Here is a 72,089-nt window from a genome sequence, read left to right as displayed (position 1 = left end):
AGCATGAATCTCTGCGCCACTCAAACGCTTCGGTGGGCCTTTGGTAACAATGGTGTCTTTTCGAAATTGATTTGCCTCAAATCTGAACGGGTGATCGAGAGGCAAGAAACATCTGTGGCAATCAAAGTAACAGATCTTCCCACCAAACTCAAGACGAAAACAATCTGTATCCTTACCACATATTGGACATGTCAACTTTCCATGACAACTCCATCCAGCAAAAATACCGTAGGCCATGAAATCATGAATCGACCACAAGTACGCAACTCGAAGATTGAATCTCTCTTTCTTGTAGCAATCGTAAGCTTCGACTCCTTCCCACAATTTTTTCAACTCATCGACTAAAGGTTCCAACATTACATTGAGATGTTTTCCAGGGTGTTCTGGTCCAGGAATGATTAGACACAGAAACATGTAATCGTATTTCATGCAAAGGTGAGGTGGAAGATTGTATGGAACTGCAAATACAGGCCAACAAGAATACGGCGATGCGGTCATATTGAAAGGTGAGAACCCGTCCGTCGCCAACCCGATTCGAATATTTCTAGCTTCACTAGCAAAATCCGAATCAAAATCATCAAGCGCCTTCCACGCATCACTATCAGATGGGTGCATCATAACTTGAGGGTTCTCGCGGTCACGTTCTTTGTGCCATCTCATCTGCTTAGCGGTGTTTTTTGAGAGAAACAACCGTTTTACACGAGGCGTGAGAGGCATGTAACGAAGTTGCTTCTTTGCTACTTCTGTTGTCAATTTATCTCCATCTTCATTTACGACCTCAACGAACCTTGATTTGCTGCATCTCAAACATTTGTCTAATTTTTCATTTTCCTTCCAGAAAAGCATACAGTTATCTGGACAAACATCAATTTTTTGATACTCCATACCTAAGCCAGAGAGTAACTTTCTTGACTGATACACGTCTTTGGGCATTTTGTGATCTGGTGGTAATACGTCGCTGATCAAATTCAAAAGTTCATTTAAGCAGTTGATGGAGAATGCGAACTTAGACTTGATAGCCATAAGTCGCGTCACAAAAGCAAGAATGGTTACTCTCGTGTGTTCGTGCAACGGCTCTTCTGCTGCCTTGAGAAGTTCAAAGAATTTTTTAACTTCCGGCGGTTGAGGATCCTCAGGATTATCTGGAAACACTAAATCGGGATCCTCTCTTAAATCCTGAACCATCTCCTCCATTCGGTCTAAATCCGGGTCAAAATCGTCTTGACCTTCTGGAGCATATCCACGGGGAAGCTCCTCACCATGATGCACCCAAACTTCATAATTTGGCACGTAGCCATTTTTGCAAAGATGACCAGACATCTCTTTCTTGGTTTGACGTTGATAATTTTTGCAAACACTGCATGGGCACCACACTCGACCATTTCTTGACGAAGAAAAAACACGATTGATAAAACCTTCGGTTTTCTGTATCCACTCAAGCGAAGGATCATTTTTTCGCCAGCCTTCATACATCCAGCGACGACTATCACCCATCGTTCGACTAATTAAAGATCAAGACAAGTTCATTAATTTCTAGATATATTATCAGCCGGTGGTCCTACAATTATAGGAAAGGATAGTTCCTAAACCCACCTAAGGGTGAACGACATATCACAGATTTATGATAAGTCAATGAGTTTGAACGAAATTTCGGCAGCATAACCCCGTTGTTCTCCATTGCACGCCCGTAATGGTGCAACGGAGAACAAGAGGGTTATGCTGTCGAAATCTCACTCAAACTCATTGACTAATCATAAATCATATTTGATATGTCGTTCACTCTAAGGCTGTCCAAAAAGGGACAATTTCGGTACAACACACTACTTTATTAAGCAATGTGTTGGACCGAAACGGGTGACGCATAAGTTTAAACCTATTTTAGTATAGTATCGCATTATACTACAACATCACATCAAATTATACTACAGCATCACATTATACTACAACATGACATTAATAAAGTTAAAAATTACCTGAATTGCCCACAGGAGTGACGGCTGGCGACCGGTGTGAAGCTGCGTGCGCGCGCTCACGTGCGGCCGCGTTCGGCCCCGTGCGAACGGCCACGTGCGCGCGATCACGTGACAAGACTCGACGATGGCCTCGGGCTCGGGGACGGCTGCGTCCTCGGGTAATGCGGCGGCGGGCCGCTGCGGCCTCGGGGCAACGGCCGCGGAGGCTGTGGACGACGGCGGTGGTCTCGGGGCGCGGACCACAGCGGCCTCGGCCTGCGACGAGGTGGCCTGGGCTCAGCGGCGCCGGCCAAGGGCAGGGAGCGAGGCGACCTGGGCAAGGGGCGGCCTCTGGCGTGGGCGGCGCTGGCCCAAGGCGGGGAGGTCCCGGCGGCGCTGGCCAGGGGCGAGGAGGCGGCGGCGCTGGCCAGGGGCGAGGAGGCGGCGTCGTCCACCGCGGCGCTGGCCAGGGGCGGCGGCGGCGGCTCTGCTGGCGCGTGAGCCCCCCGGGCGGCGCTGTCCACAGGCGGCGGCGGCTCTGCTGGCGCCGGCGAGCCCCCCGACCGGCGGCGGCTCTGGCGAGCCCCCCGGGCTGCGGCGGCGCGATGTGCGGGCTGCGGCGGCGCGCTGTGCGTGCGGCGGCGGACGCGTGGGTGCGTGTGCGTTGTGTGCGTGCGTGCGCGGGGTAACGGACGTTAGAGACTCTCCTTATTTCCGACGGCCAAGGTGGTGGGCCGTCGGAAATAAGCTTATTTCCGACGGCTGGCTGGTGGCCGTCGGAAATAGTCCTATTTCCGACGGTACCCTAGGAACCGTCGGAAACAGTGCAGGCCGTCGGAAACTGGTCGTTTTCCTGTAGTGCACGGGGTGACGCTGGTGGTCTCCACCACCATAATGCTGGGGTGGTGGCTGACGTTGAGCTAGCTGCCTCAGGATCTCATTCTGCTGAGCCATGAGCTCCTGCAGAGTGGGAGGTGGTGGCGGCGGTGGAGGAACGCGCTCGTTCTGGCCACGACGCTGCCTCCCGGCCATCTGAAAAACCACATACTTACTTAACACCACAGTTCCAAATTTCAAGATTTTATCACGGGGAAAAAGTTAAAATAGCATGATAGACTCCGACTTCAACAAAAGGGATTTTTAAGAGGCATAAATTCCTCCTAATTTAAACTGATAATAGCATCCATCAAACAAGCTCCCAAGAGAGTTCAACATGATTACATCAAATTGTTCCAAAATGACTCAACTCTATCTAGCCTAGTACCCCAAGGGTGCAAAAGCTAAGCTAGCTGCGAGGAGTCCGACTATCCAACTTCTAAGCCTACCCTGGACACCTAGTGAGCGAACGAAGCAACACTCGACTCGGGGGAAGGTGGTCTTCCCGAGCCAGCAGTGTCCACACTGGAGGCAGGCTCATCTCCTCCCTCAATGTCGACGTCCTCGTTGGCCTCCTGGTCCTGGATTTCCTGGTGATGCATGTCCAGGTGCTCGTTAGCCTCAGCGAGCTGCTGCTGAGTGTTAAGGAGCTGATCCTCCAGAACCTCGATGGTGTTCTCCCGGGTGCCTACCAGCTCCTCCAACTCCTGAATATCCGTGGATAGCTGCTCCACCTGCAAATCCTTCTCCACCATTTCTTGAGATAAATCAACCACGAGCTCCTCTCTGTTATCCAGCGTGATCTTTGTCGCCTCCAGCAGTGCCATCAGATGGGACATTGCTTCACCGCGCATCACTTGCAGACGGTACAGAGCATTCATGCACCGTACTGTCAAGTGCGCAGTCTGACCTGGGTAGATGGCCCAGATATCCTTGGCATGCTCCACCCGATCCTTCCACATTGGGTCGTCCTCCTTCTCAGCGGGGAACAAGCCAATGGGGTGGGTAGCCAGCTCCAAGGGATGGAATCCGCAGAAGGTAGTCAATCCATGCAGAGCGATCGCCTCGATCGTGTCCTCTGCCCGGTACCCGAAAGACTCGGAGTCCAAGGAGCGCCATCCTGGCTGCAGGGGATGAGGCTCCAAGGTCATCCTCACCCTACAGCGAGGCACTCGGTGCTTCTCGAACTGCTGCACCGCGTACTGAGGGAGTGTCGTGTATCCGGCCCCCTGAAGTACTTCCCACAAAATGCGGGGAAAGCCCTCTCGTGCAAGTCCGTCAGTGTGGGTCAGTGCATTTCCGTCATCAGAGGATCCGTGGGAAGTCATCTGTGTACGATTAAGCGTAAGTAAAAGAAAAAGAATTATAAAAGAACAAGGAAAAATAAAACTCAGCCCTTCTTTAGTTAATGGAAAGGCACTGGAGACCTAGTTGGTTGTTATCTTGTTTTTTAAGTCCTTTACTCAGTTATCCATTTGCTTAATCATGAATGCATGCATGCTCGTCCTAAACGACCTCACAATAAGATAAAAGGAATAGGGAGGAACTCCCATCCCGTAAAAGCGGCCTATAGGGCCTAGTTGGCTTAGCCACCTAGCTACCCTTCTATTAACCTAAGGCTTCACGTCCTAGGTCTATCCTGCTCGTCCTACTATCTATCCAACCTGGTTTCTATCAAGTTTTATTTAGAAAATTGATGGTATTTACATTTTATTGATTCCTCTGTGGTGGTACAAGCTCCGATACCAGCTGTGGCGGAACTGCCCGAATTATTCCAACTTAAGTGCCCAAGTCCCGCCTTAGAGGCTAGACCACACTTAATTAGGAATAACCCGTCAATCCCTCGGATCTAGTCCGACACGGCCACTCACAGGATCAAGTACCACAATCTCACTCGAAGGTGAGTCACAGAGCAAATACAATAAAGCATAAAACCATACATGTCACAATGTTAAATTATTACATCACCATCATCATCATCGGAGTTTTTGCAAAAGTAACCATCATTGTTCGACATGCAGCGGAATAAAACTAACGGTAATTAAACCGAGAGATGGGGAAGCCTGTCCCATCACTCCTCATGCTCCTCCTCCGCCGAGGCAGGGTCCCACTCGACAGTCCAACCCGGTGGCAAGGTGGACGGCCAAGTTATCCCAGCAACCATCTCCTCCAGAGAACCTGTAAAAATTATGCCACAAGCAAGGCTGAGTATACTAATACTCAGCTAGACTTACCCGGTGTGAGGAGTCTACTCCTCTACCTCTAGACATGCAGCTGTTTGGCTGTGGGGTTTGGTTGCCAAAAACACTAGCTGAGTTTCTAAATCAAGATTTTAACTTAGTCAAAGTCAAGTGTGACTCTCTTAAGGCTAAAAATGTACTATCTATTCATACAAAGTAGCAAACATTTTAGCAATCAACATCTTATATCATCTCCGCATCATTCCACTTGTTACTCAATGTAGCAGCATGGATCAAGCAGTCTCATTAGTTGCGAGAAGCAGACGATTCGAATCGAGTTTTTATCCTTGCAAGGTAAACCTAAACACACGACATGCAGGGGCACTCCGTCCCCACACACATCAACTGTCCCCATCGATTCCCCGTCAGCAGATCAGGGCTCACCGCCTTGGCGTACAATGCCTCACTGACCCCGACTGGCCGTCGTGCAGTGACCGCACTTGTACCCACCATAACCGGAATGGGAGACCTCGTCTCAGGTTGCGTGAGGGGTAAAGTCCACTGCCAGGTTCAATCAGGTACTAGGCTTACCGATTTACCATATTTCTCGGCATGTGCTTAGTACGTTCAAACGCTTGACTCACGGTACCACACCTTAATCCTTATTCAAAATTTTTATTCCGTGGACAACCAATCCCCATGGATTGTTGTCCACAACCATCATCAGTACGATATGAAAGTGGGTACAATCAATGTCCTGACCTCGCGCGAGTGCTAGAAAAATCACTCGTCTTCTACCGAGATCCTACTTAATAAAGCAGCTACTCGACCTAGCATACTAGTATTCATCTCAATAGGGTTCCTGAGATCATGCAACTAAGGTTTCAAACAATTCCTACACTTAAGTGCACAATCAATCCTACAATCATTAAGTGAAGTAAAATAGCATAAATAACAGGTTATGCATAAAACCGGGGCTTGCCTTCCAAAGCAGTGGCAGGCAGGTCCTCTGGTGCAGGCTCGGGTGCTGGATCTGGGGCTACCTCCTGAGCAGCTCCTTGCTCCGGCACGAGGATGTATTCTCCGTCAGCAAGATTACAGTCTATCGAAATGCAATGAACATGTATGTCATGATTATGCAAGATTTAAGAACATTAAGCTAAAGAAACTAAGTTAAGAAGTAACTTAGGGTTTTCTTTTAGGATAACATAGTGGTTTGGTATTGCCTTGATAAATTTTAGTGGACAGATTACAAGGGTTCTAGGATGACCTTGATTCACATTATTCTTTTTCCTTTCATTAATTCCCATTTAGGGTTTCTAGGGTAGGTTTGAACTACAACAGGGTTTTATAAATTTCCAAAAATTCTGTAAAAATTACAGTGGGTTGCCCTTTGCTATTCTAACTTGTTTTAAGAAGTTGAGGCTTTAAGTACCAAGGCTAGGCTTTAAACAAAAATAACAAAAGTTAGGCAAAATGGGCCACTTTACACTACACCTCTTGGTTAGGGGTAGGTTCTGTCCTAAAGGTTATTTTTGCTGGTATTCCATAGCAATAATAGGCCTCTGTGCTAAAAATCACAGAAAACTAAGGGGTGGTTATTTAGTTATGATTTTCTTAAATTTAATGTCAAAAAGGCTCTTTCTACTACCTTATTATTTGAAAAATGTCAAACAGCAGATCTCCTATTTTTCCTAAGTTCTTCTTAATGAAATATTAGTTATCCCAAGGGTGGGGGTGTTTTTACCTGGGGGTTATTTTTGTAGAGTTTTTCTAAGTTTCATTTGTTTTATTAAAACAAAAGAGATCTTATTTATTTTACACTAAAACAGGGTATGATATATTTTTCCAGTGAACTATATTGAATAAATAACCTAACAAAAATAGAGGTACTCTCTGGTCCATTAATTAAATTACATTTTCTATTTTCCCTATCCTTAAGCATATTATAGAATAAGGGGTAAAACTAACTTAAATGGAGTGGACAGAGGGGTTTAGCATTTTTATTTGGTTTAGTAGGTATATATAAACTTCTCAGAATTTTTCTAACCCCAGTCAAATAGTGCAACTAATTTTGGCCTTATTATTAAGCTTTTGGTCAAAACTATAATTAAATCAGAGCTTTAAAGTTTTCTATAGTACATAGGGGTTTTATATTTTTCCTAAATAGGTTTCATTATTTGGAGTCTGACAAAATTGGTTTGACCAAATTTGGATGATTTAAACAAAAGTTATGCATTTTCAAAGTTTCTGTTCAATTTAAAAACAGATTTAATAAAGGTTTTCTGGAAAAACAGTTTACACCGAGGTCCCTGGGTTTAAACTAAATCCACCTTCGCAAATCTACCCTCGCGTCACTATTCCCTTGTGTCTCTGACATTTCACAAAACCCCCTGACCTTCTCTCCCTCTCACCCGCAGTCCTTCCCCTTATGCAAACAGTAACCGCGGGAAAGAAAAGGGCGGCGCGGCTTACCGGCGGCGAGGGAGGTCTGGCGAAGGGTGGGGTTGGCTCGGGGAGACTCTGGCGGTCACGTCGAGGTACGGCTCGACGTCGGAGATGGCCGGAATCGCCCGGTCCACGCTGGCAGGCGGGTGTCCTCGTCGGCGGCGAGTATACCGGCCAAACCACGGCGAACTGGTTCAATCCGAGGGCACGGTGAGCATTTCGGGGTCACGCAGCAACTGTGTGCACAAGGAATCGAAGGGTGGTGGAGTGGTTTACCCGGTCCACGTACTCCGGCGGGGTCGAGAGCTCCGGCGAGCGTGGACTGGCTTCTCCGGCGAAGGAAACTCCGATTCCTTGCTCGGGGAGCCTCACGGAGGTGTGCACAAGCTTCTCCGAGGGCTGGACGGGGTTGGGAATGGCTCTGCTGGCCGGTCTATGGTGGCAGAGGGGTTGGGCGGCCGCGGACTCGCTGCGCACGGGCAAACGGCGACGAGCTAACTCCGGTGAGGTGTGGAGGGTGCGCGGAAGGGTGTAGTCGAAGCCTAGGAGGGCTTTATAAGCTCGGGCGCAGGCCATGGCGCGGGTTTGGCTCGGGCGCGGCGCGGGGCATGCGGGGACGCGCGCGAGCGTGCTCTGGCGCGGGCAGAAGGCGTCGAACACGTGGAGGTGAGTTTCTTCCAGTGTTCAAACGTCTCCAGAGATCGCAAACGTGCGAATCTCGCCATGAATCCGGCGCAGACCTCCTCCTGGCACCTAGGGCTATCTCACATGTGTGAGTTCCAAGGGATGATACGCCCTAGATCGGGAGATAGACGGGCGCCAAATCTGGCTTGTCTCACTGCCCGCTCAGCGACAAAACTGATGTCAAGTGCTGTCAAACGTCTGAGTCTCGGTCTCAAATTTTTCCAGGTGGTGCCTTAAGTGGTATAGCACATTTTTGGTATAGACCCTAAGTGGTTTTGGCGCCATCTTCAAAGTGAACACGGCTGGTCTTTGAATTAGGGCTAAAATGTGACTTAGAGGGAAATAGAGAGCTCTAGCTCTCTCTCCACTTGGAGATTTGAATTGGGGTTTCTCCAGGGGTCTTTTTGCAACATTTTCCCCCCTAATTGATGGTTACCAAGTTAGTTAGGGTTTGGGTAAGAGTTAGACATGCTTTGCCCTCTTGCTCACTCTCTTGTCCCCCCCCCCCTTGCCTAGGGTTTTGGAAGATAGGGGTTTAGGAGAGGTCTAGGGTTCTTCTCCCCTCTTATCCAAGGTAGTAAGTGTGCAAGGATTAGAGTAATGCTTCTTATGTCATTGGCAACTTGATTAGCACATGAGCTCCAAGTTCTTATGTGGTGCCCTAAGTCTTTACCCCTGTGAACACATCTTCTAGTGCCAAGGTGGCTCTAGCCAGGGTAACACCTGGGGTGTTACAGGGAACCGTCTTCTAAGTCTGTGGGCAAGATGGCCTCGGCCCCATAGACTAGAAAAAACAGTGAGAAGCCCGTGGCTCGGCTCGGCGTTGTCCTCAGACTCCAGACCACCGAGGGGAGTTCCTTTATCCACCGCTTGCCGAACTTGTTGAGGTCGTTGTAGATCCGAGGCTTGAGTCCTCGCAGAATCATGTCGTTGGCACGTTCTACCTGCCCATTTGTCATGGGGTGGGCCACGGCGGCCCAGTCCACCCGGATGTGGTGATCCTCGCAGAAGTCTAGGAACTTTCTGCCGGTGAACTGGGTGCCGTTGTCGGTGATGATGGAGTTTGGGACCCCAAAGCGATGGATGATGTTGGTGAAGAACGCCACCGCCTGTTCGGACCTGATGCTGTTTAGGGGTCGGACCTCGATCCACTTGGAGAATTTGTCGATGGCGACCAGCAGGTGCGTGTAGCCCCCGGGTGCCTTCTGCAAGGGGCCGACGAGGTCTAGACCCCACACAGCAAATGGCCAGGTGATGGGTATGGTCTGCAGAGCCTGAGCGGGCAGGTGGGTCTGCCTCGCGTAGAACTGACACCCTTCGGAGGTGCGGACAATTCTAGTGGCATCGGCCACCGTCGTCGGCCAGTAGAAACCTTGTCGGAAGGCGTTTCCAACAAGGGTTCGAGGTGCTGCGTGATGGCCGCAAGCCCTCGAGTGTATCTCTTATAGGAGCTCCTGATCTTCGGCGATGGAAATGCATCGCTGGAGGATGCCCGAGGGGCTACGGTGGTAGAGCTCCTTCTCGTCTCCCAGCAAGACGAACGACTTGGCGCGCCGCGCCAACCGCCGAGCTTCGGCTCGGTCGGGGGGTAGCTCTCCTCGGTGGAGATATTGCAGGTACGGGGTCTGCCAGTTTCGATTAGGCGTGACCTCGCTCCGCTCCCCCTCGACGCGCAGTGCCTCACCCTCGGGGGCCGAGGGTACCTCGGGCTAAGCCGAGGGTGCCTCGGGCTGGGCCGAGGCCTTCTCGGGCTTGGGCGTGTCGTCGGTCTTGACGGAGGGTTGATGCAGGTCTCGGGAGAATACGTCCGGGGGAACCGTTGTTCGCCCCGAGGCTATTTTGGCCAGCTCGTCCGCAGTCTCGTCGTAGCGTCGGGCGATGTGGTTGAGCTCGAGCCCGTAGAACTTGTCTTCCAGGCATCGAACCTCATCGCAGTAGGCTTCCATCTTCGGGTCGCGGCAGTGGGAGTTCTTCATGACTTGGTCGATGACAAGCTGCGAGTCACCGCGAGCGTCAATGCGTCGGACCCCTAGCTCGATGGCGATTCGCAACCCATTTACCAGAGCCTCGTACTCAGCCACGTTGTTGGACGCCGGGAAGTGGAGGCGTAGCACGTAGCGTAGGTGCTTCCTGAGGGGCGAGATGAAGAGCAGGCCCGCGCCGGCCCCCGTCTTCATCAGCGACCCGTCGAAAAACATGGTCCAGAGTTCCGGTTGGATCGGAGCTGTTGGGAGCTGGGTGTCGACCCATTCAGCCACGAAGTCCGCCAAGACCTGGGACTTGATGGCCTTCCGAGGGGCGAACGAGATCGTCTCGCCCATGATCTCCATCGCCCACTTTGCAATTCTACCCGAGGCCTCTCGAGACTAGATGATCTCCCCCAGGGGGAAGGATGACACCACAGTTACCGGATGAGACTCGAAGTAGTGTCGCAACTTCCGCCGCGTCAGGATCACTGCGTACAACAGCTTCTGAATGTGTGGGTAGCGGATCTTGGTCTCGGACAGTACCTCACTGATGAAGTAGACTGGCCTCTGAACGGGCAATGCATGCCCCTCTTCTCGTCTCTCAACCACAATCGCGGCGCTAACCACCTGAGTGGTCGCGGCGACGAAGATCAAGAGGGCTTCTCCGGCAGCGGGGGGCACCAAGATGGGCGCGTTCGTGAGGAGCGCCTTCAGGCTCCCGAGGGCTTCCTCGGCCTCAGGGGTCCAAGCGAAGCACTCGGCCTTCCTTAAGAGGCGGTACAGAGGCAGGCCTCTTTCGCCGAGGCGCGAGATGAAACGGCTTAGAGCCGCGAGGCATCCCATGACCCTCTGTATGCCTTTCAAGTCCTTGATGGGCCCCATGCTGGTGATGGCTGCGATCTTCTCCGGGTTGGCCTCGATGCCCCGCTCGGAGATGATGAACCCCAAGAGCATGCCTCGGGGAACCCCGAAGACACACTTTTCGGGATTGATCTTCAAGCCTTTCGCCTTGAGACATCGTGATGTCACTTCAAGGTCGGAAAGGAGGTCGGAGGCTTTCCTCGTCTTGACTACGATGTCATCGACGTAGGCCTCGACCGTTCGGCCAATGTGTTCGCCGAACACATGGTTCATGCACCGTTGGTACGTTGCACTCGCATTCCTCAAGCCGAACGACATGGTAACATAGCAGTACATGCCGAAGGGTGTGATGAAAGAGGTCGCGAGCTGGTCGGACTCTTTCATCCTGATCTGGTGGTACCCTGAGTAGGCATCGAGGAAAGACAGGGTTTCGCACCCAGCAGTGGAATCCACGATTTGATCGATATGAGGCAGAGGGTAGGGAACTTTCGGACATGTTTTGTTTAGACCAGTGTAGTCTACACACATCCGCCATTTCCCCCCTTTCTTTCTCACAAGCACAGGGTTGGCAAGCCATTCGGGATGGAATACCTCTTTGATGAACCCTGCCGCCATTAGCTTGTGGATCTCCTCGCCTATGGCTCTGCGCTTTTCTTCGTCGAATCGGCGCAGAGGCTGCTTCACGGGTCGGGCTCTAGCTCGAATATCCAGCGAGTGCTCGGCGACTTCCCTCGGTATGTCGGGCATGTCCGAGGGACTCCACGCGAAAACGTCGGCGTTTGCGCGGAGAAAGTCGACGAGCACTGCTTCCTATTTGGGGTCAAGCTCGGAGCTGATCCGGATCTGCTTGGAGGCGTCGTTGCAGGGGTCGAGAGGGACGGACTTGACCGTCTCCGCTGGCTCGAAGTTGCTGGCATGGCGCTTCACGTCTGGCGCCTCCCTAGGGAGGTTCTCCAGGTCGACGATGAGGGCCTCGGATTCGGCGAGGGCCTCGGCATACTCCACGCACTCCATGTTGCATTCGTACGCGTGTCAGTACGTGGGTCCGACGGTGATGACCCCGTTGGGGCCCGGCATCTTGAGCTTGAGGTAGGTGTAGTTGGGGATGGCCATGAACTTGGCGTAGCATGGCCTCCCCAACACTGCGTGGTAGGTTCCTCGAAACCCGACCACTTCGAACGTGAGGGTCTCCCTTCGAAAGTTGGAGGGCGTCCCAAAGCAGACGGGTAGATCGAGTTGTCCGAGGGGTTGGACGCGCTTCCCGGGGATGATCCCGTGGAAAGGCGCAGCGCCCGTCCGGACCGAGGACAGATCGATCCGCAGGAGCCCGAGGGTCTCAGCGTTGATGATGTTGAGGCTGCTGCCTCCGTCCATGAGGACCTTGGTGAGCCTGACGTTGCCGATGATGGGGTCGACAACGAGCGGGTATTTCCCCGGGCTCGGCACATGGTCGGGATGGTCGGCCTAGTCAAAGGTGATGGGCTTGTCGGACCAGTCTAGGTAGACTGGCGCCGCCACCTTTACCGAGTAGACCTCCCGACGCTCTTGCTTGCGGTGCCGAGCCGAGGCGTTTGCCACTTGCCCACCGTAGATCATGAAGCAGTCGCGGACCTCGGGGAACTCTCCTGCCTTGTGATCTTCCTTCTTAGCGTCGTCGAGAGCCTTGCCGCCCTCCGCGGGTGGCCTGACCTTGTGAAAGTGGCGTCGAAGCATGGCACACTCCTCGAGGGTGTGCTTGACGAGCCCCTGATGATAGGGGCACGGCTCTTTGAGCATCTTGTCGAAGAGGTTGGCACCTCCGGGAGGTTTCCGAGGGCTCTTGTACTCGGCAGCGGCGACAAGGTCCGCGTCGGCGGCGTCGCGTTTCGCTTGCGACTTCTTCTTGCCTTTCTTCTTGGTGCCGCGCTGAGTTGACGCCTCGGGGACATCTTCCGGTGGGCGGCCCTGGGGCTGCTTTTCCTTCCGGAAGATGGCCTCAACCGCCTCCTGGCCAGAGGCGAACTTGGTGGCGATGTCCATCAGCTCGCTCGCCCTGGTGGGGGTCTTGCGACCTAGCTTGCTCACCAGGTCGCGGCAGGTGGTGCCGGCGAGGAACGCGCCGATGACATCCGAATCGGTGACGTTGGGCAGCCCGGTGCGCTGCTTCGAGAATCGCCGGATGTAGTCCCGGAGAGACTCTCCCGGCTGCTGGCGGCAGCTTTGGAGATCCCAGGAGTTTCCAGGGCGCACGTACATGCCTTGGAAATTGTCGGCGAGGGCTTGGACCAGGTCGTCCCAGTTGGAGATCTGCCCTGGAGGCAGGTGCTCCAGCCAGGCTCGAGCGGTGTCGGAGAGGAACAGGGGGAGGTTGCGGATGATGAGATTATCATCGTCCGTTCCACCCAGTTGGCAGGCCAGCCGATAGTCCGCGAGCCACAGTTCCGGTCTCGTCTCCCCCGAGTACTTTGTGATAGTAGTCGGGGTTCGGAACCGGGTCGGGAACGGCGCCCGTCGTATGGCGCGGCTGAAAGCCTGCGGACCGGGTGGTTCGGACGAAGGACTCCGATCCTCCCCGCTGTCGTAGCGTCCCCCACGCCTGGGGTGGTAGCCTCGGTGCACCCTCTCGTCGAGGTGGGCCCGATGGCTATGGTGATGGTGCTCGTTGCCGAGGCGACTCGGGGCCGCAGGCGCTGTGTTGCGCGTGCGCCCGGTGTGGACCGAGGCTTCCCGCATGAATCGGGAAGTCGCGGCGCGAGGTTCCGAGGGGTACCCCTGCCTTTGGGAGGCGGAGCTTTCGGCCCGTCGGACCGCGGTGTCCTCTAGGAGATTCTTGAGCTCTCCCTGGATTCACCGCCCCTCGGTGGTTGATGGCTCCGGCATCGCGCGGAGAAGCATTGCCGCTGCAGCCAGGTTCTGGCCGACTCCACTGGAAACCGGTGGCGGCCTTACCCTGACGTCGTCGGCGATGCGGTGCTGGACGCCCTGGGGGAGATGACGCGCTTCTCCGGCTGGAGGTTGGCCCGCCCATTCCTGCCCGATGTCCCGGCGGATCAGCTCAAGCGTTCCTGCTCCCTCATCGAGCCTGGCCTGCATCTCGCGGATTTGCTCGAGCTGTGGGTCATGACCCCCCGCCGGGACGGGGACCACAGCTAGCTCCCGAAGGATGTCAACGCGAGGCACGGGCCTAGGGGGATCACCGTTCTCCGGTATACCAAGATGGTTGCCTTCGCCGGGACCCCCTAGATCGACGTGGAAACATTCGCGACTTGGACCGCGATCCTCGTCGCCGAGGCTGCGGCTACCGTCAGAACAGTCGGAAAGGCAGTAGTCGCATGCAGTCATGAAGTCCCGCACGGCTCTAGGGTTACCAAGTCCGGAGAAATCCCAACAGAGGTCGGGCTCGCCATCTTCCTCGGACCCCGAGGGCCCGTAGGTCGAGACGACCGTCAGCCGGTCCCAGGGTGACCGCACACGATACCCCAGAGGGTTTGGACTCGCCTCTATGAGAATGTCCACTGAAGCGGAGTTGCTTGGCGGGTCGAGGCCGAATCCAAAAGGCGCGAGATGGGAATCGGCCGGTACCTTTTGGTCGACGGGCGGTGACGAAGTCACGTCAGGGACTGACTGCACCGTCGTCTCAGGTACGAGGGTGACGCCCAGCAAGTCCTTCGCGAGCGTGCTGGCGTCGTCTGTTTGCTTGAGGTTGGTGTGTTGCGGGGAGACGGCGCTCGTCTTCGCCTCAGACACGAGGCCGATGCCCAACGCGCTCTCCGTTGGGGCGCTGGTGCCGTCGACTCGCTCGACAGCCAACGAGGTGCCGCCTCCTGCTTGGCCTTGGTTGCCCCGCCTCCTCCTCCGTCGGCGGGGGAGGGGACGGGACAAGCCCGAATGTCGTCCTTCCACCGCATGGGGAAGGCGTCGTCGATTTCCCCGCCGGCGGGCGGGTTGTCGACCGCCATTGTCGCTGTCGTGCGGCGGGGAAGGAGTATCATGTCGTAGCTACCGTCGAGGGACATGAACTCAAGACTCCCGAAACGGAGCACCGTCCCGGGCTGGAGAGGTTGCTGGAGACTGCCCATCTGGAGCTTGACGGGAAGCTGTTCGTCAACACGCAGCAGGCCCCTACCTGGCACGCCAACTGTCGGCGTTTCGAAACCCGGGGGGTCCCTGGACCGACGAGTAAATTGTCGCCGCGTGCCCCAGCCCAGATGGGTCGGCGCGAGGCGGAACACGAAGGGGGGAGAGCAGCCGGAGGGAGACAGGCGTGGGAGGTGGAACCCGCGGCCTTCGTGTTAGCCCCGCGCCCAGGTCGGGTGCGCTTGCAGTAGGGGGTTACAAGCGTCCACGCGGGAGGGAGCGAGCGGCCTTGCGCGAGCGCCGTCCCGTCCTTCCCCGTGCGGCCAACCCTCTGTAAGAGGGCCCTGAACCTCCCTTTTATAGGCGTAAGGAGAGGATCCAGGTGTACAGTGGGGGTGTAGCATTGTGCTAACGTGTCTAGCGGAGGAGAGCTAGCGCCCTAAGTACATGCCATCGTGGCAGCCGAAGAGGTTTTGGCACCCAGTTCGTGTGGTGTCGTGGCCGTCGGAGGAGCGCTGGAGCCTGGCGGAAGGATAGCTGTCGGGGCTGTCGAGTCCTTGCTGACGTCCTCTTGCTTCCGTAAGGGGGCTGTGAGCCACTGTCGTCATAGAGCGTGTGGGGCGCCATCATTACTCGTATAGTGGAGCGAGCCAGATGGGACGCCGATCTTGTTCCCCGTAGCCTGAGTCAGCTCGGGGTAGGGTAATGATGGTGCCTCCTGTCGACGTGGTCGGACCGTGCCCTAGGTTGGGCGAGGTGGAGGCTCCTCCGAGGTCGAGGTCGAGTCTGTCTTCCAGGGTCGAGGTCGAGTCTGAGCCCCCGGGTCGGACAAGGCGAAGACCGTCGGCTGAGTCCGAGCCCTAGGGTCGGGCGGAGCGGAGTTCGTCGTCTTCCGGGGCTGAGCCCGAGTCCAAGCCCTGGGGTCGGGCGAAGCGGAGTTCGTCGTCTTCCGGGGCTGAGCCCGAGTCCGAGCCCTGGGGTCGGGCGAAGCGGAGTTCGTCGTCTTCCGGGGCTGAGCCCGAGTCCGAGCCCTGGGGTCGGGCGAAGCGGAGTTCGTCGTCTTCCGGGGCTGAGCCCGAGTCCGAGCCCTAGGGTCAGGCGAAGCGGAGTTCGTCGTCTTCCGGGGCTGAGCCCGAGTCCGAGCCCTGGGGTCGGGCGAAGCAGAGTTCGTCGTCTTCCGAGGCTGAGCCCGAGTTCGAGCCCTGGGGTCAGGCGAAGCGGAGTTTCCTATGACGCTTGAGGCCGGACTTGGCTGCTGTCAGCCTCACTCTGTCGAGTGGCTCAGCAGTCGGAGCGGCGCAGGTGGCGCTGTCCTCTTGTCAGACCGGTCAGTGGAGCGGCGAAGTGACTGCGGTCACTTCGGCTCTGTCGATTGGAGGGCGTGCGTCAGGATAAAGGTGTCAGGCCACCTTTGCATTAAATGCCCCTGCGATTTGGTCGGTTGGCACGGCGATTTGGCCAAGGTTGCTTCTTGGTGAAGACTGGGCCTCGGGCGAGCCGAAGGTGTGTCCGTTGCTGGAGGGGGTCCTCGGACGAGACGTAGATCCTCCGGGGTCGGCTGCCCTTGCCCGAGGCTGGGCTCGGGCGAGGCGTGATCGCGTCCCTCGAATGGACCGATCCTTGGCTTAATCGCACCCATCAGGCCTTTGCAGCTTTGTGCTGATGGGGGTTACCAGCTGAGATTTAGGAGTCTTGAGGGTACCCCTAATTATGGTCCCCGACAGAATCACTAAATTTGGAGTTCATATGCAAAAGATATAAAATAAACAAGTTTGAGAATTCAAAATATGAAATTAGATCTAATTCTGTGAATATTTAAAAGTCCAGGGTTCAATCTGCAAGAATACAGGGGCCTACGCGCACAAATCGAGGGTCTCTTTAATAAAACTACCGCGTGAAGGGGTATCGGGTGATTCTAACCGTTAGATCAGAAACCGACGACTGATATTAGATCCACGACTGAGGGCGCGCGCGCAGGCGGGGAGCGCTGACAGGTGGGCCAGGGGCGTCAGCGATACAGGGGGAGGACGCACTGACCGAGCGGGCCCAACGCTAGGGGACTTGGGCGCTGACAGGCGGGCCAGGGCGTAGGGCGCGCGTGCGCGAAGCGGTACCCGCGATCTAGACCATGCGATCAGGATCAGACGGAGGGGATCAGATCGGGGAGGGGTGAACGGCTGCGGCGGCGCTGCTCGTCTCCGCCGCGGTGAGGTCGCCAGAGTTGAGGCTGGCGTGAGCTAGGGTGGCTCCGGGATCGCCAGAGTTGGGCAGAGAGGGAGAGAACGCCACGGCGAACTCAATGGCGGGCAAGAGACCATGAATCCGCAGGCAGAGAGGGGAGAACGGCGAGGAGAAGGTCTCAAGCGGACCGGAGGAGCTCCGGTGAGACATTTCGGCCACGGGGAGGGGGCTTAAGGCGCGCTAAGGCCTAGGCTAGCTTCAGCAGAGGCAGAGGCACCTTAGGGACTAACGCTGGGGAACTAGACCAGGCTAAATCGGCCGGCCACCGCGCGAGCACGGCGGACCACCGCGACCGAGCACCAGCGATGCCAAAATTGGCCAAGCACAGAGCGGAACTTGGAAATTGGGCAGGGCAAAGGTGTCTCACCTTAGGGCGGAGCTCGGGGAGGCTTGGCGTGGTCTCCGGTGAGCTGATTGGCCAGGAACGCGGGTGTGGGTCTCCGGCGGTGTCTGGCGGCGAGGGCAGAGCGCGAGAGAGGGCGATGCTGTGCGAATTGAGGCGGGGGAGTGAGTGCGGGCTCTGGCGGGGCTCTAAGAAGAGAGCTGGGCGCGTGGGCGGGCGCCGTGGCCGAGAAATCCGACGACGTGCGCAAGTGGGCACTCGTCGGTCCACGGCGGGCGCGAAGAGGGCGGGACTGATAGGGCAGGCCCACGACGCAGAGAGAGAAAGGAGGGACGCGCGGGGCAATGGCTCAACGCCTGGCGAACCGGGCCCGCGAGACAGAGAGAGAGGAGGGGCGAGCGGGCGAAGAAACTGGCACCAATAGGTCGGCCCCACTGGACAATGAGCGAGAGAGGGAGGGCGCGCGGGAGAGAAAGCCGCCGCTGACAGGTGGGGTCCGCCTGTCAGACGGCGCGGGCGCGCGGGCGCGTGGCCTAGCTGGGCCGAGCTGGGCCGGCTGGGCTGCTTTTCCTTTTTCTTTTTCCCTGGTTTTTCTAATTCCTTTTCTATTTCTTTTCTATAGCGTTTTCAATTCTAAATTCAAATTAGGTTTCAAATTCAAATAAATTCAAACATGTGCAACACTCTAAAGAATATTTTAAGCTCAATATGATGCAATATGTCATGACCATAATGTTTTGGCAAAAATAAATAATTAAATCCCCTTAAATTAAGCTAATTCTCCTTAAAAGGGAAAAAAGGAGAGAGAATCTAGAGAGATAGAACCTAGGGTGAGAGAGAGAGAAGAGTAACACATGAATCTGGGTGATCATTAGAAAGAAATTTTATGCCCCCAAATTCAGGGTGTTACAGTGTCGTGGGCTGATGACAGGGCACACATGCTGGCAAGGCACGACCCATAATTAAATATGTGCTTTTATGTGCCGTGTCGTGCCGGGCCCGACCGACCCACATGTACAGGTATAACCAGCCTATCACGCACTCGACCAGAGGCGCGCGGCCGGTAACGCGGCCAGCCACTATGGCCAGCAGCCAAGCGAGCCCAAACATTTGAGATTGGGTATTCAAAAATTTAAAGGATTAAAGAAATTAGTGTTCTAACGCTATTTTGTTTAATACATTATTAACAAATTACTATAAATCACTAAAAACTTGGGTATTCCATGAATACCTGTTGACGCCTTTTCGGAGCGCCAAACACTCAACAAGAACTGTAGCGGTGCTCTCTGGTCAGGCGCGGACGGTCCGTGGCCAGGGGCCGGACGGTCCGTGACCTGGCACAGGGGCTAGGGTTCCCTGCCTGATGGCCGGACGGTCCGTGCCCTAGGGCTGGACGGTTCGCGCGTGCGCAGGGGCGGCGGAGGATCGCCGGCGGCGCTTGGATCTCGCTCCCGGGAGGGACCCCTTCGGAGAGGAGAGATCCTAGGAATTGTCTAGGCTCGGGTAGACCGACCTAGACTCCTCTAATCGATGTAGAGTCGAAGAGAAGCGGAGGATTTGGGGATTGGAAGACTAAACCTAAACTAGACTAGAACTACTCCTAGGGTAAAATGTAAATTGTATTGGTTGAAGGTTCGATTTTGTTGCTCTAATCGACCGTAATCCTCTGCTTTTATAGAGGAGGGGGGTTGGACCCATTACCAACAAAACTCCGAGCAAATCCCGTGATTCTCGCCAACAAACACAGCAAAAAACTAGGAACCCTAATCTGTTTTGCGCGTGCGCGGACCGTTTGGCCCATAGGCGCGGACCATCCGGACCGCGGACCGTCCGTCCTCAGGGCCAGACCGTCCGGCTCTTTTTGGTGCTCAACATATGCCCCCTGCCTTTTGGTGGTGCTGAACAAACCAAAAGCAATTAACTCGATGCGATTACATCGGTTTTATTAGGCATCTTGCCACAAACTAGGATGGTACCATTTGATAAAACGTCCATTCAAAGCCTTGGGTAAATCTTTGCCTTGTAATGTCTGTAATAAATAGGTGTTACCAGACATTACCTATTTTACTTTGTAAGGACCCTCCCAGCTTGGCGACCACTTCCCAAACTTCCGGTCTTTGTTCCTTAGCGGCAGGATGGTCTTCCACACCAGGTCCCCTACTTGAAATGACTTTGCTTTGACCTTCTTGTTGTAGGCCCTGGCTACCATGATCTTGTCCTTTTCTATTGCTCCCAAAGCTATCACCCTCTTGTCGGTCACCTCATCGATATTATCCATCATTGAATTATAATAAGCAATGACAGTTAGATCATTTTGCTTGGCGAACCTGACAGCATTTAAACTTATTTCCATAGGCAACACTGCTTCCTGCCCATAGACAAGCTCAAAAGGAGATACTTTAATAGCACTATGTTTAGATATTCTGTGAGCCCATAAAGCTTCGGACAAAATCTTATGCCAATGCTTACGATTATCGGATATCTTCTTTTTTATCAAGTTAATCAACGTTCTATTACTAGACTCGGCCTATCCATTGGCCTGAGCATAATATGGAGATGAATTAAGCAACTTAATTCTATATGATTCAGCAAATTCACGTACCTCCTTTGACATAAAAGAAGTCCCTTGATCTGTAGTCAAGGTCTGGGGAATGCCGAATCTATGAATAATATGCTCAGTTATGAACTCAATTACCTCCTTGTGTGTCATGTTCTTCAGAGCAACGGCTTCAGTCCATTTGGTAAAGTAGTCAGTGGCAACTAACACAAACCGATGCCCCTTTGATGATGAAGGATGAATTTCTCTGATAAAGTATAATCCCCATCCTCTGAAAGGCCAAGGCTTGATGATATGATGTAATTCGGCTGCAGGGACCAATTGTAGGTCGCCGAATTTTTGACACACTTGGCAACCCTTGTAGTACTTGAAGCAATCAGCTATCATGTTTGGCCAATAAAAACCAGACCTTCGCAATAGCCACTTCATATTTGGAGTCGATTGATGGGTACCACAAATTCTTTCATGTACTTCGGCCATGGCTAATATAGCATAATCTGGGCCCAAGCACTTAAGCAGGATGTCGTTGACTGTTCGGCGGTAGAGTTCATCACTCATCAAGACATACTTGAAAGTCGTACGCCGAATGTTCTTATCTGTCCTGATATTGGGATTTCGTAAATAATTAGCTATAGGTGTCCTCCAATCACTTGCATCGGCTTCATTATCAGCCGAATCAATTAGGAGAACTTTCCTGGTAACCCCGGACGGTCCGGCGTCTTCACGCGGACGATCCGCGACCTGGGGAATTGGCCCTGCACCGGTTATCAGATTTTTAGTGTTGTGAAATCTCCCTCGATTTATCCGTTAACCTGATGCATCTTGTGCCAAATTGTTAGCTCTATGATTCTCAACTCTAGATATATGCCGGATACTGAATTCGTCAAAAGAATGAATTATGCCCCAACATTTTTCAAGGTAACTATTTAGAGTACCATCAAAACATTGATATTCTTCTAACACCTGTTGGACAATCAGCTGAGAATCACCAAATGTCTTCACATGTTTTACTCCCATACAACTTAAAAGTTCCAAACCAAACAAAAGGGCCTCATATTCGGCTTGATTGTTAGTGCAATAAGTTTTCAATCGGCTAGAGAAGTCGAAGGAGACATTGCTTGGTGAAACAAGTACGATGTCAATTCCTTGCCCTTCATTGCAAACTGATCCATTAAAATATAAAGTCCAAGGAGCAATAGTGAGGTATGACATGTCTAGTTTATGAGTATCATTAATCCGATGTTCTACAATAAAATCTGCTACGACCTGGCCTTTCATAGATTTCAATGGTTCATAGGCCAAGTCATATTCTATGAGTGCATAAGCCCACTTACCAATTCTACCACTCATAATTGGGTTATACAACATGTATTTGATCACATCGGCTTGACCAGAAACAGTGCAATGACTAGACAGTAAATAACATCTACACTTGGTGCATGCATAAAATAAGCATAAACATAACTTCTTAATAAAAGTGTACCTTGTTTCCGCATCCACTAACCTCTGACTTAAATATGTCACCACATGCTCCTTTCCCATAGTCTCTTGTGTCAGAACAGCCCCAATAACCTTATCTTCAGTTGCAATGTATAATCGAAATGGTACTCCTACTTGTGGTGCTTTTAATACAGGAGCTAAAGACGAGTATTTTTTATGAGATCAAATGCTTCCTGCTATTCTGCCCCAAGTGAATTCGGCATCATTTTTAAGCCGAAGGATAGGGGTGAAGGCATCAATCTTTCTGGCTAGGTTAGAAATAAACCTTCATGAAGAATTTACCTTGCCGAGAAACTTTTGCACTTCAACCTTACAGGTCAGAGGTCCCACATTCCAAATAGACTTGATTCGGTCAGGGTCTACTTCTATACCATGTTCATGGATGATAAATCCTAAAAACCTGCCAGCCGATACTCCGAAAGCACATTTACGCAGGTTTATTTTCAAACCATACTGACACATTTTATCAAAGGCTTTACGTAAATCAACAATATGAGACTTAAACTCAGCCGATTTTACTACAATATCATCAATGTAGACTTCCATAGTGTTTCCTAACAGCTCATGAAAGATCAAATTCATAGCCCTCTGATAAGTAGCACCAGCATTTTTCAAACCAAATGTCATGACAACCCACTCAAATAAACCGATGAAGCCTGGACATATAAAGGTCGTTTTAGGCGCATCCTCTTCGACCATAAAAATCTGATTATATCTGGCATTACCATCAAGAAAGATAATAATTCTATTTCCTGACGCATTATTGATTAATGTATCGGCTATAGGCATGGGATATTCATCTTTAGGAGTTGATATATTTAAATTGTGAAAATCAATGCATACTCTAAGCTTACCTGACTCCTTCTTCTCCACTGGCACAATATTGGAGACCCACTCTACGTATCTGCAAGGTCTAATAAAATTAGCTTCTAGCAGCCAGTGGATTTCGTCCTTGATTCGTTGGAGAAGATCTGGACGAAATGTTCTAGCTCTCTGCTTGAAAGGTCTAAAACCAGACTTAATGGGCAGCTGATGCTCTACGATCTCTCGGCTTAGTCCCGGCATCTCAGTGTAATTCCAAGCAAAGCAATCCGAATATTCTTTCAATAGACCGATCATTTCACTTCTAGAATCGGTCTCCAGGGTCTTGTTTATAAAAGTCGGCCTTGGAGTTTTACCATCTCCTATGTCGATCTCCAAAGGATCGGCTGATGTAAACCCCTGTCCTAGTTTATCAAGATCTCTGAATTCCTCTATCATGTCCCCAATAGAGGAATTAGATGTTCTTTGTGTGATGGCGGACTCTCCGATCTTGGGGGTCGGATCATCCATAATACTGTCTTTACGCTGTGGTCGGTGTTCGGTCTTAAAGTCCGAACTGTTTGGTGAAAGACCAGACGATCCAGCTTTAGAAACCGAACTGTCCGTGACCAAGGACTCATAGATTTTGTGTGTACTCATCATTTAAACTTTACTTAGGATTTAGCCGATTCTCCATCAGCTCTAGCATTACAGGAATGAAACCCTTCTTATCTATACTTATGAACTGGTAATCAGAAAAATCTACTCCTGTGAGACATGTAGCAGTCTCATAAGTCCAGAGTACAGGGGCATCGGCCACAGCAATACAGGCCCATACATCAGCATGTACTTGTTCTACATCATCGCCTACCCATTGTATTAACATTTGATGTAATGTAGAAGGTATACATTGGTTGGCATGAATCCAATCTCTACCTAGGATTAGACTGTAATTTCCTTCTACATCAGCGACAAAAAATGCATCAGCAAGGGTCTTAGTCCCGATGGTTAATTCAACGGACGTGACTCCCCTGGCTTTAATCGAACTATCATTTCCAACACCGCTAAGGGTCATGTTGGTCTTGACAAGTTCGTCATCTTGTTTACCTAATTTTCTATATAATGAATAAGGCATTAGATTTACAGCCGCCCCTCCATCTACTAACATTTTAGCAATCGGTATCCCATCAATGTGACCGCGCACGAGGAGCGGCTTTAAATGGTTTACCGATTTCTTTGGTTTAGTAAAGGCGGCTTCTTTTGGACCAAAATCAAACTAGGCAAAACAGGTTCATCATCGCCGATAATGGTACAATTGGCGGAAAATGTAATAACATTCACATCCATACCTGGGCGCTCTGGAGAGGCCTCGTAGTCAACCAGGTCTTCTCCCAGTAGGTCATCCTCCTCCATTGATGTCGGTACATCGTCGGAGGCGTCCTGGTGTGGTGCGGACGGTCCGGACTCCGGGAGCGGACGGTCCGCGCCTGGTGCAGATTGTCCGGCCTTGTTGGCCAGGCTATCTGCCATACCTGCAGGGTGCTGCACAAGTGTTGTTTTATTTTCTATTTTTGTGGCCGTTTGTTTTTCTTCAACGGCCTTTGGTCTCCATTTCTTTTGCGGTGGCGGGTACTGTGGATGTGTGTCATTGAATATCATTTCCGCCTCCTTCTCCTGGCTCTCCTTTGCTCTTAGGCGCTGTAATTTTCGCTTTTGGGACCGTGTCAATCCCGCTGGGCACCATCGAGGCATGGAGTATTTCGGATCAGCTATTTTGATGGTAGCCGTATCTTCTTTTTTGGTTGTGTTGGCCGATTCACCAAAAATCATTGGCCCTTTATTATCTTCCTGTAAGACAACATTTGCAGTACTTATTTTGATGATGTCCTTTTTTGTTGTCCTTTTGGTTACTGTAGGTATATGCCCCCTGCCGGATTGGTCGGCCTTTGAGGCCGAGTACTTCGGCACTCTTGTTGGGCCTGTGCCTGATGATCGGATTGAGCGGCGCTCAATCGGTCTTGTACTGGAGGTGCCAACCTATCAAATACAGATGTTTGGGGTGCCCCCCAAGCAGGGTACTGTGGCATCCCAAATGGATATGGTGGCATGCCCCACATTTGGTTTGAGACATATGGTGGAGGTAAATATGTGTATGGATATGGCATGGGCGAATAAGGTGGAGGTGTCCACGCAGGTATGTTAGGTCTCAATTGCACAGTATGACCTTTCATTTCTTCCGATTGGTGAGGTGGTCCAATCAGCCTTACCTGACGTTGCTCATTAATGGGTGAGCGGGGTCGCTTTGCTGGCCGGTCAATAGGGCCGACCTTCTTTTTCACATATTTGGACAACAATTGACTGAAAGTCGGGCCGGATTTGACCAGCCTACCAGCTGCTTTAAATGTATTTGTTTTCCACGTACCTATCTCCAGTCGTCGTGGTTTGAATGTACGTGGTCGTTGCGGATCTTGAGTGTAGCCGGACCGTCCGCCGGAGGTCTTCGGACCGTCCAGAGAAGCTTTGGACCGTCCGCGTCTGGATGGCGGACTGTCCGTGATGCGCAGCACGGGTTCCCGCACCTGTCTCCCTGTCTGTGCTTGCCCCCCAGTGCCAGAGGCTATGATGGTCACCTTCAGGGTCTCCCCTCCATCGGGAATCTTCTCGGCCACCACTTTCCTGCAAGAAACTTTATGATTTCCATCGGCCTCTCTAACGTTGCTGATGATTGTCTCTTTGCCTTTGCCTTTATCGGTTGTGTTTGGCCGAACCAGGACTTTCTTGCCCTCAAAGTCGATTATGTTCATCGGAAAGGGCTCCGTGTCCACCTGCATTTCCTGAAATTTCCATCATCCTTCGTTAATGGCCGATTGAATCTATCGACGGAATACATTACAATCATTAGTGTCATGAGAAAATGAGTTATGCCACTTGCAGTATGCCTGACGTTTTAGCTCGTCGGCGGATGGAACAGTGTGATTTATTTTAATGTTGCCATTTTTGAGTAATTCATCAAATATTTTATCACATTTACCAACATTAAATGTAAACTTAACCTCCTCTTGTCGTTTCTTTTGAACCGGCTGCAAGGAGGAATAAGCCGAAGATTTGGCCTGCTTTGGCCAAACCATTTCAGCAGCATAAATTTCTGTTGATTCGTCGTCCGAGCTACTTTGGTCACACTCTACTATATGGACATTATGACGAATAGTTTTGGCAGTCTCTTTGCTTCGGCTTTCACAGGCCAAAGCTCTTTGGTGTAATTGCGCTAGCGTGAAAAATTGAATGCCTTCTAATCTTTCCTTTAAATAATATCGCAATCCATTAAAAGCTAGTCATGCTAACTGTTTTTCTGCCAAATGAATTTGGAAACATCAGTTTCTGGTATCTCGGAATCTCCGGATATAGTCATTAACCGATTCATCTTTCGCTTGTCGCAAGGCCACTAAGTCCACTAAATCTAACTCATAGTCACCGGAGAAAAAGTGATCATGGAATTTTTGTTCTAAATCCCCCCATGACAAAATAGAATTAGGAGGTAAAGTGGCGTACCATGCGAACGCGGTTCCTGTTAAAGATAATGAAAATAAACGCACGCGGAACGCTTCTGTGTCGGCCAATTCTCCTAACTGTGCTAGAAACTGGCCTATGTGTTCGCGTGTGCTCTTTCCCTGGTCACCCGAAAATTTTGAAAATTCGGGTATTCTGGTTCCCTGTGAGTATGGGTGGTGATCAAATCGGCTGTCATATGGTTTCCGATATGATTGCCCCCCAGGAACCATGCTTACTCCGAGTTTATCTCGGAACGCCCCGACTATTTCTTCCCTCACTATATTAATGGCAGCCGGTGCGAGACCACGGCTCTCTGGTCAAACATAGGTGGGGTTGGCTGGATATTGGCATGTTGTCTTCCCCCCATTGGTTTGAGCTATGTGGCGCATTGCCGTTTGCCCTATATGGCTCATAAGATTGATCGCTCCTTTCCGGCCATCTAGGCGAGGCCGGAAAGCTTTCCTGGGCTCTGAATTTTGTATTATTGGGCTGATGCATCGCATAGTGTGATGGGAAGTGTTGCTGGGACGGGTGAGAATTCGGGTAACAATCCTCTTCAAAAAGGTCATGCGCGGACTGTCCGGACATTGGCCCAGACCATCCGTGATTATATGCGGATCGTCCGTCGTGGTATGCGGACCTTCCGACTAGGTAGTTTGATTTTTGCGCAAAATGATGCGGCTCGGGCACATGTGTTGGTAATTCATTAAAAATGGGCCCGACCGTGGCTGGTCCGGACGGTCCGTGCTCACGTGCGGATGGTCCGGGCATGTGCAGATCGGCTGATTTACTGCCGATTTGCGGTTGCTCAGGGTATGCGTCCATCGGCATCCCATAAGGGCTTGTTCGGTTATTTTCAATCCATATGGATTGGAGGGGATTGATACAGATTGAGAATTTTTTGACTTGCTAGGGATTGAAACCCCCTCAATCCCCCTCAATCCATATGGATTGGGGTACAACCGAACAAGCCCTAAAGGGGTTGTGACTGGTCGTGACAACCTATAGCCGATGTATTACGCGTGTTACCCCCAACTTCAACCTCGTGCGAAGGAAAATTTGCGATATTAGATTTATCAAATGCACATACTAGTCTCCTATAATCGTTTTGCATACCCCCCTATGATATTTTGCATTTGTTCACGCTGTTCATCTATATAATTTCTAAGAGATTGTAGCTCGTTTGTATTAATTACATTGGGGATATCTGGTGTGGGTCGGAGCGAAGCCGGATCCGTTGCCCGATGTCGGACGACCTTGTTGTTCCTGTTCACTTTGAAGTTGGCCAAGAACTTTGCTTTTGTCTCCTGGATCATCTGCTCCTTGTGCTCCTCAAACTAGAGCTGTTCGTCGGTCGGCAAGGTCTCCCAAGTCGGCTCTATGATGTTGCTTGGGGAAATATCAGAGCTATCCCTTGAACCGGCCATTGAGGGCCAATTTGATACGTCTATATTCGCTGTTCTCCAGCGAAGTCGCCAAAAAGTATGTTGACGCCTTTTCGGAGCGCCAAACACTCAACAAAAACTATCGCGGTGCTCTCTGGTCAGGCCGGACGGTCCGCGACCTGGCGTAGGGGCTAGGGTTCCCTGTCTGACGGCCGGATGGTCCGTGCCTTAGGGCCAGATGGTCCGCGCGTGCGCAGGGGCGGCGAAGGATCGCCGGCGGCGCCTGGATCTCGCTCCCGGGAGGGACCCCGTCGAGGAGGAGAGATCCTAGGAGTTGTCTAGGCTTGGGTAGACCGACCTAGACTCCTCTAATCAACGTAGAGTCGAAGAAAAGCGGAGGATTTTGGGATTGGAAGACTAAACCTAAACTAGACTAGAACTACTCCTAGGGTAAAATGTAAATTGTATTGGTTGAAGGTTCGATTTTGTTGCTCTAATCGGCTGTAATCCTCTGCTTTTATAGAGGAGGAGGGCTGGACCCGTTACCAACAAAACTCCGAGCAAATCCCGTGATTCTCGCCAACAAACACAGCGAAAAACTTGGAACCCTAATTTGTTTTGCATGTGCGCGGACCGTCCGGCCCATAGGCGCGGACCGTCCGGCCTCAGGGCCAGACCGTCCGGCTCTTTTTGGTGCTCAACAATACCCATGAAACACTCCTAGGCCCACCACGGAGCAGCCGGCGAGATGGCGCTGGCTAGAAGAATAGAAAGAAAAACAGTTCGTTTCTTAGGTGTGTAATCGATGGTAAATGTGGTTAATTTTATCCAAACTTCATAGGTGAGTTGAAAATATTCTATTTGTGAAGTACCCCTTTAGCTGCTTCGTGCTTTTTGGTGTTTTGGTGAAGTTGTGGGTACTTCACATTTTTTAGCGAAGGTGAGTTGTTGAAGCTGATACTAATTTGGCTAGAGGTTCATGAAGCTGAGTTGATTTTCGTGAAGTGAAGCGATCACAAACACCTCTTTAGACTTTTAGAAGAATTAGTTTTATCTTTGGATCCAAAGATCAGTGCGATAGGTCACGGTATGGATATATTAAGGATATGTTTAGAACATCTAGAGCTAATAGTTAGCCAGATAATGAATTATTAGTGGAGTTGAGCCACCTAATAAGCTAATTGTTAGTTGTGAGGTAGCTAACAATTAGCTAGGGTATTAGCTAATGGTGTTTGAAACCCAATAACTAATTTTTAGTAGCTAACTATTAGTTTTAGATGTTTCAAACATGGGCTAAATATAATAAAAACTATTGTTATGAGATATATACAATAACTTTGCTATAGTCTAGTTGGTAAATAGCATTTTTTTGAAATATTTTTTTGTATATATTTTTGTAGTGCTCCAATATTCTGTGAAGTTCAAAGAGGTTATTAAGAAAAGATGATATGTTATATTCCATAATGGAATACTTGGTAAATATGTTATGAAATAACAAATATTCTACTACGCCATTATTGTGTTCTTTTTGAATATTCTGCGCCTCTGCGGCCACCTTTGGCATAGATGCTACAGCCGACAACGTACAAGTTTTCTCTAGGGCCTAGTAGTAGGCTGCCATGTCAGCGTACACAGGGTGCTTGTGCGCAGCCGTGTGCCAGCTGTTTGGTTCAGCTTATTTGGAGCAGCTTTTCTGAGAATATGGCTGGAAAACAATCTAGCTGTAAAGAGAATCTGAGTATCGCGTGCGAAGCAAGATGAAGGTATCCATATGGTTTAGATTCTAGAAAGTGACGGATTCCTACTACTGCAATGACTCAACGAATTATGTTTTTATGTTAATTTTGGATGGCTTTTAACAAATAGATTTTTATAGAAGTTGGCTGAAAAAGCTGAGCATTTGGTAGTCCATAGCATCTTTTGGTGGTCAAGGTTCTCGGCGTGCGTGCGCGCTAGTCCATGGTGGTTCGTGGGGAAGGCGGTGCTGATAGGGAGGCCCCACGGCACAGCGAGAAGAAACGGGCACGCGGAGGGAACGGATCGGCGTGCTAACGGGTTGGGCCCGCGAGACAGAGATAACGTGGGCGCGCGGACGAAGGCAACCGACGCCGATAGGCCGACCCCACTGGGCAGAGGGAGGGGGAAGAGAGCGCGCGAGCGAGGAAACTGGCTCTGACAGGTGGAGGCCACCTGTCAGGCGGCGCGGGCGCGCGTGGCCCCGCTGGGCTGGACTAGGCTGAGTTGGGCTAAAATTGGTTTTCCCTTTTTCTCCAAATTTCTAATTGCTTTTCTTTTTATTTTCTCTAGTGAACTCAATTCAAATTCAAATAATTTAAACATGTGCATCAAATCAAAGAATAATTTAGGCTTATCATGATGCAACAATTTATGACTCACCTAGTTTTGACAAAATAAATAATTAATCCCTAACCTAATTAACTTAACTCTAAACAAAAGGAGGAGAGAGGAAGTCTAGGGAGAGAGTGTGACGGAACCTCCCAAGTCATTAGGCCCACCTACAGTTGTCCTTGTCCAACGGACCTCATACCACCCTGTAGGTGCCCCTGAATCACTTGACAAGTTCGGTATCTGCTTTTCTTACTTTTCCCAAGAGCGTTTCACCCGTCACGCAGACATTACAGAACATCGGAGATACGGTAATGCGGAAGCGATTACAAAAGTTTACATTTATTCAAAAGTAGGACAAAGTTATATATATTACAGACCAGTAAATAAACGAGTGCTTAGTAGTATTATTACAAACCAGGGGAGGCAAAACTCCTCCCGATAAGTTTTTACATAAAAGTTTTTATGGAGGACTAGGTCCTTACGCAGCTTCATTCTTGCTTTTCTTCATTTGACACCACCTTGGTACAAAAACAACAAAAGTTCGCTGCTTCCTCACCTAAAAACATTAGGGAATAAAACCCTGAGTATGGAATTACTCAGCAAGTCTTACCCGACTAAAGAAAAGACTCTCAAGGGTATGCTGGTTATAAGGGAGTCAAGGTAAGGTTTCTCAATGATCAAAGACTCTGTTTTGCAGAAATGCTTACTAAAGTGAATCCTTAAAAAAATCCAGTTTTATTGTCAAGTTAGGTAAAATTACCTGCATCTAGAGTTCTTTCTACCTAGTTCAATCACTTTACCTGCACTAGCCAATTTCTTAACAATCCCTTTATCTTTACTAGAGATCTACGTATAGGTCAGTGACCAAGTCTTCATAACCGCGAAGGTACGGCGATCCGAATCGATTATACTCAGCTGAGGATCTCCAATCACACGACATATGTAGCACTTAACCCTTGCATAAGTCAACCCACCACCGGGGTTCTTAAGACCAGATCAGGTTCACGTCAACCAAGAGCACAGATACACCACCGTCCAGCCTCTTGCCACGGAGGGTACACGCTACTCTCGCCACCGCTCCACGCCCATTGCGTGTTATCTTATTCTGGCCTTAGTCTGCCCGAGGCAAGGCTTACCCATGACGAGGCATGTGACCAGTTAAAGGGTCCTCGGTCATCAAGCCTACATCGAGACGGTCCTTAACCGACTCAGACGGAGACACTACACCGAGACTCTCTTCTCGTGCAAGTCAACCGCCCGGTCTCAGCTTTATTATTTAAACCCAAAGTCTGGTACCTGGCAGAGGTACGTCTTTTCCGATGTTGAACCCATCATGGCCATGATGGATCCACCATCAACTTTTGTTTTCAAAAATATCCCAACCACTTTTGCCACATCATCTTTTGTAAAAACAAAACATTTTGTTTTTCTAAAGCAAGGCTAAGCATCAAAATTTTTTGTAAAATAGGTGATCAAGGAAGGTAATCAAACTCAAGGAAGGTAATGCAGGAATTGTTTTATCAATCAACTCCTATCACCTAATGCAATAAGCAAGTGATAAAGATCTTTAAATCACAAGGAAGGTGGCAAATGCACCGGGGCTTGCCTTCGTTTATAGGTGAGTTAGGCACGGATCCGCAGATGTCAAAGTAGAAACAATTCCCTGCCTGAGGTTCCGAAGGTGGTGGTCTTCTCTTCGGATACTTCGACTTCTTCGTTTTCTAAACATAACCATATATACGTGTATGTAAGAATGAATGCCATGTAATGCTCATGAGGATGCAAAGATAATAAGAATTTATTATCTAAGGTTCTTGAATACAATTTTTCTTCACGGTTCACCGGGAAACTAGGGTTTCCGGAGTCAATAGTGAAGTTTAAAGAGCAGGGGTGGGGGTTTTGGGTTCTAATTATCAAACAAGGTTCAAATCAAACCAAATTCTACTCAAAGCTTCTAAATAATGTTTTGAGTTCATATAAAAAGTTTGGGCATTTTTGGACTTATTATCTATTTTCTAAAAATCTAGAAGCAATGTTTTAAGCTATTTTAAATACTCCAAAATTCCCTATTTGATCTAAATATCATGGAACTATTTTTATTAAATACTATGAAAAATAAGGAATCTAGGAAAATTGGTTTGACATTTTTAAGATTTTTCTACCATTTTCTATGGATTTCTAAAGCTTCATAGAAAAAGAAAAAGAAAAGGTTGGAACAGTGCTGGGCTGAATCCAACCCACGCGACCCAAGTCCAGAGGAAACGCGCGTGCGCGCCCGCGCACCTGCAGATTTTGCACCGAAGACCCTGACGCCTTGAATAACCACAGAAGAAACCCGCACACTATTTCGGGGAGTCACTGACAGTTGAAAGGGAAATATGCCCTTGGGCCATTTCTAAGTATTTTGGTGATTTAGTGTCCAACACAAGTGCCTAATTGTAAAAAGGTGGACAAAGTACAAATCAAGGATAAAGGTATGTTTCTCAGACTTAGTACATTGTTTTATGGACTAATGTATTGTGTCTAAGTGCTGGAAACAGAAAAATCGAGTTGGAGAAGAGATGGCTCGAGCAGCGGACTGTCTGGGTGCACCGGACTGTCCGGTGGTGCACCGGACAGTGTCCGGTGCGCCAGGCTGGCTCGAGGGAAAAGGCTGCTCTCGGGACTTCGACGGCGGTGTACGGCTATAATTCACCGGACTGTCCGGTGTGCACCGGACTGTCCGGTGGGCCGTTCACAGGCGAACTCGGCGCTCTCGGGAATTCATCGTCGACGTACGGCTATAATTCACCGGACTGTCCGGTGTGCACCGGACTGTCCGGTGAGCCAACGATCGGCAGGGCCAACGGTCGGCCGCGCAATCTGCGCGGGACACGTGGCCGAGCCAACGGCTAGAAGGGGGCACCGGTCTGTCCGGTGTGCACCGGACATGTCCGGTGCGCCAACGGCTCTCTGGCTGCCAACGGTCGACTGTGCCATTTATGGAAGGAAATCGGGCACCGGACAGTGTCCAGTGTGCACCGGACTGTCCGGTGCGCCAGTCGACAGAAGGCAAGATCAGCCTTCCTAGATTGCTCTCAACGGCTCCTAGCTGCCTTGGGGCTATAAAAGGGACCCCTTGGCACATGGAGGAGGACACCAAGCATCTCCTAAGCATTCCTAAGCACCAAGACATCGATTCCGCGCTTTTGATTCTTTGCGATAGCAATTAGAGCTCTAGTTGAGTGGTGAACTCATTGAGTTGTGTTGTGAGCTCTCATTGCGATTTGTGTGCGTGGTGTTGCTGTGATTTCTTGTCTTGAGTGCGTTGCTAATCCCTCCCTTGCTCCGTGTTCTTTGTGAATTTCAAGTGTAAGGGCGAGAGGCTCCAAGTTGTGGAGATTCCTCACAAACGGGATTGAGAAAAAGCAAGCAAAACACCGTGGTATTCAAGTGGGTCTTTGGACCACTTGAGAGGGGTTGATTGCAACCCTCGTCCGTTGGGACGCCACAACGTGGAGTAGGCAAGCGTTGGTCTTGGCCGAACCACGGGATAACCACCGTGCCATCTCTGTGATTGATCTTGTTGGTTATTGTGTTTTGTTGAAGATTCCTCTCTAGCCACTTGGCGGTTATTATGCTAACACTTAACCAAGTTTTTGTGGCTTAAGTTTTTAAGTGTTACAGGATCACCTATTCACCCCCCCCCCCCTCTAGGTGCTCTCAATTGGTATCGGAGCCGTTCTCTTCACAAAGGGACTAACCGCCCGAAGAGATGGATCCTAAGGGGAAGGGTATCGTGATCAACGATAAAGAGAAGGAATCCTTCGTCAACGAGCCGAAGGACGACAAGCCTCAACCCCTTGCTCTCAAGGCAATAAGAAGCAAGGAGGCGCTACCTAGCAAGGTGGCACAAATTGAGGCGGCCGAACTTAATGATGAAGAGATGGCCCTCATCATCAAGAGATTCAAGAAGGCGCTTAAAGGTCGCAAGGGACAGCCAAGCAAGACCAAAGCCAAGGGGAAGCACTCATGCTTCAAATGCGGTAAGCTTGGTCATTTTATTGCTAACTGTCCCGACAATGATAGTGATCAGGATCAAGGGAACAAGAGGGAGAAGAAGAAGAACTATAAAAAGGCAAAGGGCGAGGCTCATCTTGGCAAGGAGTGGGATTCAGATTGCTCCTCGTCCGACTCCGACAATGAAGGACTCGCCGCCACCGCCTTCAACAAGTCATCCCTCTTCCCCAACGAGCGTCACACATGCCTTATGGCAAGGGAGAAGAAGGTATGTACTCGAGACTCTACTTATGCTTCTTCAAGTGAGGACGAATCTAGTGATGAGGATGAAATAGATTATTCATGTCTATTTAAGGGCCTAGATAGAACCAAGGTAGACAAAATTAATGAATTGATTGATGCCTTGAATGATAAGAATAGGCTTCTAGAAAAACAAGAGGACTTATTGTATGAAGAACATGACAAATTTGTAGAATCTCAAAAATCTCATGCCTTAGAAGTTAAGAGAAATGAAATGCTTTCTTGTGAATTATCTTCTTGCCATGAGACAATTTCTAACTTAAGAAGCATTAATGATGATTTGAATGCTAAGTTAGAAATAGCTAGTAAATCAACAACTTGTGTAGAAAATGTTGTTATTTGCAATAGATGTAAAGATTTTGATATTGATGCTTGTAGTGAACACATAGCTTCTATTGCAAAATTAAATGATGAAATGGCTAGTCTTAATGCCCAACTTAAGGCTAGCAAAAGTGATTTTGATAAACTAAAATTTGCTAGGGATGCCTACACGATTGGTAGACATCCCTCCATTAAGGATGGGCTTGGCTTCAAGAGGGAAGCCAAGAACTTAACAAGCCATAAGGCTCCCATCTCTGCCAAGGAGAAAGGGAAGGCCCCTATGGCAAGTAGTACTAAAAAGAACCATGCTTTTATGTACAATGATAGAAGACAGTCTCATAGGAGTTGTAATGCTTTTGATTCACATGCCTATGATTCTTATGCTATGTATGCTTCCAGTTCTTCCTATATGCATTGTAGAGATATGCCTAGGAAAAATATTCATCATGTGCCTAGAAAGAATTTTGTTCATGCTCCTAGGAAAGTTATGAATGGTCCCTCTACAATTTATCATGCTTTGAATGCTTCCTTTGCTATTTGTAGAAAGGATAGGAAGATAGTTGCTAGGAAATTAGGGGCAAAATGCAAGGGTGATAAAACTTGCATTTGGGTCCCTAAGGAAATTGTGACTAACCTTGTAGGACCCAACAAGAGTTGGGTACCTAAGACCCAAACCTAAATTTGCCTTGCAGGTTTATGCATCCGGGGGTTCAAGCTGGATTATCGACAGCGGATGCACAAACCATATGACGGGGAAGAAGAAGATGTTCACCTCCTACGTCAAGAATAAGGATTCCCAAGATTCAATCATATTCGGTGATGGGAACCAAGGCAAGGTGAAAGGTTTAGGCAAGATTGCAATATCTAATGAGCACTCTATCTCTAATGTATTTTTAGTTGAGAGTCTTGGATATAATTTACTATCTGTTAGTCAATTATGTAATATGGGATATAATTGTCTATTTACAAATGTAGATGTGTCTGTCTTTAGAAGATGTGATGGTTCACTAGCTTTTAAGGGTGTATTAGATGGCAAACTCTATTTAGTTGATTTTGCAAAAGAGGAGGCCGGTCTAGATGCATGCTTAATGGCTAAGACTTACATGGGCTGGTTGTGGCATCGCCGCTTAACACATGTGGGGATGAAGAACCTCCACAAGCTTCTAAAGGGAGAACACGTGATAGGTCTAACCAATGTTCATTTCGAAAAAGATAGACCTTGTGCAGCTTGTCAAGCAGGTAAACAAGTGGGAGGAGCACATCACAACAAGAATGTGATGAACACGTCAAGACCTCTGGAGCTGCTGCATATGGACCTCTTCGGACCCGTCGCCTATCTGAGCATAGGAGGAAGTAAGTATGGTCTAGTTATTGTTGATGACTTTTCCCGCTTCACTTGGGTGTTCTTTTTGCAGGATAAGTCTGAAACCCAAGGGACCCTCAAGCGCTTCCTAAGGAGAGCTCAAAATGAGTTTGAGCTCAAGGTGAAGAAGATAAGGAGCGACAACGGGTCCGAATTCAAGAATCTTCAAGTGGAGGAGTTCCTTGAGGAGGAGGGGATCAAGCACGAGTTCTCCGCTCCCTACACACCTCAGCAAAATGGTGTGGTAGAGAGGAAGAACAGGACGCTCATCGATATGGCGAGGACTATGCTTGGAGAGTTCAAGACCCTCGAGCGCTTTTGGTTGGAAGCCGTGAACACGGCTTGCCACGCCATCAACCGGGTCTACCTTCACCGCCTCCTCAAGAAGACTTCATATGAGCTGCTAACTGGTAACAAACCCAATGTATCGTACTTTCGTGTATTTGGGAGTAAATGCTACATTCTAGTGAAGAAGGGTAGGAATTCCAAATTTGCTCCCAAGGCTGTAGAAGGGTTTTTATTAGGTTATGATTCAAATACAAAGGCGTATAGGGTCTTCAACAAATCATCGGGTTTGGTTGAAGTCTCTAGCGACGTTGTATTTGATGAGACTAATGGCTCTCCAAGAGAGCAAGTTGTTGATCTTGATGATGTAGATGAAGAAGACGTTCCAACGGCCGCGATACGCACCATGGCGATTGGAGATGTACGGCCTCAGGAACATTTGGAGCAAGTTCAACCGTCTTCCTCAACTATGGTGCATCCCCCAACCCAAGATGACGAACAGGTACCTCAAGTGGAGGCGCATGATCAAGGGGGAGCACAGGATGTTCAAATTGAAGAGGAAGAAGCACCTCAGGCACCTCCAACCCAAGTTTGAGCGACGATCCAAAGGGATCATTCCGTCGACCAAATATTGGGTGATATTAGCAAGGGAGTAACTACTCGTTCAAGATTAGTTTTTTTTGTGAGCATTACTCTTTTGTCTCTTCTATTGAGACTTTCAGGGTAGAAGAGGCCTTGCTAGATCCGGACTGGGTGTTGGCCATGCAGGAGGAACTCAACAACTTCAAGCGCAATGAAGTTTGGACACTGGTGCCTCGTCCCAAGCAAAATGTTGTGGGAACCAAGTGGGTGTTCCGCAACAAACAGGACGAGCACGGGGTGGTGACGAGAAACAAGGCTCGACTTGTGGCAAAAGGTTATGCCCAAGTCGCAGGTTTGGACTTTGAGGAGACTTTTGCTCCTGTGGCTAGGCTAGAATCAATTCGTATCTTGCTAGCATATGCCGCTCACCATTCTTTCAGGTTGTACCAAATGGATGTGAAGAGCGCTTTCCTCAACGGGCCGATCAAGGAGGAGGTGTACGTGGAGCAACCCCCTGGCTTCGAGGATGAACGGTACCTCGACCACGTGTGTAAGCTCTCTAAGGCGCTCTATGGACTTAAGCAAGCCCCAAGAGCATGGTATGAATGCCTTAGAGACTTTTTAATTGCTAATGCTTTCAAGGTTGGGAAAGCCGATCCAACTCTTTTTACTAAGACTTGCGATGGTGATCTTTTTGTGTGCCAAATTTATGTCGATGACATAATATTTGGTTCTACTAACCAAAAGTCTTGTGAAGAGTTTAGCAGGGTGATGACGCAGAAATTCGAGATGTCGATGATGGGCGAGTTGAACTACTTCCTTGGGTTCCAAGTGAAGCAACTCAAGGACGACACCTTCATCTCCCAAACGAAGTACACGCAAGATTTGCTAAAGAGGTTTGGGATGAAGGACGCCAAGCCCGCAAAGACGCCGATGGGAACCAACGGACACACCGACCTCAACAAAGGAGGTAAGTCCGTTGATCAAAAAGCATACCGGTCCATGATAGGTTCTTTGCTTTATTTATGTGCTAGTAGACCGGATATTATGCTTAGCGTATGCATGTGTGCTAGATTTCAATCCGATCCTAAGGAGTGTCACTTAGTGGCTGTGAAGCGAATTCTTCGATATTTAGTCGCTACGCCTTGCTTCGGGATCTGGTATCCAAAGGGGTCTAACTTTGACTTGATGGGGTACTCAGATTCCGACTATGCTGGATGTAAGGTCGATAGGAAGAGTACATCGGGGACGTGCCAATTCTTAGGAAGGTCCCTGGTGTCATGGAACTCTAAGAAACAAACCTCCGTTGCCCTATCCACCGCTGAGGCCGAGTACGTTGCCGCAGGACAGTGTTGTGCGCAACTACTTTGGATGAGGCAAACCCTCCGGGACTTTGGCTACAATCTGAGCAAAGTCCCACTCCTATGTGATAAAGAGAGTGCTATCCGAATAGCGGAAAATCCTGTTGAGCACAGCCGCACAAAGCACATTGACATCCGGCATCACTTTTTGAGAGACCACCAGCAAAAGGGGGATATCGAAGTGTTTCATGTTAGCACCGAGAACCAGCTAGCCGATATCTTTACCAAGCCTCTAGATGAGAAGACCGTTTGCAGGCTGCGTAGTGAGCTCAATATCTTAGATTCGCGGAACTTGGATTGAATTGTAGCATACATGTGTTTATGCCTTTGATCATGTTCATTCTGCATTTTGTTGCTTACTATGGTGCTCAAGTTGTACAAACACTTCCCGGACCTCACAAGTCCTTTTTGCAAGTGATGCACATATTTAGGGGGAGCTGTGCTACAACTTGACCCTTTGAGACTAACCATATACTTGAGTTTGGTTGTTTTAGTCTCAAAAGAGGATTGAAAGGGAAAAGGTGGACTTGGACCATGCAAGACTTCCACTGCACTCCGATGAAAAGAGTAACTTTTCCAAGTTCATCTTTATACTCTTATTGCCTATTTGCTCTTAGTTGAAGATTTTGGTGAGGCAATGGGGTTAAGGGGCCAAGATTGATCCCGTTTTGGTGCTTGATGCCAAAGGGGGAGAAAATAAAGGCCAAAGCGATAAATGGATCAGCTACCACTTGAGAGATTTTGAAAATAGTAGAATAGAGCTTTTGGTTTGTCAAACTCTTTTGTTGTCTCTCTTGTTGGCTTCTTGTGGGGAGAAGTATTGATTATGGGAAAAAGGGGGAGTTTTTGAAATCTTGAATCAATTTCTCTTGGAATGACTCTCTTTTTGTCTTAACATGTGTGTTTGACTTAGAGATAGAAATTTGAGTTTGATTTGCAAAAACAAACCAAGTGGTGGCATAGAGTGATCCATATATGTCAATTTGAATCAAAACAATTTGAGTTCTTATTTGAAGTGATTTTGTACTTGTTCTACTTGCTTTATGTTGTGTTGGCATAAATCACCAAAAAGGGGGAGATTGAAAGGGAAATGTGCCCTTGGGCCATTTCTAAGTATTTTGGTGATTTAGTGTCCAACACAAGTGCCTAATTGTAAAAAGGTGGACAAAGTACAAATCAAGGATAAAGGTATGTTTCTCAGACTTAGTACATTGTTTTATGGACTAATGTATTGTGTCTAAGTGCTGGAAACAGAAAAATCGAGTTGGAGAAGAGATGGCTCGAGCAGCCAAAGTCTGCTCAGTCTGGGTGCACCGGACTGTCCGGTGGTGCACCGGACAGTATCCGGTGCGCCAGGCTGGCTCGAGGGAAAAGGCTGCTTTCGGCACTTCGACGGCGGTGTACGGCTATAATTCACCGGACTGTCCGGTGTGCACCGGACTGTCCGGTGGGCCGTTCACAGGCGAACTCGGCGCTCTCGGGAATTCATCGTCGACGTACGGCTATAATTCACCGGACTGTCCGGTGTGCACCGGACTGTCCGGTGAGCCAACGGTCGGCCGCACAATCTGCGCGGGACACGTGGCCGAGCCAACGGCTAGAAGGGGGCACCAGTCTGTCCGGTGTGCACCGGACATGTCCGGTGCGCCAACGGCTCTCTAGCTGCCAACGGTCGACTGTGCCATTTATGGAAGGAAATCGGGCACCGGACAGTGTCCGGTGTGCATCGGACTGTCCGGTGCGCCAGTCGACAGAAGGCAAGATCAGCCTTCCTAGATTGCTCTCAACGGCTCCTAGCTGCCTTGGGGCTATAAAAGGGACCCCTTGGCGCAAGGAGGAGGACACCAAGCATCTCCTAAGCATTCCTAAGCACCAATACATCGATTCCGCGCTTTCGATTCTTTGCGATAGCAATTAGAGCTCTAGTTGAGTGGTGAACTCATTGAGTTGTGTTGTGAGCTCTCATTGCGATTTGTGTGCGTGGTGTTGCTGTGATTTCTTGTCTTGAGTGCGTTGCTAATCCCTCCCTTGCTCCGTGTTCTTTGTGAATTTCAAGTGTAAGGGCGAGAGGCTCCAAGTTGTGGAGATTCCTCACAAACGGGATTGAGAAAAAGCAAGCAAAACACCGTGGTATTCAAGTGGGTCTTTGGACCGCTTGAGAGGGGTTGATTGCAACCCTCGTCCGTTGGGACGCCACAACGTGGAGTAGGCAAGCGTTGGTCTTGGCCGAACCACGGGATAACCACCGTGCCATCTCTGTGATTGATCTTGTTGGTTATTGTGTTTTGTTGAAGATTCCTCTCTAGCCACTTGGCGGTTATTGTGCTAACACTTAACCAAATTTTTGTGGCTTAAGTTTTTAAGTGTTACAGGATCACCTATTCACCCCCCCCTCTAGGTGCTCTCAACAGTTTACAGAAAAACCCCTAGGTTTCTAATTCTTTACCGACTGGAGTCCACGACGGTGAGCAGTGCAGGGCCGCGCTCCGGCGAGCTAGACTGGCCGGAGGAAGCCAAGACCGGTGCTCCCGAGCAACGGACATAGGATTGAACCATTCCCGATCACTTCCCCTGACTTAATTTCAGAAATGGTGACCCGATTCGCTCTGGTCGCGGTGACCGAGGGTGTTGCGGACAGATGAATGTGTTCCCGGTGATTGGTGGCAGTTTAGTTCAATTCGGTGGTTCGGCAAGCATCACTGGGTTATGAGAATACTCAAACGAGAAAGAGGGGAGGATGAACTGACCGGAGTTGTACTGGCCGCGGTGAGGTTGGTTTCACGGTGGCGGAAACCCGAATTGGGGGAAATCCAGAATTAGAGCTCGCTGGTGGAGGGTTTGGGGTGCAGGTAGGTGCAGAAGCTGCTTGATTACATGACGGAGCTGAGGGTGCGGTCAATTTATAGAGCCCGCAAGCGGTGGCCGCGAATTTGGGTGACGACGCGCGACGGTCGGAGGGACAGGGAGTTACTGGCGCGCGTGAACTCGTGTCTACCGTCGTGGCGACCTCACTGGCGATGATTAGATGGCTATAGGGAGTCATGGTGACGCGACGGAGGTACCAGAGCACGTGGCGCAAGATCGGAAGACGACTGTCGCCGGCGAGCTTATCAGCTCAGGCCGTAGTGCAAAAAGGGGAGTACGGCGGCTAGCCGGGGTGACATCCAGCTCAACGGCGGCGAAGATCTTTTGACCCCGCGATGTTATCGACTTACCCCGAGTACGAATCGGTACGCCGGCGGCACGAATCTTCGTGCAGAGAGGTCGCCGGCGGCGAGGCTGTCGCGCTGGCGGTCTGATCTGATTCTGGCACTGTACCATGGCGAGCCCCTTTCAGTGCATCTGACAGTCAGAATTTGGGCCTCATTTTCTCTCGAATTCTTATGACAATCTATCTAGAGCTCTGCAGCAAAGTTGGAGGGCTACAATTCAGCTACATCTTTGTCATAGCAACCATGGGCAGATTCTTGCTTGATCATACCTGAATTCATGCTCAAAGTTTCTGTGGTTGCACTGTCTGTCTTAAATTCAGACTTTATCAGACTGACAGCCCGACTTTAGGCCTAATTATCTCCCATTTCTTCTGAACAACTATGCTTACACTCTTAAGCAAAGTTGTTCTCCTTTGTTAGGTCTACAAGTTTGATGTGGTGACCTAGGGCAAGAACCCTATAACTTGGAAGTTACAAAGCTCCAAAGTTGAGCTGATAACACTGATTTTCAGACTTAGAGTGAAATCACAAATGGGGTCTTTTTGCAAGTTAGTCCAAAACCTAGGGTTTAGCTTGTAGATCTTCATAAATGTGAACCATGTGACTCAAGATACCTTGTTGCCATGGTTTTGCACTTTAGTCCAAAAGTGGCCTAGTTTTGCACTTAACCCCCTAGGGTTTGGATTTAGGGTTTTCCAGGGTTTCAATTAGGGTTTCTGGTATCTCAGGGATGTAAATGCAATGTAGGTCTATCCTTGGTAACTTTTTATGATTATTTCACTTAATATTTGGGGTTTTCTCTATTTAGTCCCTGTTTTGCCCTTCTAACCCCCATTTAGGGTTAAATACCCTACACTAGGGTCTTATATACAAAATGCCATAACAATACAACTTGCTTGAGATTTTTACCTAGTGAATGCACTCTAAGTGTATCAAACACATGAAATGCTGATGTTCGTGATGTTATGCTCAAGTTTTAGTTACAGTAACACCAAGGGTGTTACATCCTTCCCCCCATAAAAGAATCTCGTCCCGAGATTAAAAGCCCTAGGGTAGGTAATGGAAAAGGAAATGCTTCACATTTTTACTTCCTGAGTTTTGGTACAAGGCAGGGGTGGGTTTGGGGCTCACTCCTTTATATCAACAAAGTTTTACACTATACAGATTACAAGAGGCTAAAAAGCCTGGGAAATTCTTATCTAAGAAGTCTTGAGTTTCCCAAGTAGCCTCATCTTCAGAATGTTGGTTCCACTGTATCTTGTAAAACTTGAGAGTTTTTCTTCGGGTAATCCTGTCCTTTTCATCCAAGACTCGGGTAGGGTGCTCAGAATATGTCAAGTCTGGTTCTAGGACAACATCTATCACTTTAATGGTTCGATCTGGAACCCGAAGACATTTCTTCAGTTGGGACATGTGGAACACATTATGTACAGCAGATAAGGCTTCGGGTAGTTGAAGTCGATACGCCACTGGCCCATATCTTTCAAGAATGAGGAAAGGACCAATATATCGCGGTGCAAGTTTCCCTTTAACCCCGAAACGTGATACGCCCTTCATTGGTGAGACCTTTAGGTAGACATAGTCTCCCACCAGAAAATATAAGGGCATCCGTCGTTTGTCTGCATAACTTTTCTGACGAGCTTGAGCTTTCTTCAAATTATGAGTTATTTTCCGAACCTTTTCTTCGGTCTCTTTCACCATATCAGGCCTGAAGAAGTACCTTTCACCAGGTTCAGACCAATTTAGCGGAGTACGACATCGTCGTCCATATAAAGCTTCGAAGGGTGCCATCTTGATACTTTCTTGATAGCTATTATTATACGAGAACTCCGCTAATGGTAAACATTCATCCCATTTTTGTGGGAATTCCAGCACACATGCTCGCAACATATCTTCAAGTATCTGATTGACCCTCTCAGTCTGCCCACTTGTTTGAGGATGATAGGCCGAACTGTGGAGCAATTTGGTACCCAGGGATTTATGAAGTTCTTCCCAAAATTTGGATACGAATTGAGGTCCACGATCCGACACTATAGTCTTTGGAATACCGTGCAAACTGAGAATACGAGCAATGTATAGTTCCGCATAGGTGAGAACTGGGTAATATGTCTTGACTGGCAGAAAGTGAGCAATTTTCGTGAGCCGATCAACAATAAACCAGATAGAGTCATACCCCTTTGCGGTCCTGGGCAATCCCACAATAAAGTCCATACTTATATCTTCCCATTTCCTTGTTGGTATTGGTAGAGATTTTAATGGACCGGCAACTTTCAGGTGTATGGCCTTGACACGTTTACAAGTGTCACATCTAGCCACATAGTGTGCAATTTCAATTTTCATCTTCGTCCACCAATAATGTTGTTTCAGATCTTGATACATCTTAGTGCTTCCGGGATGAATAGAATAGCGACTAAGATGTGCTTCATCTAAAATTTGATGGCAGACTCCTTCATTTTTTGGCACCACTATGCGGTTGTTAAACCATACCACTCCTTGATCGTTTTCTCGGAAACAATTGGCTTTTCCAGCCCTTATCTTCTCACGTATATGTTTCATACCCTCATCATTTTTCTGTGCGTCAATTATCCTTTGTAAGATGACTGACTCCAGCTTCAAGTGATTTGAAGTCTCATGCTGAATCATTCCCAGGTTCAAGTTTTCCATCTCCTGGCATAATGTAATGTCAGAAGTCCTCATAGTTAAACAATGGCAGGAAGCCTTGCGACTGAGTGCATCTGCCACCACATTGGCTTTGCCCGGGTGGTAATGGATCTCCAATTTATAATCCTTGATTAGCTCGAGCCATCTCCTTTGTCTCATATTGAGTTCAGACTGGGTAAAGATGTATTTCAAACTCTTATGGTCTGTATAAATATGGCAGACATTCCCCAGTAGATAATAACGCCAGATCTTCAGGGCATGAACCAATGCAGCTAGCTCCAGATCATGAGTGGGATAATGCTCCTCATGCCGGCACAACTGCCTTGAAGCATACACAATTACTCGGCCCTCTTGCATTAATACGCAGCCGAGACCACTGCCCGATGCGTCATAATACACATCAAAGGGCTTATTAATGTCTGGTTGAGCCAATACCGGAGCAGTGGTTAATAATGTCTTCAATTTCTCGAAAGCTTCATTACACTTTGAAGACCAATTGAATTTAGTCTCATTCTTCAATAGACTTGTGATTGGTTTCACAAGCTTAGAAAAATCTGGTATAAATCGGCGGTAATAACCAGCCAATCCAAGGAAACTTCGGACTTGATGAACAGTGGATGGGGGTTTCCACTCCAAGATATCCTTGACCTTGCTGGGATCTACCGCAACCCCCCTGGCAGATAGAACATGTCCTAGAAATTGAATTTCTTCCAGCCAAAATGCGCATTTACTGAACTTGGCATATAATTGATGTTCTCTCAAGCGCGTTAATACGACCCGTAAATGCTGAGCATGCTCCTCTTCATTTTTTGAATATATCAAAATATCATCTATGAAGACCACCACAAATTTGTCCAACTCGAGCATGAATACCGAGTTCATCAGATAAGTGAAGTGGGCAGGAGCATTTGTCAGTCCGAAAGACATTACCAGGTATTCAAATAATCTGTACCGCATAGTGAATGCGGTCTTTGGTATATTCTCGGGCCAAATACGGATCTGATGGTAGCCCGACCTGAGATCAATCTTGGAGAATACCCTCGCTCCAGTCAGTTGATCAAATAGAATGTCAATCCGCGGAAGAGGGTACTTGTTCTTGATAGTGACCTCGTTCAGGGGTCGATAATCCACGCACATCCGTAAAGTTTGATCCTTCTTCTTAACGAATATGGCTGGACAACCCCATGGTGACGAGCTTGGCCAGATGAATCCTTTCTCTGGTAGATCTTGTAATTGAATCTTCAGTTCTGCCAGCTCATTTGGAGGCATTCGGTACGATCTTCTAGAAATGGGAGCCGTACCGGGCTTCAACTCAATTACAAACTCTACATCCCTTTCGAGTGGCAATCCAGGCAAATCCTCTGGAAAGACATCTGGGAACTCACATACTACCGGAATATCTTTGGTCTCCGGTATAATGGCTTCATAAACTCTGCCAGTAGTTTTGGTTGGAATGGGGATAGACAAGAGAATTTCTTCTTGATTATGACTCAACCTGATGGTTCTCTGATCAGTGTTGAGGGTTGCTTTATGTTTGGCCAACCAATTCATGCCCAAAATCACATCTATGTCTTGGCCTTTCAGAACAATCATATTAGTAGGAAAGTCCCGTCCGGCCAAAGTTACGGGCACTTGGAAAGCCACTTCCCTAGTAAAGATTTGTCCCCCAGGTGACTAAATTGTATACCCTTCTTTTGATTCATGGTATGAAATGCAATATTGCTCCACAAATTTCTTGTTGATGAATGTATGTGAAGCACCAGAATCAAAGAGAATAATTGCGGGATGATTGGCCACAAGGAACGTACCCATCATTACTGGCTCACCGTCCGGTGTGGTGGCCACTTGAGTGTAGTAAATTCGTCCCGTCTTCTTTGTGGTTTTGCCCGCATTTCCCTTAGCTTGAGAAGAATTCCCAGTACCTTGTTGATTGTTGGTGCGATTCTGCTTCGGATAAGGGCAATCCTTAATAAAATGCCCACATTTTCTGCAATTGAAACAACCTGTTGATGAACTGGGAAGGGCCGGGAAACGAGTGCCAGGGGCACCCGGCTGACTTGTTGGAGTGGGGCAGCATTGGGACGGATGAACATTGGTTGCTTGAATGGGAAGGAGGGTGGGCGTGCTGATGAACGACCCTGATTAAAAGGCCGGATAACTAACTGTTGCCTTTTCTTGGGGCCCTGAGTAGGCCTGTTTCCTCCACTCCCCTTGATCTTTCCAGAACTTATATATTTAGATTCGACTGTCAGCGCTGTGCTGATAGCCCTTCCGTAGGTAGGTCGATGCAGGTAGCCATTTTCCTTTGCATCCAATCATTTAACCCTCTCATAAAACAATTCTTCTTCTTCAAATCGGTGTTAACTTGGTCGATTGCATACTGGGACAAATGATTAAATTTATTGAGATACTGATTTACAGTATCCCCTCCTTGCTTAAACTTCATGAATTCCTCTTGTTTCATGTGAAGTACCCCTTCAGGTATATAATGCTCTCTGAAGGCTAGCTTAAATTCATCCCAGGTTATCTGATGATTGGCCGGCTGAACGGCCACAAAGTTTTCCCACCAGGTGCTGGCAGGGCCACGCAGTTGCTGGGCTGCGAACAGGGGCTTCTGGGTTTCAGAACACCGAAGAAGTCCGAACTTCTGCTCGATGACACGGATCCATTCATCTGCCTCTAAAGGGTCTTCTGCCTTGACGAACAACGGTGGGCGCGTCTCAGAGAAGTCTAAATAAGATGTCTCACGGGGCCCTTGCGGATAGCCCCGTCCGCCTTGTTGTTGAAGTTGCTGACCCGCCATCTCCTGTAGGAACCGGGTATTATCCGCTGTAGCGTTTACCAAGGCGGCGATAGCCTCGGCAAGTGTGGGAGGGACTGGAAGTGGGTTTGGTGTTGCCTCCCTCCCACGAGAGGTACTAGCACCATCCTAAGCACGAGTCCGGGACGGCATCTGTGGCAACAAACATTTGAAAACAATATGATATGCCAAAGAAAACCATCCATTTTACATTACCAAAAAGAGTAATGTTATAGACTCGAATTTTTTACAACAGGAGTACAGTACCCAATATACAATAACACTACTATTTCTACAACTATACTATCCCTACTTCCTATCACTCTTGGTAGCCTCACTGTCGGGCGTAGGAGACCACTCATCGACCAACTTCATGGAGGGAGGGGGCCTGAAGACGTCCAGTTCGCCACCAAAAGCTTCTCCCGCTACATGAGAAGGTCCGGCTTCTGTCCCGACAGAATCCGTAGGCACATTGGGGTGCAACTGTGAATATAGTACATGAACTTCTTCATGTAGAGTATTGCAATAAGCCTGCAGGTTATCGATGGCTGAGCTAAGCTCTTCTACTCTGGCTCGAGCTTTTGCCTCCTTAGCCTAGACAATCGAACGAGACTGAACTACCCAGTCGAGTGCTAAATCTCGATCTACGAGCTGATCCTGCAGGTGGCGGATGTCGCTTCTTAATTTATTGATTCTGTCGCCATCCGCAACCCAAATGTCAGTCCTGTGTCGGAGTTCTGTTTGAAGCTGATTCACTTGCGCTTCAAGATCCCCGATCGGATCATTACTCCCACTACTGCTATCCTCGTGTCTTGGGGCAAGTTGATGACGTGGCACACCAATTGGGCCAGTATGCTTGTGCGGTTTTCCTCGTGCGTGGTGGCATTTTTCTAAGGGGGAAAATTTTATTGTCACAGTTCTTAGCATGATGCATGTATAATTACAGAATCAACCTTAGTTGATTCAACCTTCTATACATTGCACTCCTCCTATCTGGTCTTTCATAAAACTCTTCAGAAATAGTAGATAAGAATGTAAGAAATTTTCTAGATAAGTCTTTAGAAAATTCTTTTTTGAATATGCCTTATAATATCTGCAGAGAAGGGCTTCGCTCCGATACCAGCTGTGACGGAACCTCCCAAGTCATTAGGCCCACCTACAGTTGTCCTTGTCCAACGGACCTCAGACCACCCTGTAGGTGCCCCTGAATCACTTGACAAGTTCGGTATCTGCTTTTCTTACTTTTCCCAAGAGCATTTCACCCATCACGCAGACATTACAGAACATTGGAGATACGGTAATGCGGAAGCGATTACAAAAGTTTACATTTATTCAAAAGTAGGACAAAGTTATATATTACAGACCAGTAAATAAACGAGTGCTTAGTAGTATTATTACAAAACCAGGGGAGGCAAAACTCCTCCTGATAAGTTTTTACATAGAAGTTTTTATGGAGGACTAGGTCCTCCCGCAGCTTCATTCTTGCTTTTCTTCATTTGACACCACCTTGGTACAAAAACAACAAAAGTTCACTGCTTCCTCACCTAAAAACATTAGGGAATAAAACCCTGAGTATGGAATTACTCAGCAAGTCTTACCCGACTAAAGAAAAGACTCTCAAGGGTATGCTGGTTATAAGGGAGTCAAGGTAAGGTTTCTCAATGATCAAAGACTCTGTTTTGCAGAAATGCTTACTAAAGTGGATCCTTAAAAAATCCAATTTTATTGTCAAGTTAGGTAAAATTACCTGCATCTAGAGTTCTTTCTACCTAGTTCAATCACTTTACCTGCACTAGCCAATTTCTTAACAATCCCTTTATCTTTACTGGAGATCTACGTATAGGTCAGTGACCAAGTCTTCATAACCGCGAAGGTACGGCGATCCGAATCGATTATACTCAACTGAGGATCTCCGATCACACGACATATATAGCACTTAACCCTTGCATATGTCAACCCGCCACCCGGGTTCTTAAGACCAGATCTGGTTCACGTCAACCGAGAGCACAGATACACCACCGTCCAGCCTCTTGCCACGGAGGGTACACGCTACTCTCGCCACCGCTCCATGCCCATTGTGTGTTATCTTATTCTGGCCTTAGTCTGCCCGAGGCAAGGCTTACCCATGACGAGGCATGTGACCAGTTAAAGGGTCCTCGGTCATCAAGCCTACATCGAGACGGTCCTTAACCGACTCAGACGGAGACACTACACCGAGACTCTCTTCTCGTGCAAGTCAACCGCCCGGTCTCAGCTTTATTATTTAAACCCAAAGTTTGGTACCTGGCAGAGGTACGTCTTTTCCGATGTTGAACCCATCATGGCCATGATGGATCCACCATCAACTTTTGTTTTCAAAAATATCCCAACCACTTTTGCCACATCATCTTTTGTAAAAACAAAACATTTTGTTTTTCTAAAGCAAGGCTAAGCATCAAATTTTTTTGTAAAACAGGTGATCAAGGAAGGTAATCAAACTCAAGGAAGGTAATGCAGGAATTGTTTTATCAATCAACTCCTATCACCTAATGCAATAAGCAAGTGATAAAGATCTTTAAATCACAAGGAAGGTGGCAAATGCACTGGGGCTTGCCTTCATTTATAGGTGAGTTAGGCACGGATCCGCAGATGTCAAAGTAGAAACAATTCCCTGCCTGAGGTTCCGAAGGTGGTGGTCTTCTCTTCGGTTACTTCGACTTCTTCTTCGTTTTCTAAACATAACCATATATACGTGTATATAAGAATTAATGCCATGTAATGCTCATGAGGGTGCAAAGATAATAAGAATTTATTATCTAAGGTTCTTGAATACAATTTTTCTTCACGGTTCACCGGGAAACTAGGGTTTCCGGAGTCAATAGTGAAGTTTAAAGAGCAGGGGTGGGGGTTTTGGGTTCTAATTATCAAACAAGGTTCAAATCAAACCAAATTCTACTCAAAGCTTCTAAATAAAGTTTTGAGTTCATATAAAAAGTTTGGGCATTTTTGGACTTATTATCTATTTTCTAAAAATCCAGAAGCAATGTTTTAAGCTATTTTAAATACTCTAAAATTCCCTATTTGATCTAAAAATCATGGAACTATTTTTATTAAATACTATGAAAAATAAGGAATCTAGGAAAATTAGTTTGACATTTTTAAGATTTTTCTTCAATTTTCTATAGATTTCTAAAGCTTCATAGAAAAAGAAAAAGAAAAGGTTGGAACAGTGCTGGACTGAATCTAGCCCACGCGGCCCAAGTCTAGAGGAAACGCGCGTGCGAGCTCGCGCGCCTATAGATTTTGCACCGAAGACCCTGGCGCCTTCAATAACCACAGAAGAAACCTGCGCACTATTTCGGGGAGTCACTTACAGTTTACAGAAAAACCCCTAGGTTTCTAATTCTTTACCGACTGGAGTCCACGACGGTGAGCAGTGCAGGGCCGCGCTCCGGCGAGCTAGACTGGCTGGAGGAAGCCAAGACCGGTGCTCCCAAGCAGCGGACATAGGATTGAACCATTCCCGATCACTTCCCCTAACTTAATTTCAGAAATGGTGACCCGATTCGCTCTAGCCGCGGTGATCGAGGGTGTTGCAGACAGATGAATGTGTTCCCGGTGATTGGTGGCAGTTTAGTTCAATTCGGTGGTTCGGCAAGCATCACTGGGTTATGAGAATACTCAAACGAGAAAGAGGGGAGGATGAACTGACCGGAGTTGTACTGGCCACGGTGAGGTTGGTTTCACGGTGGCGGAAACCCGAATTGGGGGAAATCCAGAATTAGAGCTCGCTGGTGGAGGGTTTGGGGTGCAGGTAGGTGCAGAAGCTGCTTGATTACATGACGAAGCTAAGGGCACGGTCAATTTATAGAGCACGCAAGTGGTGGCCGCGAATTTGGGTGACGACGCGCGGCGGTCGGAGGGACAGGGAGTTACTAGCGCGCGTGAACTCGTGTCTACCGTCATGGCGACCTCACCGGCGATGATTAGATGGCTATAGGGAGTCATGGCAACGCGACGGAGGTACCAGAGCACGTGGCGCAAGATCGGAAGATGGCTGTCGCCGGCGAGCTTATCAGCTCAGGCCGTAGTGCAAAAAGGGGGGTACGGCGGCTAGCCGGGGTGACATCTAGCTCAACGGCGGCGAAGATCTTTTGACCCCGCGATGTTATCGACTTACCCCGAGTATGAATCGGTACGCCGGCGGCACGAATCTTCGCGCAGAGAGGTCGCCGGCGGCGAGGCTGTCACGCTGGCGGTCTGATCTTATTCTGGCACTGTACCATGGCGAGCCCCTTTCAGTGCATCTGACAGTCAGAATTTGGGCCTCATTTTCTCTCAAATTCTTATGACAATCTATCTAGAGCTCTGCAGCAAAGTTGGAGAGCTACAATTCAGCTACATCTTTGTCATAGCAACCATGGGCAGATTCTTGCTTGATCATACCTAAATTCATGCTCAAAGTTTCTGTGGTTGCACTGTCTCTCTGAAATTCAGACTTTATCAGACTGACAGCCCGACTTTGGGCCTAATTATCTCCCATTTCTTTTGAACAACTATTCTTACACTCTTAAGCAAAGTTGTTCTCCTTTGTTAGGTCTACAAGTTTGATGTGGTGATCTAGGGCAAAAACCCTATAACTTGAAAGTTACAAAGCTCCAAAGTTGAGCTGATAACACTGATTTTCAGACTTAGAGTGAAATCACAAATGGGGTCTTTTTGCAAGTTAGTCCAAAACCTAGGGTTTAGCTTGTAGATCTTCATAAATGTGAACCATGTGACTCAAGATACCTTGTTGCCATGGTTTTTGCACTTTAGTCCAAAAGTGGCCTAGTTTTGCACTTAACCCCCTAGGGTTTGGATTTAGGGTTTTCCAGGGTTTCAGTTAGGGTTTCTGGTATCTCAGGGATGTAAATGCAATGTAGGTCTATCCTTGGTAACTTTTTATGATTATTTCACTTAATATTTGGGGTTTTCTCTATTTAGTCCCTGTTTTGCCCTTCTAACCCCCATTTAGGGTTAAATACCCTACACTAGGGTCTTATATACAAAATGCCATAACAATACAACTTGCTTGAGATTTTTACCTAGTGAATGCACTCTAAGTGTATCAAACACATGAAATGCTAATGCTCATGATGTTATGCTCAAGTTTTAGTTACAGTAACACCAAGGGTGTTACAGAGAGACTAAGAGTAACACCTGAATTTTGGTAGGCATTTAGAGAAGAAATTTTATACCCCCAAAATCAGGGTGTTACACCGTGGCTCTGGGCCGGACGGTCCGCGACCTCGCTGCAGGAGCGTCTCCTCTCCGCGTCACACCGGACGGTCCGCGCGTATGGCTTGGACGGTCCGTGATGGCACAGAGGGTGTGTTGGTAGCGTGAAACTCTAGATCTCGCCTCCCGGAAGGGACCCCGTCGGAGAGGAAAGTTCCAGGGGGTGCTACGGGATTGGTAGGCTAACCAGGACGTCCTCAGACGACATAGAGTCACCTAAGAATTAAGAAATCAGGTCGAGAAAGACTAATGCTAGTAGGGTTGGATAACGAGCCAGCTCGGCTTGGCTCGTCCGAGTTCGAGCTGGCTCGACTGGCTTGTTAAGCTAACAAGCCATAGAGTCAGCTCGGCTTGACTCGTTTACGAGCTCGAGCTGACTCGTTTAGCTCGGGAGCCAGAACAGAAAAAATAATATGTACGTAATAATTAATTTATAGTTAATTTACAACTAATTTAACAATAGAAAACAGTAATTATACTCATAGTTTCACAAACCACGTCAATGTAACACCAAATTAGCACAACTCATCATTCATCAATTCACATACATGTTCATCAGTTTAACCTACAATTATATTTACATAGACCAATTTAACATATAAACATAGTTTATTAATCATTAGTTTAACTCATAGGCCATAGACACCTCATATACATATAACATGTTCATCAATTATTCTGTAAATAATATGCATATAGTTTCGTTTTGCTGGAGTTTGGTAGCTCATTTAGCTCGTGAGCTAGCTCATTAACGAACCGACGAACCGAGCTAGGATGTCAGCTCAGCTCGTGAAAAATTCAAACAAGCCGATGCGAGCCGAGCCGAGCTGACTATGAACCGAGCGAGCGAACGAGCCACGAGCATTTCGTGCAGTCCTAAATGCTAGGCTAATTACTGCTACACCTAGGGCAAAAAAGTAAATGAATTGATAAATATGTTGTTTGGTTCGATTGGTGATGCGTACAATCGATCATACCCGTTCATATATATAGAGGGAGGTCTGAGCCTGTTCCTAGGTGTTCCTCAACAGAATCTGCGTGATTAGATGGATAAACACACACGAAAAAGAAAGATTTCTCGCTGTAGTTAATCTAATTAACCGTGGACTGTCCGGGCTAACCCGCGGAATGTCTGGGCACGGACTGTCCAGCCCACGTGGTCGGATCGTCCGAGTTTCTAGGTGTCGCGTATGGTGCTTAACATTACCAGAGTGTTTTGGTATTTTTTTCTGACGGCTTCCGATCCATCTCTGTTATTTGAATCGTTTCGATTCACCCTATATTATTGTTAGTGGGATTGTTTATGAGAAAAGAAATTAACGTGATTCAAGAAAAGATAATGAAAAATGCTGTTACCGTTCTTGAACATTTTCATGTTTCATCAGTCCTTGAGCATGCAGTAGATAGAACTCCGAATTCATTTGTCATAAATAATACATGGCAATGAAGTAATCTGGCAACGAGAATTTAGAACAGTTGATGTTACTTCTATCATATATTGCCAACATAATAATAAAGATGTCAAAATCACTGCAACACGGACCCGAAGACAAAAGGGCGACACATCGAAAAGATTCTCCGTGTGCATGCATGGCCAAAAGCCCAAAACACAAGTGGCGTTTTTTTGCATCTCATCAAAGGAAAAAGATCTGCAAACAGCCAAAGAGTTGACTAGCTTATCTGAAGTCTTGATCACATTTCGAGTTAAAAAAAGTTCTTGTAAGTTGGAAATTAAATACAACAGTTGATGTACAGTTTAACTGCTTTAGGTAGTATTTCCTAAAACTAATATCCACCAACTCGAAAGAATTTATATATTTTGGGTATAGAATTCTAAAAAAAATCTTGTTACTATAATCGAAACTAAATATACCATCCTTACTGCGCACGTTTGGTGGTCAATATGAGAATTGAAATCCTGTTACTTGTACGGAGTATTATATATTGCGCACGTTTGGTGGTAAGGTCCGCCTCAACATATATAAAAAGATGTCAAAATCACTTCAACACGGCCCCGAAGAAAAGGGCGACACATCGAATAATGAAAAAGATTCTTCGTATGCTTGCAGCATGGACAAAAGACATGCAATGCAAGTGGCGTTTTTGCCTCTCATCAAAAGAAAACGTTCAGCAAAAAGCCAAAGAGTTGACTAGCTTATCTGAAGTCTCGATCACATTCCGATCGAGTTCAAAAAAAAAAAAGTTCGTGTAAGTTGCAAATACAACAGGTGATCTACAGTTTAAGGTAGTATATGTCTCCTAAAATTAATATCCACCACGCAACTGGAAAGAATTTATGTGTTTTGGGTAAAGAATTCTAAAAAAAATCTTGTTGCTGTAATCGAAACTAATATCGCAATTAATGCAAAAATAATTAAGAGGCCGAGAGAACGTTTTTACGTAGCACGACCCAAAGCATGAAATCAAATAATCCAGCCGTCCAAGAACTCTGACCAGTCGGCCATGTCCTCGACGATCCCGTCATTATCGGTCCCTCTGTCCGCCAGCAGCAGCTGCTGCTGCTGCGTGGAGCCGTCGTCGTAACTCGAAGACGACGTGTCGTCGTCACTCGGCGGCGCAGCCCTTTTCCTCCTCTGCCTCGTCTGCTCACCGTCTGGCAACGCAGCAGCCGACGGCGGCCGCGCCGGGTGCTCGCTGCCGCCGCCACCGGCAGCCACCACGGCCGCACTGCTGCTAGGCCGGCGGTCGAACTGCCGCGGCGACCCGGACTTGGTGTAGAGCCGGCACAGGCTGTACTCGCTCCTCGTCTGCAGCAACAGAAACAGCATGCAATGCACCTTTCAGCGTCGTGTCGTGTCGTCGCAAGTCGCGCGTTGGACTTATCGGCCGAACGTACGGAGCCATGAGTTACCTGGAGAGCATGGCTCGGCGTCGTCGGCGGCGCCGGAGCAGCGACGACGGCGACCTCGTCGTCATCCTCGTACTGGAAAGCCTTGTACTCGTTCAGCTTCCATTTGGTCTTGGTCCCACCGGGCGCGCGGCCGCAGTAGAACACCATGGTCTTCTTGGTCCCGATGGGGCGGCCGTCGGCGGCGTAGACCAGCCCCGGCGTGCCCGCGGCCTTCCAGTAGCCGGAGGGCGTGGTCCGGCTGGGGCGCCCGCCCCGCGCCTCGCGCTCCTGCCGCGGGCAGAAGTAAAACCACGGCTCCTCGTCGCCGGAGTACGCGCCACGGTGCGCCTCATCTGCATATGCATGGGTGGTGTGACGGAGAGCCATCGTCGTCGTTAGCTAAACAACGACCGAAGAAAACGCACTCGATCGATCATCGACCGCGCGCTTATGCGTGCCGTGATAATAATGTAATGAACGCTTTGTTCCTTTCCGATATGATATATAGCTAGGATAGGAGTCGTGCGTGCGTGCGTGCGTGCGTGCCTGAGAGCTCCCATGGCTCAAGGGCGCAGACGTCGGCGACGGGGATGACGCGCTCGATGTCGTCGCCGCGGCGGGTGCCGCTGAGCTTGTTCCGGAGGTAGAAGCAGATCAGCTCCTCCTCCGTTGGGTAGAAGCGGAACCCCGGCGCTGGCTCGGCCATGGCGGAGTGGCTCGCCCGTCCCGTACGCACGTACGTTCCTCGAACAAATTAAGGTGCGTCTGCTGCTCGATCCAAGAACAGAGCGTGAGAATAATAGAAAACAGGTAGGCAGCGTCAGGTTATATATATAGCATGATGGCAGGCTGCTGGAATATAATGCTGGATGCGCGTTGTTGCTGCGTAGGGTTGACATGCTGGTGATGGTTCGATTTCACGCTAATTGATTGCCAAAGAATTTTTCTTTCTCGTGTTGTGGAAAAGGGGGTTGCATGCATGGTGCGACGATACTGCGACGTACGTGCGTCGTACGTGTGGTGGAGCTAGAGGACCGGGTCAGTCTTCTTTGTTTATCCCTCTTTACTCTTTAGGCTTACCTTTTCTTTAGTTATTAGCTGGTTGTGTTTCTTCTGCCGCCTTCATTATATTAGACTAGGGTTAACTCGGTTTCTTTGATCTCCTGAAAGAAAGCATATATATGGGTATGCATGTATGTGGGAACCAAACATATATATGACCTCGTTTAGTAGCCCCTTTAGTGCCTAACCTCCGGCAACCCACACCTTTAGATTACTTTCGGTTGTTAACGTACGCGTCGACATTAGCGTCTAAACGACCTTGTTTATTATTTGTTTACCATTTATGTAAACACATAGTTGATATATATGCCGGTGTATAGATGAGTGCTTATCAAGAGATGATTAAGGGTTTAGTGTTTGGACTAACCATGATATATGAGTGTGATTCATGATATTCATGTGTGATACAAAGATACAGTCGATGGTAATGGGGAAGATCGATTGACTTAGAGTATTATTGAACTATTGATGGACTACTGGGAGTGTCAAGCTATGTCATTTATTTGTCTCCCAGTCGAAACCTATCACTGGCCGAATCTATCTTTTTGCAGTGTCAAATGGTTTGTCGAGTGTTTTTTGGACACTCAACAAAGAAGCTATTTACAGAATGCTAAACAAAAATGCTCGAGTAAAAAAAACTTGGCAGATAAGCGTTTCGCCAAGTGTTTTTTACACTAGGCAAAAAACTTATCTATCGAGTGTTTTGTTTTGACGTTAGGCAAAGATAATTTTCAAATCATATTTGAAACTAGTAAATGAATTCAAATGAAAAAAATCAGCTACAAGTTGTATAACTCATAAACATGTATAACTCATAAACAATCAAAATAAACTTTGTAGATCTTCATAAGTTATATAATTTTATAGTTAGTAACTTTTTGATTTATAGTCATCTTGTCAGCGAAAACTATGTCTGAATTTAATAAATTTAAAATTCGAACGACCTCGGATATAAAAACCATCGAAACAAAAGTTGTAGGTCCTGAAAAGTTATGAAACTTTGTAGCTGACAACTTTTTAATTTGAAACCATCTTGTTATGCAAAACTATGTTTGGATTTTAAATCTTTCAAAGTTCAAATTTTACAAACGACCTCGGATGGAAAATCCACTAGAAAACCTGTAGGCCTCGAAGAGTTATATAACCTTATAGTTGACAACGTTTTGATTCAAAACAATATTGTTATAGAAAAAATATATGTTTGACGTTTTTAAATTTCAAATTCGAATTTTGTAAGCGGCCTCGGAAGAAGAAACTACCAGATTGAAAGTTGCAGTTGACAAATTGAATTTATGTAGTACCTCAAACAATCAATTTACACTCGATTTGTTTATAACACGTGGTGGAAGGAAAATGAAAACTAGACACAAGTGAGATAGAGGTGGAGTGGTAGAGGGAGGTCACTGGTGAGAGGGGTGTCACTGGTACGATTCTTGTGTTTGTCGTGTGTTTTTCGACACTTTCCTGATAAAAAGCCTTTGCCGGTAACTTCTTTTTTTTTTACCGTGTACTCTTTGACAAGCGTGGCACTTAGCAAATGGTTTACCGAATATATTTTCGGCTTTGCCTAGTGCCATAGGCAGTAGGCAAATTAAGCCAATGATTTCAGTAGCGTATATGCATTTACACTTTGAGATATGTGTGGAGTGGTAGAGGGGTGTCACGAGTTCTATTTTTGTTTTGTCGAGTGTCTTTTTTTTTACACTTGCTTAATAATGGGTAAATGGTTTACCGAGTATATTTCTGGTTTTGCCGCTCATTTCAGTAGTGTATATGCATTTAAACCAAGCTATCTATATGTGCAAATATGATTTCAGTTGAGGTTTCTGGGAGCTCCGGGTCCGTGGCTGTCGCCTGGTCCGTAGACTCCTGGCTGTCGTCTGTGCCGTCCTGTGTACGCGTATTACCACGACAGAGTGATCACCTCGCGACGGAGTCATCCATCCATCCATCCACCCACAACGACGCACACTCGGCACTCGGCGGCAGGCACAAGTACGCTGCTTTTTGGTCCGTCCTTGTTTGTCCTGGTCGTGCGCGGTTACATGTCCCGCACGCATCATATCATCGTCCCATCGGTAGCTATAGCTAGCTAGCGGGGCAACAGCTCACCCCTGGACGGCGTCATCGCCATCGGGCGCAGCACAGCCACCACTTCGCTTCGGCCGTTGTCCCAGGCTCGGCGCCCAGCCATCAGAAAATTCCCTCGCAGGTTGATAGCGCTCGTGCCTCACCTCACCCGTTGATATATACGCGGGTAGCTAGGCACACGCTAGCTGCCGTGTGTTCGTTGTCCGGCGACTGCTGCTGCCGCTGCGTCAACGGGGAATATAAACACAACTGGCAGTTGGATGCGTCAAGCTAGGGGTAAAAACGGGTCGGTTATAACCGTCGGGTACCGGATAGTTTAAATATCCGTTTTTTCAAATACAGATTCGGGTGTTTTTACATTTGGGACGGATACGAGTAATAATACCCGGATATTCGGATCGGATATGGATATCCGGAATTCGGGTACCCGTTTTTTCTTTTTCTGCATAATAATATAGTTATAAAATCATAACTTTTACGTATGAAATCGGACGAAGATAAAGTTTATATGAAAATTGTAGAGATCGAAGAGATCTATAACTTTGTAGTACATCAATTTTTTTTAAACATATATTTAGGCCAAAATCATTAAAACTTGTCCAAATTTATATCAAATTAATATACTTTATGTGGGGGCTTAAGGTTATCTCCACATGAGAACTTAAGGTTATCTTTGTATATACTATTTATTAGTATTGGTAACTTATTTGTAATTTTTGGTCGACGCTAAGTTATTTGATGGATTTAATTGTATTTTGATGATTTTCTACGACAAGAAATTAATAATATATAAATAGCTTAAAAAATTATGAAATTTTACGGAGGCATAACATATGTTCATATATGACCATAACAAATGTTTGGATCATAAGATCTATAAGATGCATGTGTTTCTTCTATTTCACGTTCACTTATTTGTACGAGTTACATGTGAAATCACTATAAGTATCAAGTTTCAACATAATCAGTACTTTACTTTATCATTTTCATATGAGGACTTGAGTTATCTTCGTATAAAATGTTTATTTGTTTTTATAACTTATTTACAATTTTTGAGTGAAACTAGAATATTTTATGATTTTTAATATTGCGGTGTTGGCTCTACAACCTCCTCATAATTAGTAACTTTGAACTGCATGATGCCAATTTTATTGGTTTCCTTTCTTACATTTGATCTATCATATACATGATTATGTATTACTTAATTTATATATTTATTGGGTGGTTGGACAATTAATATCATCATGACGAACTACCCGAAAATTATCTGGTACTTACCCGAGTAGTATATGTTATCTGTTTCTTACCCGCCTAGAATATTACTTGGGCAGGTCCTGTATCCGTCCCGAATCTTAACTACCCGTATTCGGTCCCGTATCTGAGAGAAATACATTAGGGTAGGATACGGGATGACCCTATATCCGATTGTATCCCGTTTTCATCTCTACGTCAAGCAGCAGCTAGCTGACCTTGACGAAAAGTTGGAAAAAATGTTGCTGCTGGACTGCTACGAGCTAGCAGTGCCTCAAGCTAAAAGGCCGATATGTCGATCTATTCACTACCGGAATTTGGCTCTTTGCTGAGTGCCAAATTCTTTGCCGAGTGTTTTTTTGACACTCGGCAAATAGCTCTTTGCCGAGTGTCACAAATACAACACTCGGCAAAGAACTCTTTGTCGAGTGTTTTTTTTCCAACACTAGGCAAAGAAAATTTAAAAATCATATTTTAAAGCAGTAAATTAATTCAAATGAAAAAGTTTTCAACTAAAAATTTGTATAACTCATCATGATGTACAATTTATATATTGAACATTTCTTCATATGACAAAATAAAAATAAATTTGTTCATAAAACCTATATCTCTCTCGTAGTTTATGAAACTACGAGAGAGATGTATAGAATTTGTGCATATTGTTAGAAGCATCATGTGAGATGAACAAATGACCAAACAACCAAAATAAACTTTATAGATCTTGAGAAGTTATAGAAGTTTGTAGTTGACAACGTTTTCATTTGAAGTCATATTGTCAACGAAAACTATGTCTAAATTTTAAAAATTTAAAATTTGAATTTTGAAAACGACCTCGAAAGAAAAAAACCACCAACATGAAAGTTGTAGTTATTGAAGAGTTATGAAACTTTGTAGTTGACAATGTTTCGGTTTGAAATCATCTTGTTATGCAAAACTATGTTTAAATTTTGAAATTTGATTTTTTCAAACTATCTCGGATGGAAAAACCACCAAAATAAAAGTTGTAGGTCTTGAAATGTAATGAAACTTTGTAATTGACAATTTTTTGATTTGAAATCATCTTATCATTGAAAAATTTGTGTGAAGTTTTCAAATTTAAAATTTAAATTTTGTAAACGGTCTCGGACGTAGAAACTATTAAAATAAAACTTGTAGATCTCAAAAAGTTATGCAACTTTATAGTTGGTCACTTTTTCAAATGAATTCATTTAGTGCCTTAAATAAATAGATTACTCTCGGATTGTTATAGTACATAGGGAATGAAAACGTAATATAGACATAATTGGTGTAGTAGTGTAGTGGTTTGGGAGGTGTCGGGTACCATAATTAGGGTTACCCCCAACACTCCTAAACTCGGCTGGTAATCACCATCAGCGCAAGCCGCAGAGACTGATGGGCATGATCCACGTCAAAGCTTCGTCCACTCAAGGGATGCGATCTCACCTCGCCCGAGCCCAGCCTCGGGCAGGAACAGTACTCCTAGACGAATCCACGCCTCACCCGAGGATCTCCTCAAGCAACGGGTGCACCCTCGACTCACCCGAGGCCCAGCTCGGGCAGGCTTCGCAGTGAAGCAACCTTGGCCAGATCGCCTCGACAACCGACCGTATCGCAGGAGCATTCAATGTGAGGATCGCCTGACACCTTATCCTGACGCGCGGTCCTCAGTCGACAGGGCCGAAGTGACCGCAGTCACTTCGCCCTTCCACTGACCGACCTGACAGGAAAGCAGCGCCGCCTGCCCCGCTCCGACTACTGTGCCACCCACCAGAGTGAGGTTGACAACAACTAAGTCCAGCCTCAGGCGCCACAAGAAGCTCTGCCTCGCCCGACCTTGGGCCTCGGCCTCAGGAGAAGTCTCCGCCCCGCCCGACCCCAGGGCTCGGCCCCCGCCTCGGCCTCGGAAGGTGGACTCCGCCTCGCCCGACCCCAGGGCTCGGCCTCAACCTCGACCTCGGAAGGTGGTCTCCGCCTCGCCCGACCCCAGGGTCCGGCCTCAACCTCGACCTCGGAAGGAATCGCATCCACGCCCGACCCCGACCTCGGCCTCGGGAGGAGTCTCCGCCTCGCCCGACCTTGGGCTCGGACCGACCACGCCGCAGGGGGTACATCATTACCCTACCCCTAGCTAGCTCAGGCTACGGGGGAACAAGACCGGCGTCCCATCCAGGCTCGCCCCGGTAACAAGTAATGATGGCTCCCCGCGTGCGTCCATGACGATGGTGGCTCTCAGCCCCTTACGGAAGCAAGGAGATGTCAGCAAGGTCCCAGCAGCCCCGACAGCTGTGCTTCTACAGGGCTCAAACGCTCCTCCGACGGCCACGACACCACGTACACAGGGCTCTAGCACCTCTCCGACAGCCACGTTGGCATGTACATAGGGTTCTGGCTCCTATCTGCCGGACACGTTAGCATATTGCTACACCCCCATTGTACACCTGGACCCTCTCCTTGCATCTATAAAAGGAAGGGCCAGGGCCCTCATACGGGAGGGTGGTCGCGCGGGACTCCCTCTCTCCCTCGCGAACGCTTGTAACCCCTACTGCAAGCGCACCCACTCTGGCGCAGGATAACATGGAGCCGAGGTTTTCTCCCCCTTCGTGTCCCATCTCGTGCCAACCCATCTGGGCTGGGGCACGCAGCGACAATTTACTCGTCGGTCCAGGGACCCCCCGGGGTCGAAACGCCGACAGTTGGCGCGCCAGGTAGGGCCTGCTGCGTGTTGACGAACAACTTCCTGTCGAGTTCCAGATGGGTAGTCTCCAGCAACCTCTTCAGCCCGGGACGCTGCTCCGTTTCGGGAGTCTCGAGTTCATGTCCCTCGACGGCAGCTACGACATGGTACTCCTTCCCTCGCAGCACGAAAGCGACAACGACGGCCGTCAGCCCGCCCGACGGCGGCGGACTCGGCGACGTCTTCCCCCCATGGCGGAAGAGCAGCATCCGGGTTTGTCCCGTCGCCTTCCTCGCTGCAAGAGGAGGAGGCGGGGCAGCCGTGGCCAGGCAGGAGGCGGCACCTCGTCGGCGGTCGAGCGAGTCGACGACGCCGGCACCCCAGCAAGGGACACGTCGGGCGTTGACCTCGCGCTTGAGACGACGACGAGCGTCGTTTCCCCGCAACACGCCAACCCCAAGCGGACAGATGACGCCAGCACACTCGCGAAGAGCCTGCCGGGTGTTAGCCTCGTACCTGACATAACAGTGCAGTCCGTCCCCGACGCGACTTCGTCACCGTCCATCGATCGAGAGGTACCGTCCGTTTTCCACCCTGTGCCTTTTAGATTCAGCTTCGATCCACCAAGCGATCCCGCTTCAGTGAGCGCTTTCATAAAGGCATATCCTAACCTTCCAGGGTACCATATGTGGTCAACCTGGGACCGACTGACGACCGTCTCGACCTACGGGCCCCCGGGCTCTTAGGAAGACGATGAGCCCGACTCTGGTTGGGATTTCTCCGGGCTCAGTAATCCTAGCGCCATGCGAGACTTCATGACCGCATGTGACTACTGCCTCTCCGATTGCTCCGATGATGGCCACAGCCTTGACGACGAAGGTTGTGGCCCAAGTCGCAAATGTTTCCACGTCGATCTAGGAGTTCACGACGAAGGCAACCACCTTGGTATGCCGGAGGACGATGATCCCCCTGGTCCTACGCCTCACGTTGACATCCTGCGGGAGCTAGCTATGGTCCCAGTCCCTGCGGGGGGTCAGGACACACAGCTCGAGCAAATCCGCGAGATGCAGGCCAAGCTCGATGAGGAAGCAGGACAACTTGTGCAGCTCCGGCAAAACATCGAGCAGGAGTGGGCAGGGCGAGCACTAGCCAGAGAAGCGCGTCATCAGGCCCAGGACGTCCAGCGCCGTATCACTGACGATGCCAGGGCAAGGCTACCCCCGGCTTCCAGTGGAGTCGGCCAGAACCTGGCTGCAGCGGCAATACTACTCCGAGCGATGCCGGAGCCATCCACCACCGAGGGGCGGCGTAACCAGGGAGAACTCAAGAATCTCCTGGAGGATGCCGCGGTCCGACGGGCCGAGAGCTCTGCCTCCCAAAGGCAAGGGTACCCCCCGGAGCATCGCGCCGTGACTTCCCGATTCATGCGGGAAGCCTCGGTCCACACCGGGCGCACGCGGGATGCGACGCCTGCGGCCCCGGGTCACCTCGGCAACGAGCACCACCGCCACGACCGTCGAGCTCGCCTCGACGAAAAGGTGCGACGAGGCTACCACCCCAGGCGTGGGGGACGCTACGACAGTGGGGAGGATTGGAGCCCCTCGCCCGAACCACCTGGCCCGCAAGCCTTCAGCCGAGCCATACGACGGGCACCGTTCCTGACCCGGTTCCGAGCCCCGACTACCATCACCAAGTACTCGAGGGAAACAAGGCCGGAACTGTGGCTTGCGAACTACCGGCTGGCCTACCAGCTAGGTGGAACGGATGATGACAACCTCATCATCCGCAACCTCCCCCTGTTCCCCTCCGACGCCGCCCGAGCCTGGCTGGAGCATCTGCCTCCTGCGCAGATTTCCAACTGGGACGATCTGGTAAAAGCCTTCGCTGGAAACTTCCAGGGCACATACGTGTGCCCTGGGAACTCCTGGGATCTCCGAAGCTGCCGCCAGCAGCCAGAGGAATACCTGCGGGACTACATCCGGCGGTTTTCGAAGCAGCGCACCGAGCTGCCCAACATCACCGACTCGGATGTCATCGGCGCGTTCCTCGCCAGCACCACTTGCCGCGACCTGGTGAGCAAGCTGGGTCGCAAGACTCCCACCAGGGCGAGCGAGTTGATGGACATCGCCACCAAGTTCGCCTCTGGTCAGGAGGCGGTCGAGGCCATCTTCTGGAAGGACAAGCAGCCTCAGGGACGCCACCAGGAAGACGTCCCCGAGGCGTCCGCCCAGCGCGGCATGAAGAAGAAAGGCAAGAAGAAGTCGCAAGCGAAACGCGACGCCGCCGACGCAAATCTTGTCGCTGCCGCCGAGCACAGGAACCTTCGGAAGCCTCCTGGAGGGGCCAACCTGTTTGACAAGATGCTCAAGGAGTCGTGCCCCTATCATCAGGGTCCCATCAAGCACACCCTTGAGGAATGCGTCATGCTTCGGCGCTACTTCCATAAGTCCCCCCGGCGGAAGGTGGCAAAGGCCATGACAATGACAAGAAGGAGGGCAACAAGGAAGAGGAGTTCCCCGAGGTCCATGACTGTTTCATGATCTACGGTGGGCAAGTGGCGAACGCCTCGGCTCGGCACCACAAGCAGGAGCGCCGGGAGGTCTGCTCGGTGAAGGTGGCGGCGCTAGTCTACCTAGACTGGTCCGACAATCCCATCACCTTCAACCAAGGCGACCACCCCGACCGCGTGCCGAGCCCAGGAAAGTACCCGCTCGTTGTCGACCCCGTCATCGGCAACGTCAGGCTCACCAAGGTCCTCATGGACGGAGGCAGCAGCCTCAACATCATCTACGCCGAGACCCTCGGGCTCTTGTAGATCGATCTGTCCACGATCCGGGCCGGTGCGGCGCCCTTTCACGGGATTATCCCTGGGAAGCGCGTCCAGCCCCTTGGACAACTCGATCTGCCCATCTGCTTCGGGACTCCCTCCAACTTCCGAAAGGAAACCCTCACGTTCGAGGTGGTCGGGTTCCGAGGAACCTACCATGCGGTGTTGGGGAGACCGTGCTACGCCAAGTTCATGGTCGTCCCCAACTACACCTACCTCAAGCTCAAGTGTCGGGCCCCAACGGGGTCATCACCGTCAGATCCACATACCGACACGCGTACGAATGCGACATGGAGTGTGTGGAGTACGCTGAGGCCCTCGCCGAGTTCGAGGCCCTCATCGCCGACCTGGGGTGCCTCTCCAAGGAGGTGCCAGATGCGAAGCGCCACGCTGGCAACTTCGAGCCAGCAGAGGCGGTTAAGTCCGTCCCTCTCGACCCTAGCAACGACGCCTCCAAGCAAGTCCGGATCGGCTCCGAGCTCGACCCCAAATAGGAAGCAGTGCTCGTCGACTTTCTCCGTGCGAACGCCGAGGTTTTTGCGTGGAGTCCCTCGGACATGCCTGGCATACCGAGGGATGTCGCCGAGCACTCGCTGGATATCCGAGCTGGAGCCCGACCCGTGAAGCAGCCTCTGCGCCGTTTCGACGAAGAAAAGTGCAGAGCCATAGGCGAGGAGATCGAAAAGCTGATGGCTGCGGAGTTCATCAAAGAGGTATTCCATCCCGAATGGTTAGCCAACCATGTGCTTGTGAAAAAGAAAGGTGGGAAATGGAGGATGTGTGTAGACTACACTGGTCTAAACAGAGCATGTCCGAAGGTTCCCTACCCTCTGCCTCGCATTGATCAAATCGTGGATTCCACTACTGGGTGCGAAACCCTGTCATTCCTCGACGCCTACTCAGGGTATCACCAAATCAAGATGAAAGAGTCCGACCAGCTCGCGACTTCTTTCATCACACCTTTTGGCATGTACTGCTATATTACTATGCCATTTGGTTTGAGGAATGCAGGTGCGACATACCAAAGGTGCATGAACCACGTGCTCGGAGAGCACATCGGCCGAACGATCGAGGCCTACGTCGATGACATCGTAGTCAAGACGAGAAAAGCCTCTGACCTCCTCACTGACCTTGAAACGACATTCAAGTGTCTGAGGGCGAAGTGCGTGAAACTCAACCCCGAGAAATGTGTCTTCGGAGTCCCCCGAGGCATGCTCCTAGGGTTCACCGTCTCCGAGCGGGGCATCGAGGCCAACCCAGAGAAAATCGCGGCCATCACCAACATGGGGCCTATCAAAGACTTGAAAGGAGTACAAAGGGTCATGGGATGCCTTGCGGCTCTGAGCCGCTTCATCTCACGCCTCGGCGAAAGAGGCTTACCCTTGTATCGCCTCTTAAGGAAGACCGAGCGCTTCTCTTGGACCCCCGAGGCCAAGGAAGCCCTCAGAAACTTAAAGGCACTCCTTACAAGTGCGCCCATCTTGGTGCCCCCCGCTGCAGGAGAAGCCCTCTTGATCTACGTAGCCGCAACCACTCAGGTGGTCAGCGCCACGATCGTAGTCGAGAGACGAGAAGAAGGGCATGCACTGCTCGTCCAGAGGCCGGTCTACTTCATCAGCGAAGTGCTATCCGAGACCAAGATCCGCTACCCACAAATTCAGAAACTACTGTACATAGTAATTTTGACGCGGCGAAAGTTGCGACACTACTTCGAGTCTCATCCGGTGACTGTGGTGTCATCCTTCCCCCTGGGGGAGATCATCCAGTGCCGAGAGGCCTCGGGTAGGATAGCAAAATGGGCGGTGGAGATCATGGGCGAGACAATCTCGTTCGCTCCTCGGAAGGCCATCAAGTCCCAAGTCTTGGAAGACTTTGTGGCTGAATGGGTCGACACCCAGCTACCAACAGCTCTGATCCAACCGGAACTCTGGACCATGTACTTCGCTGGGTCGCTGATGAAAACAGGAGCTGGTGCGGGCCTGCTCTTCATCTCGCCCCTCGGGAAGCACCTCCGCTACGTGTTGCGCCTCCATTTCCCGGTGTCAAACAACGTGGCCGAGTACGAGGCTCTGGTTAATGGGTTGCGCATCGCCATCGAGCTAGGGGTTCGGCGCCTCGACGCTCGTGGCGACTCGCAGCTCGTCATTGACCAAGTCATGAAGAACTCCCACTGCCGCGACCGGAAGATGGAGGCCTACTGCGACGAGGTTCGGCGCCTGGAAGACAAGTTCTACGGACTCGAGCTCAACCATGTCGCCCGACGGTACAACGAGACTACAGACGAGCTGGCTAAGATAGCCTCGGGGCGAACAACGGTTCCCCCGGATGTCTTCTCCAGAGACATACATCAACCCTCCGTCAAGATCGACGACACGCCCGAGCCCGGGGAAGCCTCGGCCCAACCCGAGGAGACCTTGGCCCAGCCCGAGGCACCCTCGGCCGCCGAGGGTGAGGCACTGCGTGTCGAGGGAGAACGGAATGGGGTCACACCTAATCGAAACTGGCAGACCCCGTACCTGCAATATCTCCACCGAGGAGAGCTCCCCCTCGACAAAGCCGAAGCTCGGCGACTGGCGTGGCGCGCCAAGTCGTTCGTCTTACTGGGCGATGAAAAGGAGCTCTACCACCGCAGCCCCTCGGGCATTCTCCAACGATGCATATCCATCGCCGAAGGGCAGTAGCTATTGCAACAGATACACTCGGGGGCTTGCGGTCATTATGCAACACCTCGAGCCCTCGTTGGGAACGCCTTCCGACAAGGCTTCTACTGGCCCATCGCGGTGGCCGACGCCACTAGGATTGTACGCTCCTGCCAGGGGTGTCAATTCTACGCGAGACAGACGCACCTGCCCGCTCAGGCCCTGCAGACAATACCCATCACTTGGTCGTTTGCTGTGTGGGGTCTGGACCTCGTCGGTCCCTTGCAGAGGGCACCCGGGGGCTTCTCGCACCTGCTGGTCTCCATCGACAAATTCTCCAAGTAGATCGAGGTCCGACCCCTAACCAGCATCAGGTCCGAGCAGGCAGTGGCGTTCTTCACCAACATCATCCATCGCTTCGGGGTCCCGAACCCCATCATCACCGACAATGGCACCCAGTTCACTGGCAGAAAGTTCCTGGACTTCTGCGAGGACCACCACATCCGGGTGGACTGGGCCGCCGTGGCTCAACCCATGACAAATGGGCAGGTGGAGCGTGCCAACGGCATGATTCTGCAGGGACTTAAGCCGAGGATCTACAACGACCTCAACAAGTTCGGCAAGCGGTGGATGAAGGAACTACCCTCGGTGGTCTGGAGTTTGAGGACGATGCCAAGCCGAGCCACGGGTTTCTCACTGTTTTTTCTAGTCTATGGGGCCGAGGCTATCTTGCCCACATACTTAGAATACGGTTCCCCGAGGACAAGGGCGTACGACGACCAAAGCAACCAGACCAGCCGAGAAGACTTGCTGGACCAGCTAGAAGAGGCTCGGGACGTGGCCTTGCTACACTCGGCACGATATCAACAGGCTCTGCGACGCTACCACGCCCGAGGGGTTCGGCCCCGAGACCTCCAAGTGGGAGACTTGGTGCTTCGGCTGCGGCAAGACGCCCGAGGGTGCCACAAGCTTACTCCTCCCTAGGAGGGGCCCTTCATCATCGCCAAGATTTTGAAGCCCGAAACATATAAGCTGGCCAACAATCAAGGCGAGGTCTACAGCAACGCTTGGAACATCCGACAGCTACATCGCTTTTACCCTTAAGATGTTTTCAAGTCGCTCATATACCTCATTTTCTATACATACACAAATAAAGTCTAACCGTCAAGGAAGGGTGAGCCTTGCCTCAGCAAAGCCCGACCCTCCCTCGGGGGCTAGAAGGGGGGGAACCCCCTCTGCATCAAAATTTTCCTCGGAAAGGTTTTCTACCAAAACGACTTTCGTGCTTTCCGGCTATATCAATAGCAGAACGAGTAAGAGCACACGTAAGCAGCAAGGCCGACCGAGCCGAGGGACTCCTACGCCTCCGGGATACGGATACCTCACTCGTCACCTTCCGCAAAAAGTAACTCTTACTCGGATAAACGATTTTGCTACTGACGAACAAGTCCAGATACTCGAAACGAGAGGAAAAGAAACACAACTTTATAACACGACAACAAAGTGTTTAGGCCTCGGCAGCCACAAAAGACACATGCATACCCCAAACAGACTGCTTCGACAGAATCAGGCATCACCCGGGGGAGGAGCGGCACCCTCGGCTTCATCTCCACCCTCGGCGAGATCTGGCCCGACCTCGGACGGCGACACGGGCGAAAGGATCTCCACCTCGAAGGAGGACGCCAGCACCGTGCTTGGGCCCGCGACGGCCGCGTCAAGCCATTGGATCTCGGCTAAGGCAGCCTCATCTTTGTCGGGTAGACAGTACCCCTCGCTGACCCGCTCCAGATCCACGTCGTAGTGGGAAGCAAGCATGGTGAAGGCACGCCTAACGCCGTGATGCAGCGCCTCGCGGAGTCTGCCGCGCACATGGCCGCCCAAGGCCCACAGGCGGCTCTGGGGGGAGCTACCCGAGGGGACATCATCGAGGCCAAAGACCTAGCAGAAGGCCGAGATAGCTTCAGACATGGCCACACAGTCGGCCTCCTTTTGCTCAGCTGCCTGGGCAAGAGCCTTGACGGACTCGCTGAGAGCTGTCTCGAACTCTGCAAACATCCAAACAGAATTCTTCAGACGCGAGTTGAAGAATGAAGGTAAATTGAAGTCACAAAGCGGCTGAAACATACCTTCAGCCTGGGCACGCTGCTTCGAGGCTGCGGCTTGGGCGGACTGGGCAGACCCTGCCGCCACGGCCAGGTACTCGGCAAGGGCTCCGGCTCGAGCAGACACCTCGGCTAGCTGGCCCCCAAGGGCCTCGGCCCGGCTTACAGCCTCGGCAGCCTGGTTCCGAGATTGGTCCCGCTCGCCAATGACCTGGCCAAGCTCCAGCTGCCGCTGCTGCGCCTCTGCCCGTGCCGACGCCGCCTCTACCCGCGCCGCCGCTGCCTCCACCCCCAGCTCATCACAGAGCAACCGGAGGTCTGCCGCCTCGGTGCTCCGTTGGGCGAGGCGTTCGGTAGCCTCGGTAAGCGCGGCCCTCAGGAACCACAGTGAACCCCAAACATCGGTCTCGTGGCGGATGAACAGCGACTTGGCGGTGCTCAGATCCGTCAGATCCTGAAGAAGGGAAGCAGGGTGTCACAAAGAATGCCCTGGTCACGCGAAAGGTATGCCTGAAATCTTCACCTGGAGGACCCTGGGAACGTCCCTGGAAGGGATCTCCATGGTCGACCAAAGCGACCCCATCACTGCCTCGGCATACTCACGGAGCTCATCCCGAGACTGCTCCTCCCGCTCGTCGTCAAGGACGAAGAGGGGTTTCGAGGCGCCACGGGTCTAGAACCGGAGCGCCTGCCCACGCCACTCGTTGGGATCGCGCCGCGCGGGGATGAGGTCGCCGCTCCCTAAGACGGGCCGCGGTTCCGCACACCCCTCCTCCAAGGCGTCGGGACACCCTGCAGTCGACGCATCGAGTACCACCTCGGCTAAGGAGGTGGGCTTCCGATCACCGACCTCGGCAACAGTGGCTGCCCCCTCCTTATGGCAAAGACTAGGAAGGTCGGAGACGACCTTGAGCAGCGGCACCTCAGCCATCCCAGCATCAGCGGCGGCGGGTGGCTCCACGGGCAAAACAGCAACGGCCTCGGCAGAAGCTGGGGCCGGCGCCGGCAATGCGTTAGGTGGGATCAGGGCCGCGGCCACGCCAGCAGCCTCCCCCGACACGATGGCCGCCCCGACGGAGGGGTCGGCCTAGGGGGCTTACCCCATGGCAATTCGTGCCGCTTGGGCCCCCCGCTTGAGGGCGTCTTGTGCGGAGGCCAGCCAACCGGCGTGGCGCGGTGCGGCACTGGCTGCAGAAGCCGGCACCGTCTTAAGGGCTTTCCTAGGAGCCAGACCGGCCGAACCGTGCCTCCGTTTGCTGGGAGGAAAAGGTAAAGCAGGATCAGAACACACGAAGAAGGAGCCAGGATAGAGGTATCCTCAGATACTTACCCGCTTCAGACCAAGGCCAATCGTGCCTACAGGGAGGCCCCTCGGGCCTTGGTCCCTGCAGGCGCCGCCGAGGTTCTGAGAGCACCTAGAGGGGGGGGGGTGAATAGGTGATCCTGTAAAACTTAACTTATAGCCACAAAAATTTGTTAAGGGTTAGCACAATAATTGCCAAGTGGCTAAAGAGGAGATCTTGCACAATACGACAATCACAGAGAATTCAACGCAGAGAAGACACGGTGATTTATCCCGTGGTTCGGCCAAGTACACAACTTGCCTACTCCACGTTGTGGCGTCCCAACGGACGAGGGTTGCAATCAACCCCTCTCAAGCGGTCCAAAGACTCACTTGAATACCACGGTGTTTTGCCTTGCTTATCTTTATCCCACTCGCGAGGAATCTCCACAAATTGGAGTCTCTCGCCCTTACACTTAAGATTCACAAAGAAGCACGGAGTAAGGGAGGGAAGCAACACACACAAATCCACAGCGAAATGCGCACACACACGGCCAAGAATCGAGCTCAAAGACTATCTCAAAGTTCTCACAAGAACGGAGCTCGAATCACTTAGAATAACAAACGGATGCGCAAAGACTGAGTGTGGATGATCAAGAGTGCTCAAGAGTTGCTTGGTGTACTCCTCCATGCGCCAAGGGGTCCCTTTTATAGCCCCAAGGCAGCTAGGAGCCGTTGGGAACAAATCTGGAAGGCCATCTTTGCCTTCTGTCTCGTGGCGCACCGGACAGTCCGGTGCACACCGGACACTGTCCGGTGCCCGATTTGTTTCCATAAAAAGCTCATCCGACTGTTGCTTTCTGATGCAGATCTGCGCACAGTTGGCGCACCGGACAGTCCGGTGCACACCGGACAGTCCGGTGTACCTTTCCGACCGTTGGCTCGGCCACGTGTCGCGCGCCGATCGCGCGGCCGACCGTTGGCCCGGCCGACCGTTGGCTCACCGGACAGTCCGGTGCACACCGGACAGTCCGGTGAATTTTAGCCGAAGTCGCCGGAGAAAAACCCGAGAGCGGCTGGTTTGCTCCGCGCTGGTCTGGCGCACCGGACACTGTCCGGTGCACACCGGACAGTCCGGTGCCCCAGCCCGAAACAGCCTTTGGCTGTACACAGCCACTCTCCACTTCTTTTCTTTTCTTCTTCTTCCTGTTTCTAACACTTAGACAAGATATTAGTACACAAAACCAATGTACTAAGGCTTAGAAACATACCTTTACTTGTGATTTGCACTTTGTTCAACCATGGGCACATTTTCACATTTAAGCACTTGTGTTTGCACTCAATCACCAAAATACTTAGAAATGGCCCAAAGGCACATTTCCCTTTCAATCTCCCCCTTTTTGGTGATTTATGCCAAC

The 72,089-nt window shown here is 49.6% G+C and overlaps 1 protein-coding gene across 1 annotated transcript; it reads right to left on the bottom strand.

The window, feature by feature from the left end:
* Positions 1 to 54,018: 54,018 nt before the first annotated feature.
* On the bottom strand, positions 54,019 to 55,662 carry LOC103635608 (NAC domain-containing protein 90). The gene is made up of 3 exons (XM_023300857.1): positions 55,278 to 55,662; positions 54,765 to 55,096; positions 54,019 to 54,660 (listed from the first exon to the last, which is right to left on the bottom strand). The coding sequence occupies exons 1-3, from the start codon at positions 55,447 to 55,449 to the stop codon at positions 54,316 to 54,318; spliced, it is 849 nt and encodes a 282-aa protein (XP_023156625.1). The 5' UTR covers positions 55,450 to 55,662; the 3' UTR covers positions 54,019 to 54,315.
* Between the last annotated feature and the right edge of the window lie 16,427 nt (positions 55,663 to 72,089).

This window comes from Zea mays, chromosome 8 (genome assembly GCF_902167145.1).
Source record: "Zea mays cultivar B73 chromosome 8, Zm-B73-REFERENCE-NAM-5.0, whole genome shotgun sequence".
Taxonomy (NCBI): Eukaryota; Viridiplantae; Streptophyta; class Magnoliopsida; order Poales; family Poaceae; genus Zea; species Zea mays.
This window is presented reverse-complemented; position numbering and strand designations above follow the sequence as displayed.

Bases quoted from the DNA above. Each gene is read 5' to 3' on its own strand.
- LOC103635608 (XM_023300857.1), bottom strand. From the start codon at position 55,449: ATGGCCGAGCCAGCGCCGGGGTTCCGCTTCTACCCAACGGAGGAGGAG. The intron at 55,097-55,277 runs GCACGCACGCAC...ATGCATATGCAG, and splicing joins GCTCTCAGGCACGCACGCAC to ATGAGGCGCACCGTGGCGCG. The intron at 54,661-54,764 runs GTAACTCATGGC...CTGTTGCTGCAG, and splicing joins CGCCGAGCCATGCTCTCCAG to ACGAGGAGCGAGTACAGCCT.